Genomic DNA, 72089 nt, shown 5'->3' on the forward strand with positions numbered 1-72089 from the left:
GGGGGGTAGTTTTTTCACTGTATAACACGCCAGAAAGTTGAGTGAGGTAAATCAAGTAAATCCAGTATACCAGAGGGGAATGCTTATTACAGGGATATTCATATTTATTCAATATTTGTGCGCACAAAATTAAAACCTTTTACTGGCCCCCCTCCTCCTTATTTTCTGTTCAGGGATACATCAATTACTAAAATCAGTCAATAAATAAGGAAATTATGCCCCAAAACATGAATATCCCTGTAATAAGCATTCCCCTCTGGTATACTGGATTTACTTGATTTACCTCACTCAACTTTCTGGCGTGTTGTACAGTGAAAAAACTATTCCCCCCCTTATTTTTGATCTTCTTCAAAATTAAGGAGGGGGGGGGTTTGAACAAAAAGTCTTTGCCTTTCCCTGCACTTTTCCTCCTTGCCGTTTTCCAGACATTAAAAAACTACCCCCCCCCCCTTATTTTTGATTTTTGTCAAAACTAAGCGGGGGGGGGGGGGGTTTCGGTGCTCCAGTCTACCACATGTAAGCAAGTACCAAAATAGTCTCGCAAAAGCACTTTGTCCATGTGAGATTCTTTTCTTGGGTTAGTAGGACTAGGAGAATCCTAGACTTTGATAAAAATAGATAAAAACATTCCCTGATTATTAAAATAATCTTCACTGAAAATAAGAGCGATTTTCGTGATCTTTTGGGGCAAAAAAAAAGAAAAATCTCTTTCTCTTTTGTAAGGAAATATCGAAAACAAAGAATACGCATTACGCACAGACGAAATATACTAAAGATAAAAGTATCGTCCAATGACCTTTCCTCGTATCCTATAATTTTACTGTTTGAATAAATTTTCCAACAAGCGGCCTCATATTAACCATTTTATGCCTTACTTTAAATATTTTATGTAAAAAGAATAAGGCGTAAAGTTAATATTATGTGTTTATTAGAGTTCTAAAGAGTCAATTTCATGACTAAGTAGCTTAAAACCTGTACTAAGATAGTTGAAAACATCATTTAATAGGTATTGTGGAATGGTAATTCAAGCCGTTTTCGAAATCTTGAACTCGAAATTGAACATTTAGTATGTAATTGTTGGATAATTACTTTTCGGATATATTAAAACAATTGAATATCTTTGAAAAAAATTCTAAAAAAATCTGTTTATATAGCAGTTGTAGGCTGCTTAATAAAGGCAGCCAACTTGATTTTAAAAGAAATCTTGAAATCTAATTAAACTTTAAAATAATAATTCTAATACCTACTCATAGTTTTGTGTTTTATACACGAGACCGTATGATTTATATGGGCCATATAAATTTACTTTTATGTCATAAAGTATTTGCATTTTAAATTTAGCATGGACAATATTATGCTTTAAATCATATTAGGTGTTCATGTGACTTTCATATTCATAATTATCAGCGAAGCTACTCTTTTGATTACTGTGCAAGTCTCAGGTAGAATGGTGACCTTGGACTAGGGTTTTGCCGGGTATCCGGCCATTTTCAATATCCGGTAGGTTACCAGGTATTAAAACTATCCGGATAACGAATATCCGGCTTATTTTTAAAGCCGTATATCCGGTAATTTGTCAAATATCGAGCGTTGGCAAGCTATCCGGCCGGATACCGGATATCAAAACTATCCGGATTTCCGGTATCCAGCCAAAAAAGTATCCAGCCCAACCCTACCTTGGACTGCAAATTAGTACCCACAGTTTTGTAAAAACATTATCTTATTCGTTGGCTGAAAACAATAGAAAATTAACATATATACATAGATCTATCGGTCATTGTCTTATCCCTTTAAATCTCTGGTCTATTTGATTCTTTCTATTTTCAGTTTTTTAAATCGTCCTAGTTTTTCAGAGTACAAAAGTTCATTGATGAAAAGAATAATAGATAACCTCTTTGTATTAAAAGCAAAGCTTTTCTAAAATTAGGGCCGGTTTGTCCGTCATTCCGTACGTCCGTCCGCAACGGATAGCCTTTTTCGTTAATTTAGGCATGTTAGAATTGTCCTATTAATTTCAAACTTTGCATGGTGATTCCTGTAGTAGTTAGGTAAGATGTAATAGCAGAGCATTTCTAAATATAAACATCACCAGAATGTCTGTACGTCCATTTTAAACATGACGATTTTTAAATTTTTTAACAACATGTTTTTATATGATATACTTGTCCGATTGATCTGATTTTTAAAATTTTATTCATAAAACATAAGCGAATCATCTCTATAATCCAGCCCTCAAAATGTAAGTATGTCATTAAACACTACCTGTATTTATTTAGTTTTTCAACAAATTAAATTACAGTTTTGTTTCGACTTTAATACATTTATATTCTGATTAATCACTGACTAATAATTAGTTCTGACACTCTATAAATTTTAATTTAAATTTTAATGTTTTAGAGCTTTACTTTTATGGATGTTGTCATCCTTGTTTTTTCATTAATCTAAAAGGAAAATTTTGCAAAGATTCTTGGTTGATATTTCGTGTATTGCCGTTAATTATTACATTTTTACAGAATTTCGTGATTTCCTGCTTTTCTTCTGTAGCGAAGCTACTCTATTGTGGGGTATGTCTGTACGTATAACCGCAGAAAATAAACGCCTGCTATCAAATAAAGAATAAAGATCCTTTTTGGTCGGTTAGTCTGTCAGAAATCCTAAAGAAGGCATTAAATGTTTATAAACAAGGATGACAACATCCATAAAAGCGAAGCTCTAAACGGTAGGACAAACAAACATTAACACTTGTAGTGTCAGTGATGAATAATCAGAGTATAAATTTATTAAAGTCGAACAAAATTCTAAGTAAATTTGATTTTAAAAACTGCTAAAATACAGGATATTTTTTAAGGAAATACTTACATTTTTAGGACTTGATTATATAGAGATACTACGCTTATAACATTGTACTTTGTTGTCGGAAGGACTGAATATTGCAATAGTTTTTGTTTATTATATCTTTGCTTTGCTATTTATTATCCTTGTTTCTTCTTTGGGGCTTATCATAGCCAGAGTTTATGGCTTAAGTAAATTGGGATGGGGCAGTTTTAAAAGTACCAATACATTTTAAAAGGCAAGAATCATTAAAAAAAAGTTTGGGCTGATAACAGTAATTTTAACATGTTGAAAATCAGATAAAAACAAGCATATTTACTTATAATTTTATCTGAGTTTAATTCAGAAAATCCTTTTTCAATATTTGTTAATATAGCGGTCAATGTTTTCGATGTAAAATCAATAATAAAAAGATTTGTAAATGATTACATCCTATTACATAAAGTAGTAAGATGGTTTTTTTATGTATCTAAAGATTTCGATAACTACTGAACCTATTGAGTTTTCCATTACATGGAAACTTATTATAGGTCCCTTGATGGTTTTATGCTATTTTATTCTTTTATATAGGTTTGGTTTTAGGCTATTTTCCTATTTTCCGTACTCCTTTGAATGCTAGATGCTAATAAAGCAGCCACTAGTTTCATAAGTAGCATGATGTGTCTATTAAAATGGGGTAATAATGACCGTCCGTAACGGATAGCTTTTTCGTTAATTTAGGCATGTTAGAATTGTCCTATCGATTTTAAATTTTGCATGGTGATTCCTTTAATAGTTAGGTACGATTTAGAAAGCGTAGCAACTCTATAATCATCACCAAAATATCCATACGTCCATTTTAAACATGTTGATTTTTTTTACTTTTTTAACAACTAATTTTCATGTGATCTAATCATCCGATTGATCTGTTTTTTTGGTATATTGATTCCTGGGACAACAAACTATAATGTAATAAGCGAAGCAATTCTACATTCAAGTCCTAAAAATGTAAGTATGTCCATAAACATTATCCTTAATCAAGCAGTTTTTCAACAAATTTACTTACAATTTTGCTTTGACTCTTATACATTTATATTATGATTATTCAGTTCTGAAACTATACAAGTGTTAATGTCCGTTTGTCCTACCGTTTCAGTGCTTCGCTTTTATGGATGTTGTCATCCTTGTTTTAAAATGGTCTCTGGTGACGTTGGTAGAAATCCCTATAAGGTTTAAATTAAACGTTTGATGTCTAAACGTTTCACTGTCCCAGGCCTTATTCACCCACTGGGAAATATCTGTACACGCGCCTAGGATATTAAACAAGCTTACCTGAAAAAAAAAGAAAACTTAATTAAACAATTTATTGAAAAATAAAACAAGGATGACTATTTCTCATGATTGAGAACTTTTTGGCAATAATAAGTAAAAATGCATGACACTGAAATGAATATAAAATACATGGATATTGTGAAAGATTCTCGTATACCCTGATAATAGTTATTTATCGCATCGTATTATAAACAGCTTTCCTCGGATATAGAATATACAATTATAAGATTAAAACCAGTTTTTTAGTCCCGAGGTGTCGAAGGCACGGGCTAAAAATCTGGTTTTAATCTTATGATTGTACATTCTATATCCGTAGAAAGCTGGATATAATACGATGCTAGACATAGTTTTTTCGTATGGATGAGAACCGGTTCTTATCCACCGGATTCGAATGAATACGAGAAAATGTTTTACTCTGCTGGCTAATATAATGATACTCCCACCCACTTTACTCCATCCCCTCCCCCTGACTATAAAGGAACGTATTGAACAAGATCTGAGGTCTATATTAGCAACTAAAATTGACAGCATAAATATCCACGTATTCTATATCCATTATTATAGCTAGAAAGACAGATAAGGATAACTTTTCGAGTAAGTTGACTGCTAAAAAAATCAAGGCTACACCAAAATTATATTATTACTTGTCTATAAAATATCCACACGTAAGAGAAAGATAGGTTTTCTTAAAATTAAAAAGAAACAAAGTAGCTAAGAAAAAGCAATGCTCGACCTTAGGAATCAGGGAAATCAATCTTTAACAGTTTTTGAAATTTGGAAATCTAAACCTGATCCAAAAATAGCAATTACTCTTATATATTTTTTTCAAAACTACTAATCCGATCTCTTTAAGGAAATCTTATTTTTAGATTTTAGTCTTGGGATAGTTTAAGGCTATCTTTAGCCCCTTCCTAGACCTATGAAAAGTTACAATGTAAAAAGAACCAACTTCGGTCCAGCGGTTAGTGATATACTTCGGCACATACATACGGACAGACAGACATCCTGTTACATTTAAATTGAATAACATGCTTTTTAAAATTCGTTCTATTTTATTAAGAAACCTATTCTCTATCTCTGACTGCCAATCGCAACCTTTTTTCCATCTATAAATTTTCGTCTATCCATCTTTCTCTCACATAAAAAAAGTTGTTCGATCATCATTATTTAAATGTTAACCTTAACTTAAAAGGAATTGAGACTCCTTTACAAGGCAGAAAAACGCGCAAATTGGTTGTAGCATCTAGAACATAGACATATATTCAACAGTTAAAATCATTTAAAGTTTTATATCTGTATGCCTGTCCTGTAATATCTCATAAACTGCTGGACATGTCATTAAATTGAATTGCCTTAAAAGTTTTAATATTGATTCAAGTAGGGTTTTAGGCTGCTCAAAAAACACTTAAATTGCAAACTAAAGTAAATAATAGAGCATATCATCTCCCAGAATTTCTAATAGAATGCCTCCTTAGGTCGTACTGACAGCCAAATTGAGTTTTAGTGCGATGCTGCGCAAAATGGTACAAAAAAATGACGTCATACTATAAAGTTGTCCAATGAGAGGCCAGTATACATTGTAATTGACCAATGGTAAAATATATACTCGCCTCTCATTGGTTATTTTATCATATGACGTCAATTTTTTTGTACCATTTTGCGCAGCATCTTTTAGTGCAGCTTTGTTGCTAATCTTTAAATCAATGTAATAGGATCTTTGTGTGTACCGAAGGATCTCGTCTACCGCTGAATCGACATGGTGGCAAAGCCCAAATTGTGTCAAAATTGTGTATGAAATTATCCACGTGACGTCATAAAAATGAGGGAGATGAGAGGAGATGTGAGAAAGAAAACCCCTAAAACCGTCACATGGATGATTTTTGACACACTTTTGACACAACTTTTGCTTTGTCGATATGGTTTTCCTATACAGTGTAGCCTCTCACATGGCCTGGGAAGGAATCATCCCCCCTACAAAAAAATATTTCATTTTCAAACTAGGTGCGTAGCTGCTAGTAAATTATATTAAATCATATTTTTGGGTTGATATTGCGTATCCGTATAAAATGCAGGAAGGTTAAAAAGCATGAAATAAAAATGAGTAGGTTTAAGAGTGATTTTCAAGGGTGTATTTCATGGGCGCTTTTAAGGACCTATCATAATTGAATGCCAGCATTTTACATGCTCTATTACAGCGTTTAGAGTTCGACTGTATGGCAATAAAAACAACGATTTGTCTTTATATATAACATTACTATACAATTCAGTATTTGCAAAGCTCTATACCAACAAGAACGACAACATGTATTAGTTGTTAAAAAAGTTTTGTAAAGCGAATCTTTTCTATAATTAGGGTCGGAGTTGAAGCTCGCCATACCGTTTCAGAGCTTCGCTTTTATGGATGTTTTATCTTTTCTTTACACCTAGCAACTAGGGGCTTGGTTTTTGATAGGGGAGATAGCATAAAAATAGCTTAAAACTATCACTGTGGATTAGCGGTGCTTATAACGATACTGTATGTGAATAGCATATTATTTTATGCAGTTTGAATAGAAAGCAAGGATGACAACCTCCGAAAAAGCGAAGCTCTGAAACGGTAGGACAAACGAACATCAACACTTGTATAGTTACAGAACTGAATAATCAGAATATAAATGTATAAAAGTCGAACGAAACAAAATTGTGAGTAAATCTGCTTGCTTTAATACAGGATATTGTAAAAGGACATACTTACATTTTTAGGACTTGATTATAGAGATGCATCGCTTATAACAATGTACTTTGTTGTCCCAGGAAACAGTATTCCAAAAATCAGACCAATAGGATAATTTTATCACAAAAAATTTATTTTAAAAAAGTTAAAAAGCAACATGTTTAAAATGGACGTACGGACATTCTGGTAACGATTATAGAATTGCTACGCTTTCTAAATTGTACCTAACTACTACAGGAATCTCTATGCAAAGTTTGAAATCGATAGGACAATTCTAACATGCGTAAATTGACAAAACGATATCCTTAACGGACGGACCCTAATTATAGAAAAGGTTCGCTTTTAAAAAAAAACTAGTAGGCGTACGATAATTTATCAGCCTATCTAGTTATTTGTCTATAGAAATACAGAGATAGAGAGTGTCATTCAGAAATCTTTTTAAAAAAGCTTTACAAAGAATATAAAAACAAACTACGTCCCTAGAGGCCTCTAGTGGCACTTTAAATGTTAGGTGTTTTAAAGGTCTCTATTAAATTGCTACGATACAATGTTACGTAGGAGTCTCTATTCGAGGGGGACAAAATTTCGATTTATTGTGATTTCTCTTGGGAGGGTGGTGGTACCCTCCCCCAAAATAGTTATAAACCTTCCCGGGACCTATGAGAAACTACCCTGTTAAGGAGAACCCGATCGGTTCAGCGGTTAGCGAGATCCTTCGGTACAGACACACAAACACACATACATCCTGTTACTTTAGTATAAGGATAAGGATGGCAAAGAACAAAAATCATGGAATGGACAAACGGACAAATTGAGTTTTAGAACAGATAATTAGTTGTCATATCTTCAATAGAAGCCGAGAAAATCACATTTCCCTTGTAACTTTACGAACTGACGAACGAACAAAGTTGACTATAGAGTAGCTGATAGAAGGAGAATGAAAAACAAAAATTTCAAAATATTACATGGTTTCCTCGATTAAAATCTCTGATTATTTATCCATATGCCCTGCCAATCAATTCGTCTATTAATTTAACATTCCTTTTTTTAGTAGCGCAGTAACCTTATAAGTTGGAAATGTAGTAGTTGGACAAAATCAGCCATGTGACGTCATAAAAATGAGGGAGATGAGAGGAGACATAGGAAAGAAAACCCCTAAAAAGAGATGGATAATCCCTAATTTTTATGACGTCACATGGCTGATTTTTGAATCAGTATTAAAGGTTTATCTATTCAGCTAAAAAAATATTATATTTTATAATAAGACCCTTTAATCGCCTAACCTTTATTGAAAACCCCTTGATCTATCTAAATATTTAGCATATTGTATTCTTAAAATTAAAATTAAAATTTGACAAGGGCGGACAGCTTAGGATTACAGAAGGGATATATTAATCTCATTTTTCATTCTAATATTCAGGGATAACATCTCAGAAGATAAAAATCCACAAGATGAAATATAACTTTACTAATTAAGAAAGGTTCTCTTATGGCTTATACATTAAGGATCTAAAGGGATAAGACAATGGTCGATAAATTGACTTACATTCCCATTGCTGATACACAAAATTACCCCTACTGTCGATTATATTTAGTGCTTAACGTTTGGACACTGAGCTTAATGAAGCAACCAATTAAAATTCAAGAAAAGTCCCTATTGTTTTTAAGCCAACGAATAAGAAACTGTGGGGACTAGTGTAATAAACAGTCATATGACTCCTCCATCCCTGCATCCAGCAATTGTTATAAATAAAGAAACACATATACAGTATTTAAATGAATTATTATTTCTAAGAAAATTGAGGGGGGAGTCGAAAACTACATGCCATCTCCCCAAGCTCAAGTGCCACTAGAGTCTTCTTGTCCGCTAGAATATTCGCCACAACATTTATTAAATTGTATTCAGCTACGCATCTTTGATTACTTCTTATTCCTGTTTAGTTCTTATGATTGATTCAATGAAAGTTAGTTGCATTGGAATTAAAGATTTTCTCCAGATAAAGAAATAAATAAATTGACAATAAACAAGGAAAATACAAGAATAAATACGGATAAAAGACTATAGACATAAGATCAAGTCAAAAAAGTGTTGAAAAACAAGGATGACAACATCTATAAAAGTGAAGCTTTGAAATAGTAAGAGAAACTAACATTAACACTTGTAAATTGTAAGAAAAGAATAGGCAGAATATAAATCTAAAAGTCTAAACAAAATTGTAAGTAAATTTAATGCAAAACTGCTTAAATACAGGATAATGATTAAGTACATACTAACATTTTTAGGAATTGAATTACCCAAAAAAAAGCTAACCGTTCCGAACGTTATTTTATCCATCAATTTATGCCTGAGAATTTTGGAGTTAATAAAAAAAGTTTGCTATAAAAGATAGAAAAAGTAAACCTTAACCAAATTCCAAAAGAGAGAGAGAGAGAGAGAGAGAGAGAGAGAGAGAGAGAGAGAGAGAGAGAGAGAGAGAGAGAGAAAGAGAGAGGGAAAACAAACTAAACTTACCATGCCAAAGTTAAAATGCAAAAAGAAACAGTTTTTATAAAATTTTCTTTATCTTTCCTATTGCAAAGTGTGTTTTACTTTATTCTTTAAAGAATCTACTCTTCAATTATGTCGGTTCGTCCGTCAGTTGGAAAAAAGTTATGGTGAAGTTATTGTACTTGCATATCATAACTATTATCACATGAACAGATCTATAGTATAGATGTATATACAGACAACTACCTCCCTTCCTTTTTCAAAGACCTTTTCCGTCTGCTGTATTGTTTTCTGCTACTTGGCTGTATTGATAAACACCACACCATAGGTTGATTTTCAATGACCCAATAGAAGGGTAACACAAGGTGTTTGCGACAGGGAGATGCAGCTATTTAACCCTATCTACCTCTAGTGTTTTACTCTAATACCCAAAGAAAATAATAAGGGCTTAAAAATCTGTATAATACTAAATACAGCTAACAGAAGGACATAAAGACAAACATCAAACAATATAGAGTAGCTTCGATACTAAAAACTAAAAAACTATTAAACTGTTTTTAACCTATTTTTGAAAGGTATATCAAAAATATACTCTAACACCTGTAGAATCATACTGCAGAGCTTAAAATTCGAGTAGGACTCCAAATAACTTTTTTAGGAAGATTTTAAAGTTTATTTTTTACTATAGATTGATAATGATTGAAATTATTTTATTTTACTTTAATATATGTAGTTATAATTGTTATATTTTCTTCTAAATTAATACTTGGTTGCTAATGGATGTTATAATGTAAATTATATGTTAACATAATAAGTGCATAAACAACATGAAAATAAACATATCAACCCTGTTAAGCTAGTCCTACATCATTCTGTGATGCTAATCCGAAATATAAGAACCGAAAAATTATCGTCATTTCAGGTTGCTAACAAGAATAACATTTATTGATCAGTTCGTTAATCCAGTAAAGTGGAGGGGATTTAGCTTCGCATAGACCTCGAAGTTTTTGGGTTTTGGGCTGTTAATCCCCCTGAAACTTCGAAACCCCTCATTTAAACCCTCCTCCAAATTTAACAGAAATATATTAGATTACCTTCTAAAATCTTTAAGACCCCTCATTTTACTCCCTCTCAAAATAAAAAGATTCGACGTCCCTAATATTCTCTACTGTCAAATGTTTACAGGGTATGTTATGAGAAATAGTAGTAATATGATGTTGTTGTGTTTTTTTGAGCAATCAAGGAAGTTAGTTTTACCAAAATATTCACCAAAAATGTGTAAATTGCTTGTTTTATTCACTCGGGGTTGCCATACTTTTGTTTGAAGTTAATTGAAACATGTTTTAATTGTTGGACCTTTTTTAAACTTAGCGTAACAATTATTTTAACACTTAAGTAAAATTTAGAAAGCGTAACAGCTCTGTAATCATTTCCCGAAAGTTCGTATGTCCATTTTTAATATGATGATTTTATTTTAAACACTACAATAGGTCTCATCTGCTAAATAAACACGTTAGTTGATCATACGTGACGTTGTCATTTACTGACAGACAGACCTTAATTTTAGAAAAGCTTTGTAATGAAAAGAACCAAGAGTACTTCCCCCTTATATAAATATGTTAAAAACTAACCATAACGTAGACAAAGCTTACCTAAAAAGAATAATACAATAAATATTTTGTTAATTCTAAGTGTAATTATCGTTATAATATAGGTAACAAGATTTTTGTCTGTCTATATGGAAACCGCTAACCGCTGAACCGGTATGGTTCTCCTTTACTATTATCTTTATATAGGTCCTGGGAAGGTTTATAACTATTTTTGGGGAAGGGTACCACAACCGACCTCCCAAGAGAAATCTCCCCTAAAAAAACCCTCCCTCCTAAAAATTTTTTTATACTTCTTTTTAAATGGGGTTGGGGGACTTCTACCCTCAACTCCTAAAGTTAAGCTAGAGGCCTCTAGGGGCTTAGCCGCTGATAATAAATATATACATAAATGTTTGTGTCAGTAAGTGGTAATTCGATGAATAATTCCATAACAACACACACACAATTTCCTATTATGTTTATTTAACAGATTGTTATTTGTGGATATTAAGTTTTTTATGTTAAAAATTTTTTGCTACGAATTAAATTGTTTTTTTTTGTTTTGTTTTTTGGGGGGGGGGTTATAATTATTAGATACTGATTATTGACTGTACAGAAAAGTAAATTGTAGTCAGTATAGACCGATATTCTTGTATATTGTATAAAAAAAAGTAAATTGTAGTCAGGGTAGACCAAATATTCTTGTTATATGCTGTATAAAAAAGTAAATTACAGTCGGGGTAGACCGAATATTCTTTTAATCAGGGATAAGGGATGGGAAACGTAGGAAAATATTATTTCAGGCCTATTTCAAGCCTAGGCCTAATAAACCAGTTTTGGAATGGCGCAGTGGTTCGTCCTAAACGCTAATAAAAAAGCTGTGTGTGTATGTGTGATGAACTGAATTCTAGTTTCCGAAAGTGTGCGTAGCTTCCGCGTCCTATCTCAATATTTGCTACTAGCTAAAAAAGCTTCAAAAAATCAAAATTTTAAAAATTAAAATTTTTGAATGTATAATGTTTAAATCGTTTATACATTAAATCGCTTATCCATTTGACCGGAGTCGCTGAAAATAGGGTCTGCAATAATTGGGTTATCTGCTGTACACTTTAGGAAACTAGGGCTCGAATAGGAAATCATTTTCAGCTGATCGTATGTGTAGATAAAGTATAGAATCAAATTCAGGTAGCTAGTTTAAAGTAAAAAACATAACTTTTTATAAACCTATATGTTAATGGCTTTTGTTAAAATGAAGTTTTTTCTCTCCCAAAATTTTTTTATCTTTTACTTTGGTAATTTGAACTGTAAGAAAGCTATCGTTGGGTTTCCCTCAGACAGATTTTAGTTTGTATTATTTGCTTTTTTATCAATGAGTAAAAATTTTATTTGAAAATTTCATTGCTAATTAAAATTCAAAATAAATAAATAAATATGCACTTGGGTAACACTCTATCAAGTTCTTTGGATACTATAATGTAATGATATATCTGTACTGTGTTGTATTGTACAAAAATTAGGGTTAAGGTGTTGTATCAATTTCGTATAAAATTTTTAAAATTCAAAATACAACATCTAATTTATAAACTACCAAATTAAAATTCGTAGCTACCTTCTTTCCAAAAAAATAATCCCGTTATTTTTGTTTTTTCTATATGGCCCTTTTTTAATGTTTAACTCTAAGCAGATTTAATAATTAAACTAATGTGATCTAACACCATTTATATTTATTTTTTCGTAGCAGACAAATCATTATTTTTTCTATAATTGTCTGCTTCTAAAATTTCCGCCAATTGGTGATTGGTTGATACAAAACAAGCCCAAATCACAGAACACTATTGGTTTAGAGCGGTAGCCAATATGAGCCGTCCGCCAGTAAGGTCATTAAATTAGGCAAATGGTAAAAGTTGCATGATCCCTTTCAAAACCAGGCCGAGACCTAATTTATGGCCAGGTTTCCTATCCCTTATCCCTGCTTTTAATATAAAGTATAAAACAGTAAATTGTATTTGGTGTAGACCGAATATTCGTGAGGTGAGAAGTGATGAAAACCCAATCAGATATTTACAAATATGTAAATTTTTATAAATTTAAATATTGTAACTAAAAATCATGGAGTCATACTTCACAAAATGTCGTATAATTGAATTAAAGGGTCCTCTAAAATATGTGGCTATTGAAACAGGGGAATTTTTTGTCAATTTAGGTTGCTAATATAGTCCTCAGTTATTGATCAATACATGGTATTGGGAGGATATAGGGTAAAGCCATAAAGGGTGCGGATAGGGGCACCATTATATTATTATATTAAGAATCTCAGAATCAGATAGTTCAAAATTAATTTGTATTCGAAGAAGAAAAAATCACCTTTATTCATTGCTTATTAGATCCATATTTTGTATTTAATATATTCATACTAGAGTTGGCTCGATATAATTATCTCCCTATTGGCTAGTTTTCTATATGCATATCTATTTCTCAATAAATCTATTTTCCTCACCCGGCATTACTATCTAAAAGAAAGTAAATATTTAATAATTTAAATGATTTTAAAAAGATTTTTTAAATCATATTTTTTTCTTTACATTACCATCACTAAAGGGTTAATGATGCTGATTACAATTTTAGTTTAATATTTGACCACACAAAATGTCGCCACAATCGAATTCTTTTAAAACAGAGTTTTCTTAAATTTATTATATTATAAATTTAAATTTTCTCTTTTATGATTAGAAATTAAATACATCAATATAAGGTAAATAGCTACATGAAATAAAAAAAAGGAATTTATTTTTAATAAAGTAAAATAATGAGTCTTATCGTTCTGGGCAATGAGAGTTTATTATGGATTATTGGAGCACTATGAGTTTTATTCATATATTCCTTGGAAAACTTGAGCTCGTTTAAAGACATTTATTTCCTATAGAGATCTGACATGGATCTTGAAGCAAGTAAGCAGGCCGTTTTGTACATGTTAAAAATTGGAAGATTTCATTAAATAAAAGTTATCGCAAATATACTTATTAAATAATTTTGAAGGTATCACCCATACATAACATAACATATGAGAATCTTTCAAGGTGGTAGCAACCTTATACAAGATCAAATTATAATCAGGGATTCAGGGGAAGGCAATGGAGAAAAAAATAACCTTTCTATCTAAATGTAGAATCTAGGGTAAAGGGGGTTTGTTGAAGACTTGTAAATCAATGAAACTCACAATGTTTTCTCGCACCGTATAAAATTTTATAAAAAGGGATAGTTGCACGAAATGCATTTAAACTTAGTGAACTACATATTTTTTGAAGACTTGAAAATAAAATCCTTGCATATGGAAATTATAAAGCTTGCTTATTTTCACAAAAAAAACAGCATGGCGACTAATTTAGTGGTGTCTAAATGTTTGTTATTAATTGAAATACAGAATTATATATGTTTGATGGTATACTTGTAACAATGCTTGAGATAATTTTTTTGCAACTATCCCTTAAGTAAATTTCAAATGATTTGTGCTGTCATTATATTAACATAAGACAATAGACTTTAGATTCATTTAAAATTGGACAAACTTTCTAAATATTCGTCTTCTCTCCTACAGTTTATCCTATTATATAAAGTACTATCGGCAGCACCGCTAGAATCTAAGGGCTATTTATTCAAAAGAATATGAAAGGGCAGAAAAAAAGCCTAAAACCATACCCAGATTTGATTTATCAAAATAAAATAGCCTAAAACCATCTCAGGACCTATAAGAAGCTTCACTGTGAAGAGAACCTTATCGGTTCAGTGGTTAGCGAGATCCTTCGCTACAGACAAAAAAAGCTTACTACTTTATATTATAGGTTGAGGTTCCTTGTTGGATAAGATCACGCTAGCCATTCAACTGATTAAGTTCTCTTTGATTTTGTAAGATCCGCTTTAGCTTCAAGGTGTTTTGATGCTATTTTTTCAGTTTTCTGCCCACTTATTTCTTCCTCAGAATAAGAAATACCAATGTATTTTTTAATGATAAAATAAGTAAACTACCAACAGACATGCATAAAGCCAGGAATAAGGTATAACCAACAAGCGAAATAAATCTTAAATAATATTTGGGGGGCAAATGGAGAGGTCGTCAATTTTACGATGTGTTGCCCCCCAACGACAGCTGAAAAACATGTATAGGTTTCGTGATTTTTCCGAATTAATTTCGTTATTGGTAGAAGCTGGCATAAAGCTACCTAAAATCTCATCTATATTTTTAATTACGTTTTAAATTCATCAAACATTGTATCTTCATGTAAAGATACTCAGCTAATTATATGGTTTGTTAAACAAATTTAATTAAGTAAAAATATTTCATTACAGCCAGGGAGCAAGGAGACATTAGACTGTAATATAGTACCCATAGTTTTATCCCCTTCCTTACCCAAAAAAGTTTGGGCCCCTTTATTGATTTTGATTGGTTGGTTGAGAACTTATAGTGTCAAATATGTTTAACTGATACTTATAATATGCAGCAATATGTTTATAATTATTGGAGATGTATATCATTTTATCGTACATTGTCTTATCCCTTAAGATCCGTGATAACAGCAAAACTGGGGACCGAACAAAGTGTCTCTAAAATCAGCCATGTGACGTCATAAAATGAGGGATTACTATCTCTTTTTAAGGGCTTTTCTTTCCCACTTCTCCTCTCATCTCCTTCATTTTTATGACGCCACATGGCTGATTTTTGAGACACTTTGTCCCGCTACAAAATATTTTTAAATATAATTTAGTCCTTATTGGTTTATTAAATCATAGAAATCTTTGTCCACCCTGCCCTATATTTGTTGAGATTTTATTAGCAGATATTCTGACAATGGTGTCTTTTTACTAGTGTATAAATTTAACTATGCTTCAAGATTTTTGCATTTCTATATATACAGTGTGTGTGTTTTTCAAGGGATTTTAAAGGGTGGTAAAAAGGTGGGTTTTCGATTTTGAAACAATATATGTAAATTGAAATAAAAAGACTGATTGCTAGTATAAATCGATATATTATTACTTGGATATTATTACTCGCAGCCTGCTAAAATAACGATACTCTCCATCTACCACCTTTATCCCATCCCTTCCCCTACTTCTGGATGAACGAACTGACCATAAAATGAGGTATATGTTAGCAACCAAACTCAACGACAAATTTTCAACTGTCAATATATTCACGTATATCTTAAATCAATTCTTGTATGACCAAGAAAATGTTAATTTTTGTTAATTTTTAAAAAAAATTATTTAAAAAAACATTTTTAATGTTATAAAAACGTTATTTTTAAAAATATTTACAGAACTAAATATTTTTTAATGTACAAGATGACATCTACTATTTGATTTTTTTCGATTTTAAAATGCCTTTTTACCTCTTTGAAAGTAAATTTAAGGCTATAAACTTTTGTAAAAATATGGGAATAGTCCTTTTCGTGGCAACGTTTCTTCGTATTTTCACAGTAGATTTTCCCCTATTTCTTGCCCCTGCGGGTGGCTCTAACCCTGCCAATTGCCTAATCCTGCTGGGCAATCACCTAACCTAACCTATGACAAGCAAAAGTACGACGAAACACCCCTTATGAGGCGTTGCCACGAAAGGGATTATACCCAAAATTTTGTGAATCATCCTGTATAGAGTATATATGAAGCTATGAACAGTTGCAAAAAATTGGCTCTTGTAGATCTCGTTGCAATAAACTTTAAGCAAAAGTAAGGCTCTCATAAAAATTGGCAAACATTTTTTTCCATGTATTCAAAATAAATTTTAGACATCAAGAATCATCCGATGAATTTAAAACTTTGCATGACTTATTTCAAAAGCAATTTTTATGAATATATTTTTTTTAAATTGCCACTGTGCATTTATCTAAAAGCTCCTTTGCTTCTAGCTACTTTTCTGAAAGTTTTGTTTTCTTAAAGGAAACTTTGGCTCTATTTATTAGAACTAAAAATATACTTTTATATTGTAGAAAATACACGTATATTCAAACAAAGTAACAAGGATGATAACATCAAATGATAGTAATGACTTTTCGTCAAGTAAGTACATACTAAAAAGTCCTTTTTGAAGTTTTGTTAATAAAAAGAACAAAAAATACCCCTAATCTATAATACAAAGTAGCTTCATCAGTCTGCCCTTCCGTCCGTCCGTCCGTCTGAAGATTATGATCTCGGTAACCACTAAACCGATTGGAATATATTTTTAAGGGAATATATCTACTGGTCCTGTATGGGTTTTAAGATATTTTTATTTGTAGAAGAAGGGGGGAGGGGGGTAACCCACAAGAAAAACGTAAACAGTATGTGTATCTAGCATACAAAAAACATTTCTTTATTTATTACAATTAAAATTAATGAATACATGTTTCCAAGGAAGTCCAAGTTTTTTTGTTTTTTTTTGGGGGGGGGTGTAATGGTTATATCATAGAGGTGAGGACGTCCAAGCTCTTTTTTTTATTGTGGAGGGGGGATCAAAATTAAAAATAAAAAATCATTTTTTTTTTTTTTTTTTGGGGGGGGGGGGTAATCACCCCTTTGGACGTCCCTGTATATTTCTTTCTCACTAGAAGAGAGGGTATTGTTTGTAAGTTTATAAAATGTTGGCTTTAAAACTTTTTGTAACAATCCATTTATTTGTAGGTAGAGCAACAATTTACCATACAGTAGTGCCTCATGAGACGATTATTGGGCGATTTTTGCATCAAGAGCCCTTAGACTATCTCATACAAAGTCAACTTTGATAACATTTACAACGTCTCTAATATAACGAAGTGTAGCCTAAAACCTTAAAAACCCTAAACATAAAAAAATGTGTTATATCATTTTACTCTAATGCGTGTATTAAAAGCTTTCCGTTACGGACATACTATAACGGACTGACCCTAAAATTAGAAAAGTTGGCTTTACAAATATCTGTTGTTTTATGTTAAAAAGTTAAGGGTAAGTTTTGTTACCAACCGGTTGCAGGATAAGTGAATTTACCAACTCTGTTTTTCTTTTCAGATTTTGGTTTTACTTCCCTCTAATAATTGAATTAACTTAGACTGTTTGTATAAGTTTAAGCCAAAAGTTTCAACAAAATCTTTTTAAAAACTCTATTGGTATAATTCTTCTTACTTGAGTTAAAATGTCTGGGGTCTAAAGGGATAAGACAATGGCACATAAATTGATGTAAATTGTAAAGATACCTTTATGTTATTATGATCTTATGTCATAAAAAATCTGTAAACTAAATATTTTTTGTAATATTTACTCAAAGTTTTTGAATTTACAGAAACATATTTTTATTTCTTTAAAATTAGTTTATTCCATTAATTTTATATTTTCTTAAAAGCCATATAGCTTGAATAATGACTCAATTTTAAATCTAAATTAAAACTAGAATATAGAGTAGCTTTACTCGTAAACAGAATAAAACATTTTTGACCTTTGGACCGATTATCTATTTATCATTCTTAAGTTGCAATTTTTTGGCGAGAATAAAAGTGCGCAATTTTCACCAAGAGTGGCCAAAGATAGCAACTGGAAAATTGGGATGAATATACGCAAACTTTACTGATAACAATAATTGTGTACACTGTAATCACCTATGACAACCTTAGAGAAAGAGAGAAAGTGGGCAAGAGTGATAATAATGACTAATGATTAATGAAATATAAATAAACTAGCGGTTATGCCCCTAGAGGCAATTGAAATGTTTGGGTTTTTTTTATTTCAAATATGTAATTATTGTCTATTGTTTTCTTCGATTTTTTTGTGATTTCTCTTGGGAGGCTGGTGGTACCCTCCCCCAATATAGTTATAAGCCTTCCCGGGACCTATGAGAAGCTAGTCTGTTAAGGAGAACCCGATCGGTTTAGCGAGAATCTTTAGTACAAACATACAAACACATAGATAGACATCCTGTTACTTTACTATAAGGATATCCCCCTAAACTAGTTTACACTTGTAAATATAATATTAATCTATCAAACGAACATATAGCATGATGTACATAACAATGTACAGGTCCTACAACAAACGCAGGAGTCCCAAACGTCGGAGTGGACACTTAACCTAACCTAACCTATTTTATACCATCTTATAGGTTTTTTAAATGCCTAACCCATGCAGGGGGCTTTTTTGTTCATTCGTATCTTAACCTAACCTAATCTGTACATAAATACCTAATAAAATTAATATTTTAACACTCCTGCGTTTGTCCACTCCGACGTTTGGGACTCCTGCGTTTGTCCTGGAACCAATGTACATACATCTAAGGAAACTTCTTTGAATATCATCTGTCTATTGTAAAAAGCAGCTAAGAAAATTATATTTCCCTCTTAGATTTACTAAATACTGACTGCCAGACCAACAGACAACGTGAATTATAGAATATCGCGTACATATGACCAAAGTTTACCTGTGAAAATGAAAATTAAAAAAAAAATTGGAGCAGAAGCGAACAGGGGGTTAAAAATTGACATCATTTTGTTGAAATATTGAGAAAGATTTATAATCTCAGTTTCAAATGCATTGAATTTGATGGCCCTACAGAATAACAGATAACAAGCTGTATTCATTATCTTATAATTTCAAAAAATTATGTAAAGGGACAATGTTACTCAAAAATCATCCATGTGACGTCATAAAAATGAGGGAGTTGAGAGGAGGAGTGGGAAAGAAAACCCCTAATAAAGAGATGGATAATCCCTCATTTTTACCCTATATAAATCAAGGATTTTAGGATAATTATAGAAATTATATTTCTTTTTTATGCTGTTTTTTATTTAAAATTTTTTTATATGTATTGCAAAAACTCTTAACTTGAAAAATTTCTCTCTTTCTTATATTCAACTCTTCAGAAATCTAGGGTTAGGTCAATATTAGATAAGTATAAATCTTCCCCACTCCCACAAGAATGCATATGCAAGTATTCAGCTTTAAAAAAGTCATTAAATCAATCTTAAATGTCCAATCCTTCAATATGGAAGAAATACAGTTTTCAGAGGCTTAGGAGGAAGGCGACATTAGGCTGTTTATTACGCTAGTCTTCAAAGTTTTATATTATTGTTGTTGTAATCGTTGGCTTAACAACTTTGGGGACTTCTTTAATTCTGATTGGTGTGTTAATCAAGTTGCGTGTCCAAACGTTTCTACCTCTAATTGAAATCTACAGAAGGGGTAATATTGTATGTCATCTTTGGGGATGTACATAAATTTTTCGGCCATTGTCTTATCACTTTAGATCACTTGTAAGAGGCTATTCAACTAGGTAAAATATTAAATTATCCTACATTTTCCAGTCCCTGTCTCCCTGAATATATACTGAATCTCTCTACTTATTTCCATTCTACTTTTTCTTCTGGAAATTTTATATTTTATTGGTTCATATATTTTGATCTTGAAAAAATATGAATTTTCTGCAAATGCAATTTTTTTTAAAGTGTAGCAAAAAAATCGGTTTTATTACGGTATTAGAAAAAGGATGAAAAAATGATGATCACGACAATAAACATAATTATCCTTTCTATATTTTATAGTTATTGGTAAAAAAGTTTAGACATTGCTTATATGAAAATAATGAATATATTTCACGATGAATGAAATACTAAGAAATAAATCTTTTGGGGGACCAACTAATTTTACAATACTATGTCCCCTCCCTTCATGGTTCTCTGACAAGTCCACCTATAAGGCTTGCACCCACAAAATGTACCTAAATCCCCAGCTCCTGTGAAAGATGAGGGGAGAGTAACAGTGTAGTAACGTTATCTTACTAATGGAAGGAACTATCCGATCTTAAGTAACCCAACTTAACCTAACCTGGCAAATCTTATAACAATTTTTCAGAGGCCTCCATGTGCACTTGAGAAAGTGGGAGTTGAATCCCAACACACTTTTTTTTAAATTTAGATTTAAAAAAAAATTGTTTTAGTAAAAAAAAAATTGGTAGGGAGATTCATTTTTTTTCTAGGGGCTATTTATCTTGGTAGGGTTGTGGTATCCTTCCCCAAAATAGTTATAAACCTTCCAAGGAACTATGAAAAGCTAATATGTAAAGGAGAATCCGGTTAGCAAGATCTTCGTTTCAGACAGACAAACAGACGGACATCATGTTACTTTATTATAAGGATAGGAATTTTTTTTTGCCTGTAGCTTAAGATTTCTATATCAACAGAGAACAGATGTAGTTTTAGGTCCTAGGATGATTTTAGGCTATTTCATTTTTAAAATTTAAATCTTTATAAGCTTTTAGACATTTTTACCGCATTCGCCCCTTTGAATACAGAGCCTCTAGCTGCTAGGGGCGCACCCTGGTATTATAAAAACTAGAAAGTATCTTTTAGTTATTATTATTATACCATCCAAAGGGCAAAAGCCGTTTATTTGTAAAACAATTTGTATTGCCATTTTTTGCATTGGATGCCGTTTCTTTGCAACTCTACCTGTAGCTTCAGGGGTGGATTGATAGGAAAGTTTGTTTAAATTTTGTTTCATTACCTTACCAGTGTATACAATATACGTCCCTTGAAGCCTCCAGGGATTATGAAAAAAGGGAGTGGGGGGGAGGGGGGGTTGAGTCAACCCAACGCTTTTCATTTTAATTTTTTGAAAACGTTAAAAAAAATGAGTGGGTTTTTTCTATGAGCGATTTTTCCTGGAAGGGTAAATGTACCCTCCTCTAACTTAGTTACAAACCTTCCCTGCACCTATAAAAAGCTTCAACATAAAGAGACCAAAATCTATGCAGCAATTAGCAAAATAAATAGCCAAAGATAGACATCCTTCTACTGTTATATAAGGATAAAGGGTTTCTGTAATCATTCTTTAGATTAGGTTGGGTTGAGAGAGCCCCACAGTCACATCTGATATATCCAGATTACAGAAAACCTATTTTTCCGTTTTTAGTTTACTAAATAATGATTATATCATTATTGAGATAAAATGTATTACCTATGACTGATAAATCAATGTACATCCCAATGATGATACACAAAATTACCTCTTCTGTGTGCTAAAATAAGTTGATGAAACGAACTGGACACTCAACTTAATGAACCAATCAATCAAAATTTAAAAGTCCCCTAAGTTGATGATCCAACGAATTAGATAATGTTATAATAAAACTTTGGGGACTAGTATAATAAACAATCCAATGTTCCCTGCCTTCCTCATTACTTTATCCATGAAACAAGTGCATATAACTGCATATTAGAGACAATTTACATTATCTATATTATACCAATACAATATTATCTATCTATTAGCATTTATTATAGTAGCAAACCTACTATGTAAACTAAATGTCTACAGGTATGTCCGTCCAAAAAGGTTTCTTTTGAGATACGAGATTTTCATAATGTTCTTTACATTTTGATTAATGTTATTTTGTTTGAAATACTACCCTTGTCTATATGAATTTTTCTCTGTAACTTATTTTGTCCGTAGGTCTGTCTGTAACGCTCTAGAGTTCAAGGACGTCCAAGCTTAAATTTTTTTTCTGGGGGGGGGGGGGTAAAAATTAAGCATTAAAAATTTTGGGAGGGGGTAATCACCCCTTTCCCTCCCCCCCTGGACGTCCCTGCCGGAGTTAATGAATTTTTAAGGCGAAAATTAGATTTACTCAGCTGGGCATAAGAATAGCCTAAAACCATCCTAAGGTTTAAATCTGAAAATAATATTGTATAAAACGATCATAGGACCCATAAGAAGCTAACCGGATATAGAGGACCCAATCGGTTCAGTGTTTACTGATATCTTAAGTTTCAGACAAAAAAATCACCTTTAATAAAATATGTAAAAAAAAACCTTTAATTGGCTGTAGAAGGGGGATTTTGTTGTCTCACTTTTAAATAAGATATTCTACCTAAATAAGTAAATAATACTTAAATGAAATAGAATACAGTATTTGTATTAGACAACAGTAATACATTTGTAATCTAATGTTTTAATCCAAATGAAAACAGGGGGCTTGATTCACAAAAAAAAACAGAAACTGAGAAACTTTTTTGGCTCACTGCCTTACTAAAATTACTGAGACTCACAAAAAGATTTTGTGAAAAATCCTCCAAAATCGCATTAAAAATCTATAAAATCTAGATTTTTTATACAATTTTGGAGGATTTAAAAAAAAAAATTTTAGCGAGCCTCACTAATTTTAGTGAGACAGTAAACCAAAAAGTTAAGAATCCAACTCTGTCCTGGCTTAAAACTTTTATTAAATCTCGATTAGTTGGCTTTTACTTGCGTTGTCCAAACTTTTTAAGCAATAATTCTAAACCATAGAAAGGGTTTTTTGGTGTATCATAATTGGGTAGGTAAGTCAATTCACCGTCCACTGTCTTATACCATGACTCCCTTGAGAATATATAATTTCTTGGACCTTTAAAAGTAAACTTTAATTTATTTAAGTATTAATTGACCTATATTTGATTATTAGTTAGTTTAAAGTAATCTTGAAGGTGTTCTTTTGTTTCTAGACAGGGGAAAATTTGTAATCAATTTAGATTGCTAATATGGTACTCATTTATTAGTCAGTTAGTCAAAAGGAGAGGTGGTAAAGGGGATGGAGAGGTGGTAAAGGTTATTTTAGCCAGCTTTGAGTTTTCAATTATTAGAGTACATGGAAATCTAGTGCAACATCCAAGTAATAATATTTCTAATCCTAGCCTCTTCCCATTATCATAAAAAAAAACCTTTTAATTTAAGACCATTATGACTTTTTGCAAATAGTAACAAAATGTAAACAAGATATATTAGTATATACGCCAGTGATTGGACACCACTATACGGGTTATATGATCCTATATTAGAAGCCTTAGAAACAAACTAATAAGTATTTAATAGGATACAAATATCGAATAATATTTAATTTTCGTATTTAAAGTTTCAAGATTTAAATTTATTTTCTATATTAGAATATATGGGGGAAATAGAAATATGATATCAAGATTACACATTCTTTAGAATAAAATTATTGGTTGAAACGTTTGGACATGCTAGTTTTTAAACTAGCCATCAAAATTCTAAATATAGTATAGCACCCAAGGTTTGGAGAAAACGAATAAGAAAATGCAGTTATACAAATTTGGGTAACAGTGACAATATACAGCGAGAGAAAGAGGGGACAATGGGCTATTTATTACACTAGTCCACAAAGTCTTAAATTAACGTTTTCTTATTCGTTGCCTAAACAACTTAAAGGACTGTAGTAAATTTTAATTGGTTGATTCATTAGGTTAAGTGTTTCAACCATAATAATAAAATTTAATTAAAAGAACAAATACAAAATATTTATAATGTTAAATGCCTAAAATGTGTATCTATATATGTGTGTGTGTGTGTATCTTTGTGTGTGTGTGAAAGAAAAATGGCTGAAAAGGGCAAGCAATAAAATCCTTATCGTTCATATTCAAAAGGATTTATGGTTCCTCTGTGTGTGTGTGTGTGTGTGTGTGTGTGTATGTGTGTATGTGTGTGTGTGTGTGTGTGTGTGTGTGTGTGTGTGTGTAGGTGTGTGTAGGTATGTGTGTGTGTGTGTGTGTAGGTGTGTTTGTGTCTGTTTGTATATCCTTTTAGGAAAGATAGCTTTAATTGAGAATTTTGGTTAATTCATCTTTTTTTTTACAAAATAGTAAACCAATGATTTATTTTTAGCGATCACAGACATAAAACATTAAATCGCCAAAAACAAATTTGGTTATCTAATATTAAGATGAAAAGTTTTAGATAATTTCAATGCGAAAAGAATTTAATATATTGTTGTATTAAACTTGGCAATTTAAAACAACAATAAAGATTATTACTTTAATAGCTATTTTCATATAGAAAAATAATAACGTTTTTTCAGTACAATTCCTTTTGGCTCTATATACCTATCCAATCGTATTTTAGGCAGTTCCTCAAAAAAAATGACGTCATACAATACTAAGTACCAATGATAAACACTGTAATAGTGTCTGACTGATTATGACGTAACAAAAAAAAATTAGCCAATGAGAGGCCGTTATTGACCAATGGTAAAATTTATAGTGGCCTCTCATTGGCTAATTTTTTTTGTTACGTCATAATCAGTCAGACACTATTACTGTGTTCACCAATGATAGGTCAGTATAGATTGTAATTGACCAATGATAAAATTTATGCTGGTCTCTCATTGGTCACTTGTATTCTATGACGTCATTTTTTTAGGCACTCTTCTAAGTTATTGTAACGGGTCAATAAAAAGCTTTTTAAAAATTGTGGATCTATTCGAAATCATCTTTTATTTCTATATTGGTTTCCCTAGCTAACCCTTTAAGCACATAAATTTATGACTTTTACTGGGATATCATTTTAACTTTTACCTTTATAGCTTTATTGCTAATCTAGAGGCTGTAACCCTAGCATTTAGGGGCTCTGTATTAAAAGGGGTAGGGAGAATCCATACTTAGACTAAAATTATATGACCTTAAAAGTTAAACGTTTTCAGGGCCTATGTAAAGACTCCCTAAAATAGAGAACTCAATCGGATCATTAGTTCTCGAAATCCTAAGCTACAGACAAGAAATCTTTATTCATTTACAACAAAGGATATAATGTTAATAACTAATGATTTTACATATATAGGAACCATTTATAAGATTTTTTTGTCAAACACACAGAAGTTATGTCAGAAAAAAATTATTATTGTAACTAATCATCTATTTTTAATGTTATAGTTAACGATCAGAGCTATAACATTCAAACGGGGACCAAAATTTAAAAAAAAGCTTTACTTTTAAAACTCAAAACACATTTATCTAAAATTTCATCCAAATATTTTTTAGATAGCGCGGAACCTTAAATTTAAACAAAGTTGTACATAAAAGTGTTGCATCAAATTGCAACATTTCCTATATTAAGAATTTAAAAATTAAATATTTATTTAATTCTTTAGTTCTACTTTTAGTAATATCGTCGCTGAAGGGCTAAATTTTACTCAACTGCATAATAAATATCAGTTAAAATATTTTCCGCTAGGTGATTACCCTTTTTTTTTTAAAGAAACCTAGTAATTCTCTTAGCAACAAAAAATTAAAAACATAGAAATGAAGTGAATACAAAAAAAATTTGAAATAGATTTTTATTGAAATTTAGATTTTAAAACTTTCGAAAAATCTTAAGACACTTCTTTTTAAAAAAAATTATATACATATCAAACTTCTAGTTATTTTTTTTTATCCCAATTATTAATTGAAACTGCTTCAATTGCCTTAAATTTTGTGAATCTTAAGATTCTATTTGTACGAAACAGATTTCTTGTGTCTTATCCTAGAGTTATGTTAAAGTGAATAGAGAGTAACCCCTCCTCAATTTCAAAGGGGTAGTTTTTTTTAGCCGGTGCCTTCGGCACCTCAGGGCTAAAAAAAAACTAGTTTTAATCTTATAATTGTACATTCTTTATCCGCGGAACGCCGTTTATAATACGATACGATAAATAACTATTCTTTTGATTTTGTAAAAATAATCAAATTACTTTCTTTCAGAACAATTTTTTGGAAATTTATCGTCTAAATCCACTCTTTGATATTTCCCCTCTAGTTATTTTCCCTTTTAAATTAAAGGATTTTGGACTTATAAATTATTTAAAATTCAATAAACTGTCCTTATCAGTAACAAAGTAAATATATTGGATGAAATAAAAACAAGGATGACAACATCCATAAGTAGCAAAGCACAAAAAAAACTATGGATGGGAATACGTACAAGAAGATTTAAAGTGTATTTTTAAAAATCAAGAATTGATTAACTGGAGAAAATAAACACGAAACCTTATTTTGTATGATTACGACGGTTAAATTAAATTACATACTAGATGCGCATAACAATGGAAGAATATTTTGATACAGTCATTGCATAGAGTAGCTCCGCTACTAAAAAGTAAAATGTAATAGTATCGGCAAGTTTGGGGGATCTGCTTAGTGGAATTTTTTTTCAACATCCCCCCATTAATTGAAGGGGGTGTGGCCATTTTACCTTGATACACCCCTTATGGGAATGTATCAAGAGGGTGTAGAACCTTGTGGGGAGGGGTGTAGGGGGTGAACAACTAAGGGGGTGCATGCCTCTGTTCTAAATAGTACTGTGTCCTTCCCTTTAGTAAGGGACTAGTAGCTTTCACAATATTGTGTAAAGTTGTGAGTAAGATTCCAGTCAAATGCGTTTGTTAGGTCAAACTGTTTTTGATTATGCGTTTAATTATACTATGCGTTTGGTCAATATCAAGAACAGTTAGACTTAATTAGCGCATTTGACTGGAAGCTTGCTCACAATTTTACGCCATATTATGAAAGCTACTATTCCCTCTGTTGAGCTATGACTTTGTGAGACAAAGCCCAAATTGTGTCAAAAATTATCCATGTGACGTCATAAAAATAAGGGAGATGAGAGGAGAAGGGGAAAGAAAACCCCTAAAAAAGAGATGTATAATCACTCATTTTTATTACTTCACATGGATCATTTTTCACACAATTTAAACACAATTTGGGCTTTGTCACTTTGTTGTCAACCTTGTTTAAATTGCTTGTATCTAAGATGAATTAAAATATGCAAAAAAAAATATGGAAAAGCACACGCGTATTCTCTTTATGCTACGAAATATACACCCATATAATTTATCTATTTTTATCAATGACACAAGGATGACAACTTCCATGTGGATAAAAAATAATACTTTCATATATATTCAATAATTTATTTAATACTAGCGGCTACGCCCCTAGAGGCCTCTAGTGGCACTTTCAATGCTTTTTTTTATTTCAAATATCTAATTAGAGAAATAAAAATAGTTGGTTTATGTTTCGATGAAGTCTCTTTTTGGGGAGGGGTAATTTTTTTCAAGGGGCCATTTCTCTTGGAAGGGTGGTGATACCCTCCCCCAAAATAGTTATAAACCTTCCCGGTACCTATGAGAAGCTACCCTGTTAAGGAGAACCCGATCGGTTCAGCGGTTAGCGAGATCCTTCGGTACAGACACACACACAGACACACAGACATCCTGTTACTTTAGTATAAGGATATGTAAATTACAAGAGACTACGCCACTAAAGGCCTGTAGGGGCACTTGAAGTGGTGGAAGCTAAATTATTTTAGTTTAAAAAAAGAAACATTTCTTGAAAGGGTCATATTTTTTTAAGGGGGGGGGGGGGGTTCGACCAGGCCTTATTTATAATTTTTGTTTTAAAAAGATTTTTTTTCAATAAGGGGGGGGGGGGATAAATAGTTATAAACCTTACCAAGATTTATGAGCTACATTGTAATGGAGAACTATATCATTTCAGCGGTTATCTTGATCTTTCGGTACAGACAGACAAACACAGATTCTATTGAAATTATTAAATAGCCGCGCTTTCCAAAAAAATAATAGCAAAAGTGAGAAAGATGTAGATATGAACCAAATTTATTTTTATTCTTTTTCTCTCTCTATCTTCAATGTGTTGGATATAATGCACGATTTCTCATTGAAATTGATGCATTCTCAGCATAAAAAATGATAATAAACATGGATATTTTTTCAAAAATTAGTTTTACATAATATTGATTGTTTTTTTGTACTATCCTTTCAATTAGTCTTGGCAAATTAGACTTAAAGTAAAGCAGTACAAATAAAAATTAAGACGAACCAAACAAGTAAACCAATCATTTACTTAGACATTTAGAATATTTCTAAGCCAACGAAGCAGATAACATGTTAATAGAACTCTGGGGACAAGTATGATTTAAAGCCAAATGACACCCCAACCCGGGCCCCCTTGTTGTTAATGTAGAAGTGTAATACTAGGTGACTTCGCAAGATTACATTCCCTAGATCTTCTGTGAGGTTTTTTTTTGGGGGGGGGAGGGGGTAATAAATAGACCAATGATCAATTGACCTCCGAAAAAATAATGATTTAGAATTATAATGTTTTATCCATAACAATTAGAACAATTCTTCACACTGAATTGGAAACTACAGGTTAGTCAATAATATTCTGAAGCCGCAATTTAGAAATATAACAAAATAGAGTTACTCAAAAAATGCTAGCTTAAATTTTACACAAATTTCTTAAACCATTGTTTTTTTTATATAATACTATTGATTTAAAACTGTAACAGAATATTTAAATTTTCCTTTATTTGCTTATATTATGAAGTACTTATTCAAAAATATAGGTCACTGTTAATTAATATATCTGAATTTCTGAAGTTCTTAAGGAAAATCATAATTTATAACTTAATATATACAATTCAAATTTGTCCAATAATTCAATATATCGCTAATGAATAATACAGCCTTAGCATCCAAATCCTATATCATCAATAAATCAGAGGTACCATATTGGCCTGCCTACTGCCTGTACTGTAAAAATTCAACATAATAATATAAACTTTATAAAAGCAAAGCTATTCTATTAGGTCAGTCAACCCATATGTCTGAAATGGTTGACTCTTTTAATTAATATAGACATAGTGGAGTAGTCCAATGAATTTCAAAATTGGCAAGATGATTCCTATAACAATTAGGTAACATTTAGGAAGTATAGCAACTCTATAATTGTTGCCAGAAAGTCTATACGTCCATTTCAAATGTGCTGATTTTTCAACCCTATTCATCTGATTTGCGGGCCTAAAGCTTAGATCATATAAGAATTATATAAATAAATCTTAATGAGTACAGTACAACAACTTTACTAGGATTTGATCATCTTACTATTATTCTTTGGAAGTTTCTCTCATTGTGTCTAATTAAGCACAGTTAGAGAAACCGACTTTATTCTTAAATAAATTGAAAATAACAGAAGGGGGGTTTTTAGTAAATTATCTTTAATTCAGGTTAGGTTATGTTGGGTTATTGGTACACCTTGAAATTAGACATGGGGGTAGATTTCTGGGCTTACTTGGAAATTTAGGAACCAATTCTTTTATCATTTAGATCTTACAATTTTTTTTACAGTGTTACGTACAACAAACCTCTTTCATTTTCTACAGGTACACAGATGTATAGAACAAATATTATCATAAAGAAAATATATATTTATATGTTGAAAAGTATATATATTTTATATTAGGTTGTAAGGAAATACATTAAGAGTACACAATGACTTTACTTTGTGTTGATGGTCCTGCAGACCATTATTTTCTTTATTTTGTCTCCATCAGCAGAGATATTTTCTTTTATTTTAAACTAATTGTGTCAGTAAAGCTTTCTTTATTTGGTTTTCTTCCAGTTTTTCTTTAAAAAAAGGAAAGATAATTTTTTTTGTCAATACATTAATAAACTTTAATTATTTTATTCCTATATATCCTCCAAGTATGATTTATTTCTGCTGGATTAAAACCAGTATTAAGTCATACTAAAATCATGCATTGCATTGTATTACAGATAATTTCCACAAGAAAAATCTTTTAAAAATGTAGAGTATTAACCTTTTTTTAGGCACAGGCCTACAAATCTTCTTAAAAGGCAATAATTTTAATTGAACATTATATATTTTTCACCCTATTACTGTTTGTTTTGATAAATCACTAGCTTTTACACCTAGGGGCTCTGTATGTAATGGAATATGTAAGGGCAAAAATATAGCCTGAAGCCACCCTAAGACTTAAATCTATAAGTAAAATAGCCTAAAACAATCTTCAGATTTTTTTGAGGCCTCCCTAAAATGAAGAACTCAATTTTTTCAGTTGTAGACATCTAAAGATTCAGACAAAAAAAACCTAACTTTATCATCTCTTCATATACATTATATTGCCAAATTTAAGATTCGCCTTATTTACTAAGTATATTTGCGATTACTTTTATTTAATGAAATCTTCCAATTTTTAACATGTACAAAACGGCCTGCTTGATTGCTTCAAGATCCATGTCAGATCTATATAGGAAATAAATGTCTATAAACGAGCTCCAGTTTTCCAAGGAATATATGATTAAAACTCATAGTGCTCCAATAATCCATAATAAACTCTCATTGCCCAGAACAATAAGACCCATTATTTTACTTTATTAAAAATAAATTCATTTTTTTCATTTCATGTTGCTATTTACCTTATATTGATGTATTTAATTTCTAATCATAAAAAAGAAAATTTAAATTTATAATATGATAAATTTAAGAAAACTATGTTTTACAAGAATTCGATTGTGGCGACATTTTGTGTGTTCAAATATTAAACTAAAATTGTAATCATCATCATTAACCCTTTGGTGATGGTAATGTAAAGAAAAAAATATAATTTAAAAAAATCTTTTAAAAATCATTTAAATTATTAAATTTTTACTTTCTTTTAGATAGTAATGCCGGGTGAGGAAAATAGATTTATTGAGAAATAGATATGCATATAGAAAACTAGCCAATAGGGAGATAATTATATCGAGCCAACTCTAGTTTGAGATATTACTTAGATAACTTGATATATAGTTTTAAAAGAAAACTATTATATCACCCTGTAAACCCTCCGACCATAAAACCAAAAACTTGTAAGATAAGAATTGGTTCTGAATAAAGAATTCCAATGGAAATTCCAAAGTGAGTGCAACAGCATTTCTTTCTCTCCTTTCTTTCTTCTATATCTCTCTCTCTTTTCTCTATTTTTTACCTAATTCTCTATCGCTTTTCTTAATCTTTCTCTCTCTATATCGATCCATCTATATATTTTTTTTCTTAGCATGAAACTGAGTAAATTAGATTTATGATATTTCTCTTACTCATGTTTTCTTTGTTTCCATTTTTTTTGCAAATTATTTCCTCTTTTCTATGTTTATAATTTTTATATGCAAAGCAAAGGCATTCGTTTCCCTCACTGACTCACTACCCACCTCCCTCCTTCCAATAGAATATTTGTATAACATAAGGCGATCAAATCTTAAAGAGTAGATTAGTGTCTATGAAGATAAGTATAACACACATTTTACTTTATAAAATTTTTCCCTTTTTGGTGGAGACAGACTAAATTTACTATTTAAGAACTTTAATTAGATTTGAATCTTTTACCATTTTGTATTCTTTGAATTTCCAATTATTCATAGGTAAATTATATATCTAAGCATCTATGACAGTTTTTGATCTTATTTTAATAATTGTTTTAAAAAGGAGATTTTTATTAGACTCTCCAATCTAATTTAATCTTTTTTGGGGAAAAGCACAAAATATTACATAAAACTGACAGATTAGAATTTCTTAATTTCTACCCCTTTAATTTTCTATCTAGCTTAAACCCTTTTCTATCTTCCTCATATTTATGTCTGTCTGTCTGTCTGTACTTTTGAAATTTGATAAACATGATGAAATTAAAGTTCCAATACAGATAAATATAAGGTATTGCAAAGTTCTAGACACAATCTAACAAGAAATAATAATCCATAGAACCAAATATAGAAATGGAAATTATGTAACAAACAAAAACTGGGGGTTGCTCAACTTTTACCAGAGGGTGGGGCGGATATTGGGCTGTTAAGTACACTAGTCCCCAAAGTTTTATAATATCGTTTTCTTAACAACTTTAGGGACTTTTTATTGGGCATTTTATTGGGTTGAGTCATGAGTGGCCAAATGTTTCAACCTCTCAATTGTAATCTACGGAAGAAATAATTTTCCTTTAGTTTCTGACTTTTACAAAAAAAAATCATTTTGTTTGTTTTGATTTTTTGTACATTAAGATGACTTTGATCTTAAACTTTTTTGTTCATTGGTATCTCTATTTATAACTATTTTGGGGGAGTGTACCATTCCCACAAAAAAAATCCCCCCATATTTTTTTTTAACTTTTTTTTTCTTAATCTAAAATAAAAATTGGGTTTATTAAATTCAATTCTTCCCTCCTTAAATGCCTCTATAGGCATCTAGTGGCGTATTCATATATAAGTAATCAATCAAATAAATATACAAAACATGTTAAATCTATGTTTTGTTGGCCCTAAGGATCCATTAAACCCTGTAAACTCTGCAATTGTATTGTTTTCTTTTCTTGGCTGAATTAAATTTGTCTGGAAAGTAACAATCTCCCTCTCTCTCTCTCACTCTCTCTCTCTCTCTCTCTCTCTCTCTCTCTCTCTCTCTCATTCTCTCTCTCTTTCTCTCTCTCTCACTTACCTGAAAAAAAAAAATTATATTAGTATCATTAAATTTAATGATTTTTACTTTTTCAACAAAAATTAACTCTGATGAATTGAGCCATACTGATGAGGCCTAAAAAAGCAAAACACTGTGTCTATGGATACATTTCAAAAATTTACAATTTCTATCAATTACTCTGGTTCAATGTCTATTATTGTGTGTCTTTACTAGGTAAAACATTCATTAACACAACACTTTGATTAATGAGAAGCCGCGCTTCTGGTAATCGTTTATTCCTACATAAACATGAAAGGACAGGTACTCTTAAAAATAGTTTAGCTAGGAAAATTTCAGTCATTGTAATTCTTAACTTTATACGTAGTTAAAAATCAAATAGATTACCAAATAAAGATGTGATAAATAAAGAGTTTTAGACATTAGAGTAAAACACTAGAAGGGGATGGGGTTAAATAACTGTATGTCCCCATACCAAAGACCTTAGGCCGACTCTCAATTGGGTCTCTGAAAATCAACCAATGGTGTCGGAAATTTTACACAGCCAAGTAGCAGAAAACAATCCACTAGCAGACTAAAAAGGTCCTTGTAAAAGGAGGACAGGTAGTTATCTGTATATACATCTATACTATAGATCTATTGGTTAGGCTGCTGATTTTTATAAAGTGATACTCTCAGCTAGCTAAACTATATATCCCCCATACCCCCCTTTACACAATCCCCTCCGCTCCTACTAGATGAACAAACTGACCAATAAATGAGGTCCATTTTAGCAATCTAAATTAACGACAAATTTTCCCTGTAATCCACGTAATTTATATCCATTACATAGTACACTGGAACGCCTATGACAGTTAGCTGAACAGATCTATAGTTTAGAAGTATATACAGACAAATACCTCCCTTCTATTTTCAATGACCTTTTTCGTCTGCTTCTAAATTATTTTCTGCTACTTGTCTGTATTAATATAAGCGACACTATTGGTTTATTTTCAATGACCCAATAGGAAGGTTGCACAAGGTTGATGCGATGGGGAGATACAGTTATTTAACCCTTTCTCCTTCTAGTGTTTTACTCTATCGTTAGATGTCTTTTTTCTGAATGGTTGTCTCTGGCAAAATATATCCAGAAATCTAGTAATTGTTTGTAAGCTTGGAAAAAGTGGGATAATGATTCCAGCAACTTTAACATATCATACAGGGATAGGGCAATAGCAGGAAAATTAATCCGCCCCCACGAGAATTTTAATAATTAATGGATAGAGAATACGTGGATATATTGACAGGGGAAAATTTGTCGTCAATTTAGGTTACCTTAACCTTATTTTTGGTTAGTTATTTAATCCAGAAGGAGGGGAAGGGATGGGGTAAAGAAAGTGGATCGAAATTAGAGCACATGAAAATCTGGGACAACATCCAAGTAATTTTATATCAACTATTATATTTACAACTCTAAAATTGTAGATTTTGAGAATCAAACTCAAATGCTTTTAACTTTTTTATAGGCCAATTTTTATACATCCTTATTCATTTTTTTCCAAAATAACAATTTAAATAATCAAATGTTCATAATCATCAAAAAAAAATTTGATTGTTTTACTTATTATACTTTTAAAAAAGTATTCGATTTCTCTCTCTATATCTTTCTTTCTTTCTACCTCTCTCTCTCTCTCTCTCTCTCTCTCTCTCTCTCTCTCTCTCTCTCTCTCTCTCTCTCTCTCTCTCTCTCTCTCTCTCTCTCTCTCTCTCTCTCTCTCTCTCTCTCTCTCTCTCTCTCTCTCTCTCTGTCTCTCTCTCTCTCTCTCTCTCTCTCTCTGTCTCTCTCTCTCTTTCTCTCTCTCACAATTAACATTAATTGCCCAATGAATGCTCTTTCTCTGCGAAAATAAAACCCATTCGCTCAAAAAAGAACACTATTTAAAATCAAAGGCAGCATATAAAAAAATAGTTCATTTCTCAATACTTTTGGTTCATTTCAGTACGTTTTTAAAAGCGAAGCTTTTCTATAATTAGGGTCGGTCCGTCCGTCCGTCCGTACGTCCGTCCGTCCGTCCGTCCGTCCGAGATAGATAGCTTTTATTCGTTAATTTAGGCATGTTAGAATTGTCCTATCGATTTCAAACTTTGCATGATGATTCCTGTAGTAGTTGGGTACGATTTAGAAAGCGTAGCAACTCTATAATCATTACCAGAATGTCCGTACGTCCATTTTAAACATGTTGATTTTTCTACTTTTTTAACAACAAATTTTCAAGTGTTTTAATTATCCGTTTGATCTGATTTTTGGTATATTGATTCCTGGGACAACAAAGAACAATATTATAAGCGAAGCAACTCTATAATCAAGTCCAAAAATGTAAGTATGTCCATAAACATTATCCTGTTTTTAAGCAGTTTTTCAACAAATTTACCTACAATTTTGATTCGACATTTATACATTTATGTTCCGATTTTTCAGTTCAGATACTATACAAGTGTTAATGTCCGTTTGTCCTACCGTTTTCTATAATTAGGGTCGGTCCGTCCGTCCGTCCGTACGTCCGTCCGTCCGTCCGTCCGTCCGAGATAGATAGCTTTTATTCGTTAATTTAGGCATGTTAGAATTGTCCTATCGATTTCAAACTTTGCATGATGATTCCTGTAGTAGTTGGGTACGATTTAGAAAGCGTAGCAACTCTATAATCATTACCAGAATGTCCGTACGTCCATTTTAAACATGTTGATTTTTCTACTTTTTTAACAACAAATTTTCAAGTGTTTTAATTATCCGTTTGATCTGATTTTTGGTATATTGATTCCTGGGACAACAAAGAACAATATTATAAGCGAAGCAACTCTATAATCAAGTCCAAAAATGTAAGTATGTCCATAAACATTATCCTGTTTTTAAGCAGTTTTTCAACAAATTTACCTACAATTTTGATTCGACATTTATACATTTATGTTCCGATTTTTCAGTTCAGATACTATACAAGTGTTAATGTCCGTTTGTCCTACCGTTTCAGTGCTTCGCTTTTATGGATGTTGTCATCCTTGTTTTATATATAAATAATAGCTTATCGGTCATTGACTTATTAATTTTATAGAAATGTTGAACAAGACTTCCTCTATAGGTCCAGAAGCCATGTTTAAAGGGGGTGTAGGGTTATATACCCCCCTGGTATACGTAAAACCCCTGTGACAAGGATCTACTCTACACCACCCTGATACACACCTCTTATTAGCCAAGGGGGGTTATAGGGAAAAAAGTGACATACCTTATAAATTCAAATGGGTGTTAAAAAGAGTGTGTAAATTTTTTTTACAAAACCCTATGTGCACAATACTGAATTGATCTATTTCATCTGAAATCTTTCTCTAATTGACTGGTTCAGGGGGCCAAGAGTAGCCAAAAAGATATTATACATCTCATTAATGAAAGGAGAAAAAGAGAACAAAATACATTTTTATGTTTCTGCTACAATTTTACTCTTGCTAAGATTTTATATTACTAAAATAAAAATACCACAGCAAAATTAGTTTCCGCTAGCAACAAACCGGTTCAGGGGAAATTATAATGATAGAATGAATATTCATTCAAAACCGATTAATATCCGGTGGATTAGAACCGGTTCTTATCCATACGTAAAAACTATGCCTAGCATCGTATTATATCCAGTTTTCTGCGAATATAAAAAAAAGTTCAATCATGAGATTAAAATCAGTCATTTAGCGCCCCGTGCCTTCAACATCTAGGGGCTTAAAAACTGCTTTAATCTTAAAATTGTACATTTAAAAACGCGAAAAGTTGTTTATAATTCGATGCGAGAAATAACTATTATGTATATTTATTCTTAGGTTATTAAAGAGAAGTTTGACTCAACTATATAATATTTACAATTTGAAATTTATAACCAAGCTATGCACTTATTATGAGAATTTTAAAATCTGCTAAATTTCTTATGATTTCTTTTTTTTTACACTGGTATCCAAAGTTTTTCAGGCTCTTTATCTTATTCGTTGGCTTTAAATCTTGGGTACTTTCTATTAGTCTACTAATAGTCAAGTAACTTTTATGTTTAAAAACGTTTAGAACCTTCTTTTTTATTGTTATCCTTGTTAGTCTCATGTGTTGATTTTTGTCCTTGTTGGGAAATAGAATAGTTGGTGCGAGTCCTTTTTATGAATATATTTGTTAAAACATGTATGGCAAAAAGTACCATTCTGATCTATGACACAAATAGATGTTCAATTATATAAGTGAGGAAACTTTTTTTAACTTTTTTTCTATCTAATTAGAGGATTAGCTTATGTTTTTAAAAGCGAAGCTTTTCTATAATTAGGGTCGGTCCGTCCGTCCTTACGTCCGTCCGAGATAGTTAGCTTTTATTCGTTAATTTAGGCATGTTAGAATTTTCCTATCGATTTTAAACTTTGCATGGTGATTCCTGTAGTAGTTAGGAACGATTTAGAAATTTAGCAACTCTATAATCATTACCAGAATGTCCGTACGTCCATTTTAAACATGTTGATTTTTCTAGTTTTTTAACAACAAATTTTTGTGTGATCTAATTATCCGTTTGATCTAATTTTTGGTATACTGATTCCTGGGACAACAAAGTACAATATTCTAAGCGAAGCAACTCAATAATATAATCAATATTGCAATTTTTTCAAAACTGTATTTTGCAAAAAAAAACTAAGTTGATAACGATTCAGGTATGCATTAGCAATAAGAAAATTAATCTTATTTAAAAGTCAAAAGTCGGCTGCTGAACCTTGGTTGAAAGAAATAAGAAATATTAAAAGAAATCTAATTAAAAATTTGACGTTTTTGATGATTTTTCTTTTTCTCTCGCAATAATTCTATGCCCTATTTCTATATATGTGCAAAAAAGAAGTTTTTTAAAACAAATGTTAAAACGAAAGGGGGTAGTTTTAAATATAAAGAAAATCAATTTTGGCCTTAAAAATTTAGCTATGCAACAGAATCTTGAATTTAAAAAATTTGTATGATCTTTTTGTATGTTACTTTGAAGAATATAGTGAAATATTAAGAAGCTAAAAAGATTTACTAAAAAGAAGAAGATTAAAAATTTAATACCATTCACAAGTGTGTCTAGTTGTCGGGCTCAAAGACTTTGATTGGCACGCTTATTATTGCATCAATATATGTTGTAATTCTACTGTGAATATTATATGAGTATGTACCTTCAAACCCGAAGAGATAAATAGAGCACAATCATAAAATACTAGAAAATAGAACGGACGTTCAGATTAAAATAAACCAATCAAAGAATATTTAACCCCTTACAGTCGGGCCCCTTGCCGCACCTTAATCGGTATTTTTGCTCTTTACCTGAATGACCCTGCCAGGTTTGCTGGCATCCTGTACCCGCCAGGATAGAGATATTCAAAAAATGCCAACTCTTAGTTATGAGTCATACCCATACTTAAAAAGTCACGCAGTTTGTAAAGGCTAGGTGTATTTTTTTTTGTCTTTACAGACAGACTTATGGACCAAATGAGTTAAGGATTTTAAGGTAAATGGAGAATATTAAGCTACCTTAACATTTATGTATATTATTCTATAGGAGGGAGAAAAATAATGCACTTTTCCACAAATGCACTGTGGGGCAAATGTAGGAATTATAGAATCTATTTATTTAATTTTAGTGTTTAATACGGCAAATTTAGGTATAAGACAAATAACGATAAATTGATATACATCCAAAATGATGATATATACCCAAATGTTTAAGCCAGAGCATACTTTTCAGTCAAATATCGATTTAATCCCTGAGGTGAATTCTTAAAAAAAACTTTTGCCCCACTAAAATCAGTTTGCATCACTAAAATTTTAGTGGGGCAAAATCATCCCCTCTAAATTTTTAGTTTGCCTCACTGATTTTAGTGGGGAAAACTGATTTTAGTGGGGCAAAAGTTTTTTAAGAATTCACTTCTGTTTTTTACCTACTTAGATAAACGAAAACCGAGCTTATCTAGGATACCGTTTTTATGAAGAAAAAAAATATAAATATAGAAATCCGGACCATTTCTTCTTATACTTGTATGCCAAAACATGGTACCAGCCTAATCAAATTAAAAACCTTTTCCCAAATCTCAAAACGCCTTTGGTGACCATCGTTTCAAAAAAAATGTATAACCCTCCTTTTTTTGGGTGTGGGGGGGGGGGTCATATTTTCTAGGTGCAATGAGAAGCTATATTGCATTAAGCATCATATTGTATCATTGGTTAGTGAGATTCTTCGGTACTAACGCTCAGAAACACTGTTACTTTTATACTAGGATTTATATATTTTATATAAAGATTTAGTCGATTTTCACATAACCAGTGTCTTTGCCCCCCTGTGTAATGAAAGAATAATATAAACACTGAAAGATGCGTTATACAATTGTTTTGCAGCACAGAGAAAAGAAATAATTAAATAACTTTTTACATAACATTTGGGCATTTTTAGAAGCAATGTTATTCTATAATTAGAGTGTATTTATAAGTTCGTACGTTAGCTCAGCTAAATAAATTTTTTGAAAAAGAACAGTATACTTTAAAATAGTATTCAGAAAGAGTTTCTGATAAATTAGTTGCTTTTAAGTACTGAATCCTTTTCTCATTGTTATAAAATAGATTAAAAGGGGGGGGGGTTCGTTTGTTTAGGGTAGGTTTTATTGGGTATTGTGTAGTCCCGCAGGGTTAGGACATCGTAGGTATAGGCAACGCAGGGGTAATACATAGGGAAATAAATTTACTCCTTCTTTCTTTTCAATTTATTTTAAAAATAAGGGGGGGGGGGAGGAGTTTCTTACAGTGCTCCACAGACACTTTAAGGAAAAGTACTTATTTTTTTATACAAATGCACTAAAGCTTATTAGCTGATATTATAACACAAACACTCCTTTTGAATTCTGTTTTAAAGTCTACTGTTCTTTTTTAAAATTTCTATTTAGCTTGGCAAATTATGAGTATAATTGTCTTTAAGTTTAGAATTTCCATCAAATTTCTAAACTTTGCTTTTTTCTTCTGTCATTCTTATGCTCATTTTTTTTCCGCGGCCAAATGTCATAAACAGATTTGATAAAGAGAAAGATAAGGAACATAGAGAAATTAAAAAGAAGATTCAAGAAGTAAAAGGGAGAAAGTGAGAGAAAAGAGATTTAGAACGGACAGACGGAGATACATAATGAATATAAAGCAGCTTCGCTATAAAACAAAAAAAGGAGGTTTTTTTTTGTTTCTTTTTGGGGGGGTTAGGGGTGTTCCAACCCCCAAAGAATATCGCCTAAAACAACCACAGGACCAGTAGGCATATTCCCTGGAGATTAGAACCCAATAGGTTCAGCGGTAACCGAGATCTTAAGCTTCAAACAGACACACATAGTTCTAATTTGTATTATAAATAGTGTATGTTTGTCCATTACCCCATACTCATGCTATTTCAGGTATATTAACTTAGCTGCTTTGATTGGACACCCACCAAATGGAATATTTGTAAACATCAAAACCAAAAGTAAAGTTTGTATAAAGTCTCAAAAATGTATCCTATCATTCTCAGAAATAGGAATACACAGTTGGGTGGATACAAATATTCATCTTCGCTTTAATTTTGGGTTGGCGTACATTAAAAGTTAGGGATACCTAAAGGGTCCCATTTGTGGCAACGCCTCTTAAGGGGCGTTTCATTGTATTTTAACAGTAGCTTTAGATAAGTTATTTTAGATAGAAATAAGAGAAAAGCTACTGTTAAAATACGACGAAAAGCCCCTTAAGAGGTGTTGCCACGAAAGGGACTATACACAAATTTTGTTTCTTTTACCCTGGATTGCAACTTTAACAACATAGATTTTTGTTTAGACTTATAAATTAATACTCTGTATTTCAATGTTCGTTTGTCCAAAAATTAAGATTTTACAAATTTGCTTTTATGGATGTTTTCATCCTTGTTTTTATGTGGGCTAGTCTTGATTGATTCCAATTCGTAGATTCATTTAATGTAGGTAATAATTGAAATCTTCAATTTTAATCTAAGATATTTTTCCAACTACCCGACTCAAATAAAAAATGTTTCAGAGACCTTTATCATGAAGAAATCACAACACTTTAAGAGTTCGTTCTTATGTTCTACCGTACTGTCATATTATAGAAGAAAATAACTTTAACCCCCGGTTTGGATGCAAACTAAATTTATGAATTTGAATACTTTTAAAAATGGCATATATCTCCCTCTGAAACACAAGGTTAAGGTTTTTAGAAGCGAGGCTATTCGGGTATAGTCCCTTTCGTGGCAACGACCCTTAAGGGGCGAATCTTTATATTTTCACAGTAGCTATTCTCCTATTTCTAGTACCTGCGGGGCCAATTGTCTAACTCTGCGGGGCAATCACCTAACCCAATATAACCTAACCTAAAATAACCTATTAAAAGCCTTTAAGGGGCGATTCTTTATATTTTAACAGTAGCTATTCTCCTATTTCTAGCCCCTGCGGGGCCAATTGTATAACTCTGCAGGGCAATCACCTAACCCAATATAACTTAACCTAAAAAAACCTATTAAAAGCCTTTTTAAAAATACGACGAATCGCCCTCTACGGGGTGTTGCCACTAAAGGGACTATACCCGGTTTTTTAATATTAATGATCAAATGGTCTGTCTGTCCTTAAAAATGGCCTTTTTACGTGATAACCTTAGCTAACACTGAGAGAAAGAGACATATAGACAGACAGACAAATAAATCGAAAGAGAAAGAGACTGAATAGAAACGAAAACTTTGACAGACAGACAGATAGAAAGAGAGAAAGGCAGATATAGAGATAGAAAGACAGAGAATAAGACAGGATTAAATATAAAGAAGATAAATAGACAGTTAAAAGGGACTGAGAGGGAATAACAATGAAAGACAGACAGACAGACAGACGGGCAAAGGAGAGACAGAGTGTAATACAGAAATATAATAAGGTAGCAGGACAAAGTGTCTCAGCCTTGTGACGTCATAAAAATGAGAGATTATCCATATCTTTTTTAGGGGTTTTCTTTCCCACTTCTCCTCTCATCTCCCTCATTTTAAGGACGTCACATGGCTGATTTTTGAGACACTTTGTCCAGCTACAAAATAAAAGCTACTAAAAGACACATGCATTGACAAAGAAAAAGGCATGAACACAGTAATAGTGTCTGACTGATTATGACGTAACAAAAAAAATTAGCCAATGAGAGGCCACTATAAATTTTACCATTGGTCAATAACGGCCTCTCATTGGCTAATTTTTTTTGTTACGTCATAATCAGTCAGACACTATTACTGTGTTCAAAAGGCATAAAAACTGAGAGATAGACATAGAAGGAAACAGAAAGACAAACTCAGACAAATGGATAGAAACAGAAAGGCAATAGATATAATGAGAGAGATATCCTTATACTAAAGTAACAGGATGTATGTGTGTTTGTGTGATTGTGTGTTTGTACCGAAGGATCTTGCTAACCGCTGAACCGATCGGGTTTCCCTTAACAGGGTAGCTTCTAATAGGTCACGGGAAGGTTTACAACTATTTTGGGGGTGGTTACCACCACCCTCTTAAGAGAAATCGCCCCTAGAAAAATATTATTCCCCCCCCAAAAAGTTTTTTTTTACTTTTTCTTTGAAATTCTAAAATAATAAATTGGGTTATCAAATTCGACTCTACTCTCTCTAAGTGCCCCTAGAGGCCTCTAGGGGCGTAGCCGCTAGTATACAAAGAAACAGATACAAATAAAAGAACAGACATAGTGAGGAAGGGAAAATGTATTTTAGGCAAATGTAAGAATTCAAGGTAATGTTAATATTATTTAAGTTCATCAAGTAAAGTAAAAGATTAGATGGGGCATGAGCTATATATAACTCTCCCCTCAGGGCAGATTCCTGTTCCGATTTGGTATTGGGTCTTTAAAATCCGCTCAGAGCTTCAGAAATATAAATAAAGCCAGTTTTAATCTATATATCCATGAAAATAAAAAAGTACCATTACTTCTAAATTGTTTTTAAATTAAAATTTTCTACATTGAATTTTTTTTTATTAAATTACGAAAAACTGTATAATTTGCTTATTATTAAAAGCGAAGCTTTTCTATAATTGGGGTCGGTCCTTCCGTCAATTATGCTTTAACTCTTGCACATTTATATTATAATTATTCAGTTCTGACACTATACAAGTGTTAATGTCCGTTTGTCCTACCGTTTCAGAGCTTCGCTTTTATGGATGATATCATCCTTATATAAGGTTGATATAAGTGCCTAATTAGAGTTTTATATTTTGTCATTTTTTTTAGAAAACCCTTAAAATAATTGGGCTTGTGAATGTCAAGTGTTTTGAATAATTCTTTTTATAAAACCATAAATTTGTTATATAGATTAGAAACACAACATCCATCAAAGCGAAGCTCTGAAACGGTAGGGCAAACGAACATTAACACTTGTTGAGTGTCAGAACTGAATAATTAGAATATAACTTTCCAAACAAAATTGTAAGTAAATTTGTATAAATTATTTGCTTACAAAATTGTACTTTGTTTTCCTAGGAATCAGTATTCCAAAAATCAGATCAATTGGATTATAATATCACATAAAAATTTGTTGTTAAAAAAGTTAAAAAATCAACATGTTTAAAATTGACGTACGTACATTCTGGCAACGATTATAGAGTTAATACAGGAATCACTACGCAAAGTTTGAAATCGATAGGACAATTCTAGCATGCCAAAATTAACGAATAAGCTCCAGACGGATGGACAGACCGACCCTAATTGTAGAAAAGCTTCGCTTTTAAAAGTCAGGAACACAACATTCATAAGTAGCATAGCGCAGAAATATAATTAGGGAGGGAGGGGACATTGGGCTGTTTATTACACTAGCCCCCAAAATATTATGATTTCTTAATTGTTGTCTCAACAACTTTTGAGACTTTCATTGAATTTTGATTGGCTGATTTTGACCATTTGTTGTAATTTACAGAAAAAGGATAAGACAATGGCCGATAAACTTAAGTACATCACCAATGAAACATACACAAAATTACCACTTTTGTAGATAAAAATTAGTGGTTGAAACGTTTTGAAACTCAACTTAATGCACCAACCATTAAAATTCGGAAAAAAAGTTCCCAATGTTGTTCAGCCAATGAATAAGAAAACGTTATTATAAAACGTTGCGGACTAGTGTAATAAACACCTTAATGTTTCCTCTTTCCCTAATTTTATGTATTTTTATTGGGAATGTACATCTATTTATCGTCCATTGTCTTATCCCTTTAGATCCCGGAGTATAATAAAACATCATGAACAAAATAAGTTATAATATAATAAATGTTTTATAATCTACCAGAGAAAATTCAAAAGTTAACTTCATTTGCAAATGAGAAAGTATTATTGGTCATCTATCTTTAATGGCACCAGATTTAATCTTAACTAAAATTAAAAATAATACCTAAGAACCAAATAATGTGTAAAGAAATCAATTTAAAGTTGCAAATTTTATAAGCCTAAGCTGTGTTATTTTTAAAGGGAATTCTACATTTCGTTAAAGAGACAAAAAGAAAAACTAAAATTTTAATTTAAACTTTTAAAAGTTTAATTATACTAATTAATTTTCACTTATTATATCTTCCTTATATTCTAACAGGTGCGTCGCTATTATATGATCTTTTAAAAATAGCCTTAAACCGCTCTAGAAATTAAGCTTCCTTTTAAACAGATCAGAGGTGGATTCTTTAAAAAATTAGAATCGCTAAATAGGCGAGGGTCGCCAGATAACAAAATTTTATTTTGTACAAAAATATCTATAAATTTAAAGAAAAGTGTTTCAAATTATAGCATGGTCATTACAACAAGATTGTATATATTTTTTTGTAGATTTTTTTATATGTTTTTAATAATCCAGCTTCATAAATATTTGATCAACTGAAAATTGATTACCCATTTGCTCTCTAATTTCCGAAGTTGAACGACAGATAACCCATTTATTGCAAAATCTATTATTCAAAATTAAGATTTTTTGGGAAGTTTAAAGCTATTTTAGCTAGTACAAAATATCGAGATAAGATCAGGGTGATACGTTCACAATCGGAAACTAAAATTTTATCCTAGTCGAAAAATAGTGTCGTTATTATGTCAACATATATAATGATAAAGATATATAGCCGAAGCAAATATTTTCTTTAAAATATGTGAAAAAAGTATGTCGATGTTATATTAGCCACGAACACTTTTTATTAAAGCCATGTAGTTGAAAAAGTCATTGATATATCGATAGAATGCTAACAGTTTTGAAAAGGATTGTATAGATTCATAGAATTTAGAATAGGAATAAAAACAATCAAATAAAGATATTATTGTTTCTAGCATATTTAATGTTGCTTCCTACTCTTGTAAAATTTTGTTCTTACAAAAGTATCTTAAAATATCATACTAGCATTCAAAGTAGTAAGCTTTTTGTCTGCAGCTTAAGATTTAATTTACAACTAAACCTTCAAAAAGATTCTGTGATGGTTTTAGGCTATTTTAAAGTCTGGGAATGGTTTATGAATTATTCTTTAATCCCTTCCTAAACATTTAATTCATAATTAAAAATGCTTAGCAAAAGAATTTTATAATGTTCTTATTTAAATGTAAATTTAAAAATCTTTTATATCCTTGATTGAAAATTAAAATGAAAAATGAATATTGGATAAAAATTGAACATACCTTAGAGACAAAACAGTTTTATAATACACAAATCACTTTTTTCACTTATATAACACTTTTAAATTTGTTTTAAATTCAACTTATAAATTAAAAGCTGTAAATTATTTATCAAAACACACAAACGATTTTGTAAATAGTTGAATGTTAGAATTTGAAAGATAATTTACAAGAACGAAATGGTATATCCTGGCACCTTTCATGATGATATTAAGATATCAACTAAGAAGTTACTCTGTATTAAAACAGATGAACGAAAGAGAGACAGAATTAAAGAGTGAATGAAAGTAAGATAATAAGAAAGAGAGAGAGAGAGAGAGAGAGAGAGAGAGAGAAAGAGAGAGAGAAAAAAAGAAAGAATTAATGATTGAACCAAAGGGTAATATAGAGAAATAAAGAACACCAAAATAGAGAAGGTTATTGTAGAGAGAGAGAGAGGGAAAGAGAGAAAGAGAGAGAGAGAGAGAGAGAGGGAGAAAGAAAGAAACAGAAAGAGAGAGAGAGAGAGAGAGAGAGAGAGAGAGAGAAAGAAACAGAAAGAGAGAGAGAGATTTTTAAAATCCGCGAAAACCGGAGGTACCACATTATATTGACGGAGTTGAGAGAGAGAATCAACGGAGAAACCTACTATAATCACGGAGTACTCTCAAAGAGAACGGAGGTATACCAATAGTCAATCTAAACAGTTCCGGAGAAAGAAAGAAACATTGTATTTTATCGGAGAAAAGGGGAAAGAGTCATCAGAGTGACATAGTAAATACTCTCGGAGTATAGAGAAAATGATAATGGACACTGATTCAAACCATTCTTATCTAGGGTAGCACACAAACTAACCAAAAATAAGTATAGCAAATAATATGACAGACTTTAATTCAAGAATTGATGCAAAATGAGGCTTTGTATAAATGTAAGGGGGTGGGGGTATTGTTCTTTATTTGGGGGGCTAGGTGTGTATCAATCCCCAAGAAAATAGCTTAAAACCATCACATGACCAGTAGGTACATTCCCTAAAGAGTAGAACCCAAACGGTTCAGTGGTTACTGAGATCTTAAGCTTCAGATAGACCGACAGACAGAAATCGTTCTACTTTGTATTATAAATTGAATCTTAAAACTTGGGTTGGGCCGGATATCCGGTTTGGCCGGTTATCCTGCCGAATATCCGGCCATTTTAAATATCCGGCCGGATACCGGATATTAAAACTATCCGGTTATCCGGCCGGATATCAAACATTGGCCAGATATCCGGCCGGAACCGGATATCCGGCATTAGAAATCAGCCGGATATCCGGTATCCGGCCAAAAAAGTATCCGGCCCAACCCTACTTAAAACACTTAATTCAAAAGTTTTAAATAACAATGTTTATAACTTAAATTTTAGGTTGATAAAATTTTTTTCAGATTTATGGTTCTACGATTTTTTGCAAATTGATAAATATCAGAGGTTGTTTTTAAGAAACATATCTTTTTTTCTCCCCACATCCTTTCTCATTCTCCCTAAATTACGTCCTACCCCATTTTTTTAATGTCTTTATGTCCCCCCCCCCCGTTTTTGCACACTGATAATCTTGTCCCACGTTGGGTAAATTCTTCCCATGAGATAGTTCCACCAATTTAGGGAGAATTAAATATCCTTATAATAAAGTAACAGGATGTGTGTTTTTCTGTATGTCTGTCTGTCTGTTTGTTTGTTTGTACCGAAGGATCTTGTTAACCGGTGAACCGATTGGGTTAAATCTAAAATAATAAATCAAATTCGACTCTCCCCTCCTCAAGTGCCCCAAGAGGCCTCTAGGGACGTAGCCGCCAGTTATAGTATAAAGTTGTAAGTTTTTTTGTGTGTGAAGCTAAAGATCTCGGAAACTGCTAGTCCGAATTGATTGCACTTTTCAGGAAAGCATTTTAAATGGTTTTAGGCTATTGTCCTCACCTCCTTCACTCTCCCCGGCCTGAAGGCTAGCGGCGAATCAACTAATCCTTTCATAAGTAACATGAAATGTGTCTGTCTGTGTGTGTGTACCAAAGGTACTCGCAAACCGCAAAGGTCCCTACAAGGTTTATAACTATTATAGGTGAGAGTGCCACCACCCCTCCAAAGAAAAATCACCCATTGAAAAAAAAAAAAAATATTTTTTTACTTTCGGTATATTGCTCCTAAAGGCCTCTAAGAACGTGCGGCTAGTAATTTGTAACTGGTAAATTGTATGGTTTCAAAGCCAACGAAGAAGAAAACGTTATGTTATAATGTAGCTTTGGGGACTAGTGTAATAAACAGCCCATTATCCCCTCCCCCCCCCCCCCCTTGGTAGTTCCTCGTAAAGTAATATTAGCAATTACAATTGGCAGGCTATATTAAGGATTTACGAGAAGGCCTAAACTGTTTCTTGTGACGTCATAAAAATCCATCTCTTTTTTCCTTTCCCACTTCTCCTCTGATCCTTCCTTTTTAGACGTATTTTTATAATATCACATGTGAAATTTTAGGCTTTCTTATGATTTACTTAAGCAATCACCTGGCTATTCATCTATAATAATCTATGACATAGACAAAAGGAACTTGAAATAGGAAGGTAAATGTTTGTTTAATTGAAACTAAATTGGGTCAGTTGAATATGAATTGCCGAATGTGTACACAGTTTTCTCGGTGTTTCCTCATCCTATCTCAATATTTACTACTCGCTAAAAAATCAAACTTTCAAAAAAAATCAAAATTTGAATGTATAAACGATTTATATATCCAAAATTTTAATTGTTCAAATTTTGATTTTTTTGGAAGTTTGAAGCTTTTTTAGGTGGTAGTAAATATTGAGATAGGATGAGAAGACACAGCGGAAACTGTGTACACATTCAGCCATTCAAATTCAACTGACCTTAAATTTGGATTGAAATGTAACCCAGATTTTAACTTTTATAATCTTACTCCATTTCATTTTAAAATATAGCTCAAAAATAAGCAATGGGACGTAATAAAAATGAATTAGATGAGAGGAGAAATAGGAAAAATACCCATAAAAAAGAGGTAAATAATCCCTCATTTTTATTACGTCACATGGCTGATTTTTGAGACACTTTTGCAAACAAGAATGTATATTTTTTTTAAAGCATGGCTACTCTATAACTAATTAACTAATTCTGTTCATTCGTATATCAGAGCTTTGTCTGTCTTCCTACTCAAGGTAAAGTTTATGTATTATTTTTAAAAGTTAAATATAAGTATTTAGTTTTATAAAAAGTTTATGGCATCGTATCATAGACAGCTTTCCGCGGATATAAAAATTAAAAATCTTAAGATTAAAACCAGTTTTGTTAGCACCAAATGCCAGGTCTAAGAAAACTGGTATTAATTTTATTATTTTTATTTGAATGTGGAGAATTGTCTATAATACTATGTTATACATGATTTTTCAGTATGGCTCAGAACCGGTTTTAATTACAATACTGATAAAGGATAGCTTATAACAATTTTCAATAGGGCCAAGGGTCAGACATAATTGAGTTATAAACTTCATATGAATTATACATCCATTGTTTTGTGCCAAATTACCATAGGTGTTTTAACAAGACCGCAAAGAAAATAATTTTCGCTTATCTTTAAATTAAAGTAACTTGCTGGATATCTGTGTATGTTGCTTAAGATCTCGTTAATGACTCAACTGACATGGTTCTCCTTTACAATAAATCTTCTCATAGATCCAGGAAAGGTTTATGTCTATTTCGAAGAAGGGTACCACCACCCTCCCATGAGAAATGCCCCTAAAAAGAATGTATTATCATTTTATTTAGACTAGTAGTAAAGCTTAAACCTTGGAGTAAATCTTACAGCATAATATGAAGAAGATTATTAAAGTCTCTCAACAGATTATGAGGTCATACGATAAAATAACCAATGAGAGGCAAGCATAGATTTTTTCATTGATCAATTACAGTGTATACTGGCCTCTCATTGGCTATTCTATCGTATGACGTCATAATCTGTTGATGGACTTTGATCATCTTCTAATATCAATATGTTGACCACTCACAACGAATACTGTAATACAATTCTTCTTGGTTTAACAAGTAATTTAAATCATTCTTTCCTCCCATTTTCTTACTGTTCATGGTAAAACAACAAATCTTTCCCTTGTTATATTTATCATTTCCCTTCATTTTGTATGTCTCTTCAACACAACAAAGTTCAAATTTTATACCTACTTTTAAGAGTTAATTGCTGAATTCTTAAAAGCCTATCTTACTTTATTAGAGACTAGCGGCTGCGCCCTTGCATCTACCATGAAACCATTTCAGGATCTTTGTGAAGTCAACCTAAAATTGAGATTTGTAATCGGTTTAGTGGTTAGTGAGATCTTAAATGACATACAAAAAAAAACCACTACTTTGTTAGTTTGATAGTATTCCCTCAATGAATGACGTTCTTTTAAATAAAAAAAAAAGATTAAAAGAGTCCGTTTGTTGTATTATAGGGACACCCTAGCTCATTGTGTAAGTCCAAATACCAGTAAATCCTAAGTGGACGTTTATTGCATATTCACACTTTCTTCTTACAACACACATATCTTAATGTCAATACACACCTGCGCAATTTAATAGTACCACAAAATAGCCAGTTACTATTAGAATTTTAGCAATGTCAGATATTTAAACTTTGAGACATTATGTTTCAAACTTTGTATAAATAATTTCTAAAACAATTTGGTATAATCTTAAAGTGTAGCAACTCAATAATCATTGAAAAAAGTAAGTACTTCCATTTTTTAATAAATTACTATTTAGCTAGATTTACAACTAATTTAAAAAAGACAAAACCTTTCTCTTGATTTGATCTAAAACGAGAGATTACTATGACATTAGAAACAACGTATAGGCGTAGCATATCTACATTAGGGTGGGTTGATTTGCAAGCTTTTTTGGATTTTCACATTGCTACACATTGGCAGGGGTTACTGGGCCAATATAAAACCCTGTGAAATTTGTAATCTAAAAGCAACAGGCGCGCAGGGGGTATAAAATGTGCTCGCCCCCATATAAAACCAAAAATGGAAATTCCTTCAAACACAGGCATGTTGCATATTAAAATGACCGCATTGAAATGCTGATTACGAATCTAAAAACCGTTTAAAAAATATTGATTTAGTCTGAAATGATCTTCAAATAACCTACCAAAATAAACAGTTTTGACTAAATCAGCTGTTTTAGGTACTTAATGAGATTTTATTCGAATAAAAATGGTTGGTTGTTATTTGACTGTTTTGCTTAGTTTTGCTCTCAAACATATTGCCATCCTTGTTAATTTTCAAAATTCTAAGAATAAAAATCAACAATTAAATAGGATGATTTTATGATATCGATTCTGATTCAAAAGTTAACTAGTTTTTGCTTAAAAGTATTGTTGTATGAATGTAAAAGCACCATGTATGTATGAGCTAAAGTTAGAATAGAAGGAAGGGGACAAGATAATATAAAGACATCATCATCATAATATTATCCTTAGAGAAGGTCTTACAAAATAATAAAACAAATATGATATAAACAGCACATTAGCATTAATGTCGTGGTGATTAGAAAGAAATAAAAAATTCTAAACAATATCTTATAAATGACAGGGGGAGAGACATACCTGTAAAAAATATTAGCACTAATTCTAACCAAGTGTCTCAAAAATCAGCCATGTGATGTCATAAAAATGTGGGAGATGAGTGGAGAAGTGTGAAATGGAAATGATAATCCCTCATTTGTATGACGTCACATGGCTGACACGTTGTCCCCCTACTTATCAGGTTTTTATATGATTTGTAGCACCTACACACCTACCCTAACTTTGCTTTACTATATATCTACTATTTGTCTCTGTAATAGAGTCCATTCGTTATTATTATTTGATTTACCCTTTGGGAATTCATACACAAGGGTTTGTTTAAGGTGTGAATTTACCTCCGCATAAATATCACAATATTACACAATCAGAGCCGCACATTGCAACTGTTTATTCTGATCGTTTCCGTCTGCTACCAAATTGTTTTCTGCTACTTGGCTGTGCTAATATAACTGACACCATTGGTTGATTTTAAGTGACCCAATTGAGAGTCGGCACAAGGACACTGCGATGAAGAGATACAGCTATCTAACCCTTTCCCACTCAAGTGTTTTACTCAATAATGCAACACTAAATATCTTGCTTTTTAAAAGTAAAGCTTTTATTTAATTGAGTCGTCACACCCGTCTGTCTGTAACGGTTAGCTCTTTTAGATAATTCAGACATGTCCTATTGATTTCAAACTTTGCATGATTGTTCCTATAATAATTAGGTATGATTTAGAAAGCCTAGGAACTTTTTATTCGTCATCAAAAGTCCGCACGTCCATTTAAAACATGCTATGTATGATATAATTATCCTATTTATCTGATTTTTGGAAAAATGATGCCTAGGACAACAAGGTACAATATCATAAGCGAGGCATCTCTGTAATCAAACTTATGTACACTTTTGTTAGACTTACAAGTTAATGTTCTGCTTTTTCGATTTCTCGCACCCTGAACAGTTATTGTTCGTTTGTCATTCCTTCTGATTTTAGAGCTTCACTTTTAGGGATGTTGTTATCCTTGTTTGCTTTATTGTTAAAAGCGGAGTTTTTCAAAAATTAGAGCCGTTTCGTCCGTCTGTCCGTAACGGATAGCTTTTTTAGTTAATTTAGGAATGTTAGAATTGTCCTATCGATTTCAAATTTTGCATGATGATTCCTGTAGTAGTTAGGTACGATTTAGAAAGAGTAACAACTTTATAATGATTACCAGAATGTTTGTACGTCCATTTAAACTTACAAATTTCTTTCCCTCCCTGTTCTAAAGTAGTTTCTGCTTGGAGGCAGGAGGACATTGAATTTTTTATTACACTAGTCCCCAAAGTTTCATAATAACGTTTTCTTATTAGTTGGCTACTAACTACAACTATGGGGACTTTTATCGTTTATAAAAAAAAAATCTAACTAATAATACATCTTTAAATATTTCTCCCTCCAAAGTTATGGAAAAACTATCAAGATAAAGAAAAATTGTATTGAAAAAAAAACTTTCACATTCAGAAAATAGTCCTTTAAAACTAATGGATGTTCGTTCTATGGATAATATATGTTTGAATATGTACGTAACATCATAGGACCAATTGAAAGGTTTTAAGCTATTTAGTGTGATGTTGGATCAACAAACCACAATATTATTTAGCCTAGTCTAAAAGTCACATTTTTCTGGCTCTTAGACAAGAGTCCGGGCGTGAAGCTACTACTTCAAACTACTAATATTTTTACTTGAAACTTGAAAATTATAACCCCTCCCCCCCTTACAAAAAATATTTTGTTACTCCCTTCCCCTAAAAAGAAAGCTTAGGCGTCCTTGAATCTAACTTTTATACATATAAAATAATATTTTTCTCCATATCATATTATATTTTTTTGGACGAAAGATTGATAGATAGATAGACAAACAGAAGAGAGAGAGAGAGAGAGAGAGAGAGAGAGAGAAAGAGAAAAATAGAGAGAGAGAGAGAGAGAAAGAAAGATAAAGAGAAGAGAGAGAGAGAGAGACATGGACAGACAGACAAAGAATGTTAAAGAAAGATTACACTTTGTGATCCTAATGTTCTTCCAACTTTAAGCATTTATTATATATTTATGAGGCAAGGATTTGAAGGGGAAAATCCAACTGTATGTATAATAATAGCAGGAATAGAAACATTTTTAGTAGCGAAGCTACTCTATAATTTACTCTGACCGTCCGTCTGTCCGTCCGATTTTTTTGGTTGCTATGGGAGATAGACAGCTGATTTTTTAAATTAATCTTCCTTTTTTCATTCTTGCCCAGTGGAAGCCCCTTCAAAAAAATAGGGGGGAGAAAGTCACTCAAAAATCAGCCACGTTACGTCATAACAAATGAGGGATTTAGGGGTTTTCTTTCCCACTTCTCCTCTCATATCCCTCATTTTTATGACGTCACATGTCTGATTTTGAGTGCTTTTCTCCCTCTACCTAAAGGTGTACTAATAAATGTTATAATCATTGTTATATAATTCTTTAACATTGGTGAAATAATAATAATTTTTCTATTGGAATTAGCAAAAACTTGTCAAATACTTTACCTGGGATTTAGGAGGGGCAAAAACTTAATCAAACTTGCTGATTAATCAATGGATTTACAAGTTTTTGTGTTTTCTAGTAAAGAATCTTATTTAGATTAAATGCATTAATTGCCTGTGTGTGTGTGTGTGTGTGTGAGTGTGTGTGTGTGTGTAAGGGTGTGGTTTGTCTGTGTGTGTGTGTGTGTGAGTGTTTGCATCCTTTAAATCTTGCCAAGAAAATTTATGTCCAAGTTTTTTTTTAAAAGCAAAGTTTCTATACATTTAAGGTCAAACGGACGTACTTTTAAACTTGGTATGAAGATTCCTGTAACAGTTAGGTATAATAGAGACATTAGAGTAAAACACTAGAGGGAGAAAGGGTTAGATAACTGCATCTCCCCATCACAACCACCTTGTGCAACCTTTCTACTGGGTCAATGAAAATCAACACAGCCAAGTAGCAGAAAATAATTTAGAAGCAGACGAAGAAGATCGTTGAAAAAGGAAAGGAGGTCGTTGCATTTTTACATAAAAAAATTATCCTATTACCCTTAGTTTTTGAAATATTGATTCCTAGGACAAAAAATACAGTATAATGAGCGAAACATCTCTATAACCAAGCCTTTAAATGATAGTATGTTCAAACTAAATACATCCTGTATTCAATTAAAGATATTTTGCATAGACGTCCAAGGGGGGGGGGGGGTAAAGGGGTGATAACCCCCCCCCCCAATGAATTTGCACCCCCAAAATTTTTATTTTCAAAATTTTACCCCCCCCCCCCCAAATAAAAAGCTTGGACGCCCCTGATATTTTGACATTGAACTTTCTTTGATATTTTTAATGTTGTACGCTAAATGCGTTCTTATACTATAATTGTTCATTTTTATACGTATGACCGTCTGTTTTGTAGTGCTTCATTTTTGTGTATATTCTACTTCTTGTTTCAATAGCTTTACAATTAGATAAATGAATCTTATTTGCCTTTTTTACTTAAAATTTAGCATTTATATAAAAGCAAAACAAGGCTTTCCTACAATTGGGTTTCGTGCTTTAGTTCAATGTACTAGATTTCATACAGAAGAATATTTGTGAGCTAATCTTTGCAATAAGATTCTTGGAACAATAAGGTACAATATGATTTAGAACACTATGATACTTCATTATAATTGTCTAATTTTGAAAACTATTGTCAAGTGGCTTCAAATAATCTCAAACCATCCCAAGTCTTAAATCTTAAAATAAAATAGCCTAAAACCACCACAGGACCAATGCAAGGCATACCTGAAATAGAGAGAAAAAAATCAGTTTAGTATTTTTTGAGATCTTGAGCTTCAGACAAAAATTAAAGAATTATTTCCCGTTTTGTTACTGGCCCGTTAAGTCGAAGGCCAGGGCAAAAAAATAGGTTAATCCTATATGATTTTTCTTTTTTAACTATAAAACCTTATGATTTTTATTGGCTAAAAAGAATCGGATCTACAGTATTTCCTTCATAATAAAAATGTACAAAAAATTCTTAAATGAAAACAAAAGAATACTTTTTAAAATAAATTTTAATTAAAATCTTTTTAGTGTTTATTTCAGTACAATTTATTATAATGTTCTATTGTTTACTTAAATATTTATATAACTGAACTATCGTAATTAATGGCTTTCCTAATAGTTTTGAAAATAAAGATAGTTTTATAGATATATCATTAATTGAATGTCGCATTAGATTTTTTTTACTGTTATGCCAGCAGCTGGCTAAAATGGTCCAGCCCGTTTACCCCTCCCCTCTCTTAACTAAATGACCAAAACTTTAGTATTATTTATTTTGATAACATTTTTTTCTCATACTTTGATTAGAAAATACTTATATAAAAAAATATTAAAATATTTCTCGTATTTATTCGAATCCGGTGGATAGGAACCGGTTCTCATTTATACGAAAAAGCTATGTCTAGCATCGTATTATATCCAGCTTTCTACGAATATAAAAATGAACAATAATAAGATTAAAACCTGTTTTTTTAGCCTTTGCCTATATCCGCGGAAAGCTGTTTATAATACGATGCGAGCAATAACTATTGTTAAACTTTTGTTAACCCATTTCTATTTTAAACCACCCTACCGAGAACTGTTCTATAGGTCAACTGAATTTGAGTTGCCGATTGTGTACATAGATTCCTCATGCTCAATATTTACTACTTGCTAAAAAAGATTCAAACTTCTAACAACAACAAAATATTTGAATGTATAAACGATTTACACATTATATATCAAAAATTTAAATTTTTCAAATTTTGATTTTTTTAGAAGTTTGAAGCTTTTTTAACTATTAGTAAATAGTGAGAAAGAATGAGGAAACACCAAGGAAACTGTGTACACAATCGGCAACTCAAATTCAGTTGACCATTATGTGTTTTTCCCCGATAATTTGTGCACCAAAGTTGGCGCAAATTTTATCCAATTTTCACTATCTGGCCAAGTTCACATTATACTAGATGTGTTTTTTCCTACCTTTTTAAGCGAAGCTTTTCTATAATTAGAGAAGAATTTTATACATGCTGATTATTAACATTTTAATCAAAAAAAAAAATATGTGATATAATCATCCGATTGATGTAATTTTTGGAGTACTGATTCCTATTACAATATGGTGCAATATTATTAGTGATGCATCTCTATAACCAAGTCTTAAAAATGTCAGTATGTCCTCAAACAGTATTCTGTATTTAAGAAGTTTTGCAACAAATATACGTATAAATTTGTCAAAACCTTATTTACTAAGTATATTTGCGATAACTTTTATTTAACATTTACAAAACAGCCTGCTTTATTGCTTTAAGATCCATGTCAGATCTATATAGGAAATAAATGTCTATAAATGAGCTCAAGTTTTCCAAGGAATAAATGTTTAAAACTCATAGTGCTCCAATAATCCTCATTAAACTCTCATTGACCAAAGCGATAAGACCTTTATTCTATTTGTTTATGGAATGAATAAAGTTTTTCAATCCATGTTGATATTTTAATTACATTGAAGTATTTAATCTTGATTTAATAAACAAAAAATATACGTTCATAATATAGAAAATCTAAGAAAACTCTGTTTTAAAAGAATTCGATTGTGGCGACACTTCCGCAGTGTTCAAATATTAAAACTAAAATCATATTAACCCTTTGGTGATGGTAATGTACATAAAAATATAGTTGAAGAAATCTTTTTAAAATCATTTAAAATATTAAATATTTACTTCTTTCTTTTAGATAGTAATAACGAGGGAGGAAAATTGAAATAGATAAATAGATATGTACTTATATAAAACTAGCCAATAGTGAGATAGTTATATCGAGCCAACTCTAGTATATTTATATTTTGTATATTCAGTTCTGACACTCTACACGAAATAATGTTCGTTTGTCATACCGTATCATAGCTTCGCAATCATGGATGTTGTCATCCTTGTGTTTACATTATCTAATAGAAAATACTTCTTTTTAATACGATGATTCTTTTTCGTAATTTTTTGTAATTGTAATTTTTGTCGACAAATGTACCTTTATGACAAATGGTTTTAAGACAAATATACCTTTATGACAAATGTAATTTATAACAAATGTTCCTTTATGACAAAAGTGTACCTTATATAAAAAGTGTACTATTATGAAAATGTATTTATGACAAATATATTTATGACAAGTATATTTATGACAAGTGTATTTATGAAAAAAATTACTGAGCCATTTCTTGTTGTAGTAACAAATAGGATGAATTAAAAGATTAGTGGTTTTGCCCCAAGCATCTAGGGTCTATAGACAGGCTATCTTAAATATCAGCCAAGAAAATCACGATTTAAAAATTGAATTACAGACAAACTGACGGACAAAGTGAGTAGCTTTGCTATTAAAAATGTTTACTATTGCTATTGTTGTAAGTAGGGTTGGGCAGGATACTTTTTTGGCCGGATACCGGATACTGGATATCCAGCTGATTTATGATGCTGGATATCCGGTATCAAAAGAGATAAGACAATGGCCGATAAATTGATGTACATCCCCAATGATGACACACAAAATTAACCCTTCTGTTGCGTAAAATCATTGGTTGAAAAGATTGAACATTCAACTTGATAAACCAACCAATCAAAATTCATTTAAGTCCCCAAAACTGTTAAGCCAACGAATAAGAAGACGTTATTATAAATCTTTGGGAACTAGTGTAATAAACAGCCCATTGTCCCCTCTCTTTCAGGATAAAAGTATTATAGTGCAAATAAAGATTTTGATTGGTTTTGATTTCATTTCAATTTTATTGGCACAGTAACAGACAGGGAGAGTACGACTGTGGAAAATCCGCGATATACCTCCAACCCTCAAAAGAAAATGATTGTACATCTTCACCATAAGTCTTAACCCCCTCCTCCCCCCCCCCCCTTACATTGGGCCAAATATTGCGTATAGATATTGTATATACAGACAACTACCTCCCTTCCTTTTTCAAAGACCTCTTTCGTCTGATTCTAAATTAGTTTTTACTACTTGGCTGTGTTAATATAAGCGACACCATTGGTTGATTTTAAATGACCCAATAGAAAGGTTGCACAAGGCGGTTGCGATTGGCAGATACAGTTATTTAACCCTTTCTTCCTCTAGTGTTTTACTCTAATATTGCGTACACATTATTTTTTATCATAAAACAATTCCCTGCAAAAGTTATTATGTATAATTTAAGTTTTAGTGAGCGAGCTGGTAGCTTGCAATTTATAACTCCCCTGAAAATTATACCTTTCTAAAAAAGTGTAAATTAGACAGTGATCCAGAGATAGGTCTATTGAAGATTAATTAGAATCTATAAATTGGTAAGAGAAAAATTATTTGACTCTATTTTTGTAGTGGGACAAAGTGACTAAAAAATGAGCCATGTGAAGTCATAAAAATGAGAAAGATGAGATGAAAAGTGGGAAAGAAAACCTCTAAAAAAGAGATGGATAATTCCTCATTTTTATGACGTCACATGGCTGATTTTTGAGACACTTTGTCCCACTACCTATTTTGAACAAAGGCATAATTTCTTAGGTTGACCTATCCCAGTCTTCCTCTTATTTTCAGGGAAGTGACATTGTAGTATTTTAAATGAAAAGTATCAGATTTTTCACCAGTTTTTTATAATTTACATAAAGGGTAATTTTGTTGATTCATTAAATTAGAGGGTTTATTACTTTATTGTTTTTTTTTGGTGAATTTTTTTTCGTGATTATATGTTTCTCTCCGTGCAAAATTGGCCAATATCAATCATAGACCAATTTTTGTGATCACTGGTAGAAAAAAAAACCTAGTACCTGTATAATTGTGCTAGTGACTGCGCCCCTATCATTTAGGATCTCTACATTAATAAATAGCCTTAAATCATACCAAGATTTAAATATAAAAAATTAATAGACCAAATCTATCTCGGAACCTATTTCAAGCTTCTATAAAATGGGTTTTGGTTTAGTAATTTTAAATTTTTATACTACAGAAAATAATAATAATTTTTTTTTAACTAATATAAAGCTCAACTAAAAAGGAAAACTAAATGTTAAAGCCAAACATACATCCTGTTAGTTTTATAAGATGATTAATAGTAATAGTTATTTAAATAAATTATACGTTGTGCGTGCTCCAAAATTAGTGGTATAGTCACTTAAATCAGAATGTAGGTGGACAAAGTGTCTCAAAAAATCGATTTTAAACTCTTATGATTTTTTCAATTTTGAAACCAGGCAGCGGCGTTCGGCCCCCTGGCCTGCCTAGCCGCAGCACTCGGTCCCCTAGAAATTTGAAAAAAAATCTAAGAGGATAACGCCAATTAATCATCAGCCATGTGACGTCATAAAAATGAGGGATTATCCATCTCTATTTTAGGGGTTTTCTTTCCACTTCTTCTCTTAACTCCCTCATTTTTATGACGTCACATGGCTGATTTTTGAGACATTTTGTCCCCCTACACTAGAATTATTTGGTAATTTCCCATTATGTTTTAGTGGACAACATAACCAACCCTCTTGGTTAATGGAAAGGATAAACATGCATAAAAGAAACTTGAACTGTCAGTCCGTCAGTTATAAGACAGATAAATATATTTTTATGAAGGTTTCGTGATTTTTTTTATCAATCTAAATTTCATTTATTCTTTTTTCTTTATCCTTTTTATTTTTCTCTTTTTTTAGGGCCACCGAACATTTGCATGATTTTGATTATTCACTACTTGTTTTCATACTTATTATGCATTATGTTTAAACCAAGTGTGGTTTGAAAGTATTGATTTAAACCTAACCTAAAAAATTATATTAATCCTAACCAAAGGCTTAGCAAAGAAAGCCCCTCCCATCGCCAAAAAAATCCCCTCCAAATTTTTAAATTTATTTTTCCTTTTCAAATCTAAAATAAAAAATGGGTTATCGAATTCAACACCCCCCTCCTCAAGTAGGCCTCTAGGGGCGTAGATGCTAGTTCTAGATATAGAAAAGCTTAACTTTAAAAGTATTTTTATTTTTTAATATTATACATTATAAGAAGGGTATAGTGACCCGTATTGTAATTAAAAGTTTTTATCATTCAAACTAAATAAAGGTTGACAGAAGGGGACAGCAAAAATATAAATAGATAGATTTTAGATAATATAAGCAAAGTTAGATAGATATTGAAAAAAGGGGAAAAGACAATAATTATTAATAGAAACCGCGAAAAAAAAATCTATAGCAGTTATTACTTAACAAGGATGACAACATCCATAAAAGCGAAGCACTGAAACGATAGGACAAATGGACATTAACACTTATACAGTGTCAGAACTGAATAATCAGAATATAAATGTATAAGAGTAAATTTGTTGAAAAACTGCTTTATACAGGATAATGTTTATGGACATACTTACATTTTTAGGACTTGATTATAGAGTGGCTTCGCTTATAACATTATACTTTGTTGTCCCAGGAATCAATATACCAAAAATCAGATCAATCGGATGATTAGCACACATAAAAATTTGTTGTTAAAAAAGTAAAAAATCAACATGTTTAAAATGGACGTACGGACATTTTGGTAATGATTATAGAGTTGCTACGCTTTCTAAATCGTACCTAACTATTAAAGGAATCACCATACAAAATTTGAAATCGATAGGACAATTCTAACATGCCTAAATTAACGAAAAAAGCTATCCGTTACAGACGGACGGACGGATGGACGGACCGACCCTAATTATAGAAAAGCTTCGCTTTTAAAAAGAAAGTGAGGAAAAAGTAATCATTAAAGGAGAGAGAGATAGGAAGACATAATTGTATTTTTAACTTTTTCATAGCATTTGACTTAACATTTAATTATTTAATTAAGAAAAACGGAATGGTAGCTTTTACAAATTTCCATAAAATTGTGAGTAAGATTCCAATCAGAATGCGCTTATTAGGTCAAACTGTTTTTAAATATGCGTTTGGTCAACATTAAGAACAGTTAGACTTAATAAGAGCCTTTGACACAATTATACGCAATATTGCGGAAACTACTATTCCCTTTATCAAATTTTCTGCCCAACCCTAGCACAATTGCATTATATCTAAACTACAGATCATAATAAAACTTTTTGCGATTGAAAGAATCATAATAGATGGACTTTCTTCTCTTTTCCTGTTAAAAGTTTTTCCATTAAAGTATGTCTTAACGGCCGCAGGTCCTGGCAAACCTATCAACCAGCAAAAGTAAAATGTTGCCAATTTGCTTAATGTAGTTAAATTTAAGACCAAAGTGTGTTAAAAATCAGCTATGTGAAGTCATAGAAATGAGGGTTTATCCATCTCTTTTTTTGGGGTTTTCTTTCCCAATTTTTTTTCTAACCACCCTCATATTTATGACAGCACATAGCTGATTTTTAACACACTTTGATCTTTGTCAAATTTAAGTAAACTTATCAAACTTTACTGTAAAATTAAATAGGGGAACTTGAGAGAGGGGAAGAGGGGAGTGGGGGGGCTTGACCCTGCACAAAAAAATTTATTTTTGAAAGAATAAAATAAAGGGGTATTTTTACCAGTTGTGATTATTATAAAATAGTTATAAACCTGCCCTAGAACTATAAGAAGCTTGCAATATAGTACATGGTCTATAAAGATGATCTAGCAGTTACCGAGATCCTATACTACACACAGACAGACAAACAGCAAGAAATTTGAATTGACAGCTGCTTTTTTGCTGGTAACTATTGCTTACAATATAGTGCATGGTCTATAAAGATGAACTAGCAGTTACCGAGATCCTATTCTACACAAACAAACAAACAGGATAAAACTTGACGGCTGTTTTTTTGCTGGTATCTTTTGCTTACAATAAAGTGCATGGTCTATAAAGTATTCTGGTATTGTATATAGGTTAACTCTTTATTATATTTATGTTTGAACAAAACTGTACAAAATAAAAATAATAACAATAAAATTGCTTACAATGCAGGATTCTTATTTGGACGTATTAAGACTTTGACAAAAGGTTTAAAATCTATTGAACAATTCTAATATACCTAACTTAATAGAAACAGCGTAAAGTACCTCTAAAAAATGACGTCATACAATAGAAAGTACCAATGACAGGCCAGTAGAAATTGTAATCGAACAATGGTAAAAGGTATACTGGCCTCGCATTAGTCACTTGTATCGTATGACCTCATTTTTTGGCGTTACTGTACGCTGTTAATATACCTTGCCCCTATATATGGAAGGACCAAAATCAGATATGTAAGTAATATCAAATAAATTATATTTTGTTATATTGTATGTTCAGATCAGCTTTATTTGTATAGAGTAGCTACGCTCAATGAGGGGAAAATATTTTGCTAAAAACAAATTATTTTAGATTTTAGTTTTCCATTATAAACTTTCTTCATTTTCATTAAGAAGGGTGATTTGGTTATTGAAAAAAAAATCCAATAAAAGCATGGTTCTTATGGGATAATACAATGGACAATAAATTGATGTATTTTCTCAATTATTGATTAAATCTCTTCTTTAGATTAAAATAAGTTTGTTTATTTAGTTCTTCCTATTTTATATTTAATTTTCTATTTATGCTTGTTTTTTTCTCTCATTCTCCTTCTCTCTCTCTCTCTTTCTTTCTATCTATCTTTCTCTCTTTCTCTCTCTCTCTCTCTCCCTCTCTCCCTCTCTCCTTTCTCTCTCCTTCCCTCGCTCTTTCTTTCTCTCAATCCCTTTCCCCCTTTCTCTCTCTCTCTCTCTCTCTCTCTCTCTCTCTCTCTCTCTCTCTCTCTCTCTCTCTCTCTCTCTCTCTCTCTCTCTATCTCTGTCTCTCTCTCTCTCTCTCTCTCTCTCTCTCTCTCTCTCTCTCTCTCTCTCTCCTCTCTCTCTCTCTCTCTCTCTCTCTCTCTCTCTTTCTCTTTCTCTTTCTCACTTTCTCGTTTTTCTTACTTTCCCATTTTCGTGCTTTTTTCGCCTCTTTTCTTTTTCATACTATCTTTTTTTCTGAAACTCTTTTTTATAAAGCTGGGAGTAAAAGATAAGGAAGCTTGCTAAAATCAAATTTAGCGACAAATATTCTGGAAACAAAACCAGGCTTTCTTTAAGAATTTTTCAGAAGAACAATAATTTAGTGAAGCAATACTTTAATTACACGCCTTTTTTACCAAATGCAAGGTAATAAATTTCGCCTGATTTTGCCAAATAGAATGACGAAGCCCATATCATCCTGTTGTGACGTCATAAATTTCGGGAAGGGGAGAGGAGAAGATATTTTCTTCCCCCTTCTCCTATCCCGAAATTTATGACGTCACAACAGGACAATATTGACTTTGTCAAAAAATATCTATCCTCAAAATACAACTATCACTTTCATAACAACAGTATGAAATAATAACTTAATTGAGAGGATAAATATTGTTTAATGAAGCAGTTTATAGAGCCTATAGATAAATGACGTCATAAAATGCAAATGGCCAATGATAGGCAGTATACATTTCAATTGACCTATGGTAGGCCAGTGTGACGTAATCTTTATAGGTACTATAAGCTGCATCTTTATTATATCAATTTCTTAAAGCTTTAAATTATCTTATTTTTGTTTTACATCCTCGAGCAAATAAAAACTCTTTTTTTCTTCAGTATATGAATCCATGTTCCTTGTTGAAACCATAAATTTAGGAAATGACTGGTTTAACACTTAGTGCAGTGCAACTGTAACAGGGGCAGATAATAATAAGCGATTTTGATTTATTTTAATCTTGAATGATGTATTTTAACCTACTTCCTCAAAATCACCCAACCCAACTTGATATTAACATCTTCTCATTCTATTATATAAAGCAATAAGGTTTTGTTTTAACTGTAGATTAATATTTCGAATACTACTTTACGTTTACCGATTGAGTTCTCCATTTTAGAGAAATATCAAATAGGTGATGTGATGGTTTTAGGCTGTTTTGTTTTTAGATTTAGATAAAATGATAGTTTTAGGCAATTTTTCTGCTCTTCTCTACTCCATAATTACAGCGCTTGTAGATGCTAGGGGCACAGCCACTAGTTGTATATAAACTAAGATCAAATAGTTCGTCTATTTTTTAAACCTACGAAATTTCTAAGGTATCTAATTCGTGAAATACTGGATTCAAAAATTTTAAATTTGGGAAAATTTTTATATTTTAGTGGCGTAATGGCGTAAAACTAAAGGGAAGTGGGTAAGAGAAGAAGGAAGTGGGGGGGGGGGGGATTTTGACTTTGAATAGTTTGTCAGAATTTTGGTCCCTTATCCATGTTAAATAACAATAATTAAGGCATAAAATCAAACCTTTATCTTTAATAAGATTTACCAAATGTTCAACAATACCCATCGAAAATATTGGACCAAAATTGTTATTTATCGCATCTGAAAACACACAGCTTGCAAAGCATGAATTTAAAAACTTACTTTTACTTTATTGGCTATGAGAGGCCAAAATTAAATATAAATTAAAATAGAGAATAAGTATCTATAGCATCGTATTACAGACAATTTAAAAATCGTAAAATTTATACCATAACTTTTTATTTTAATAACCGCGGAAAGCTATCTATAATACGATGAGATAAATAACTATTCTGCCTAATGCCAATAAAAACTTAACAAAAACAAAATTCTTAAAAATTAAAGATTGATTTTGGCCAAAAACAAATAGATCTTGTTTTAAAAGTAAAAGTTATTAAGTTTGAAGGTTTTAAAATCATATAGATTGCCAAAGTCAACTATATCAAATCCTAGCCTTTTATTCAGGGCTCGGCAGCCGCGCAAAAGCCTCAAACTTAAACCCGCTTGTGTGCCAAAAAATTCCCCAACAATAGATTGTATATTTGGGAACAGATTTAAACTTTCGCTGAATTTAAAAGTTATAATATGACGATTTCACTGAGGCTTACACGCGGCTGCCGAGCCCAGCTTCGATTGAATTAAAGCAAATTCGCCTTTTTATTTACTGTAAAATCCAATTTAAATTTTGCCAGTAATATATTTCCTAAAGTTAAAAAACATAAAGCTATTATTACAAAAATATTGTTTTATCTCGACTTCCTTTGAAGGATATGATTCACGAATTTTTTTATAGTTTAAGAAACAAGGATATAAATATCCGTTGTGACGAAGCAATATATAGGAAAAGAAACATTAATTAAAACAAAAAGTGCCGATAATTAAATTACAATGTTACATGAAAAATATTGTGCTAGATTTTACTTATTTAGATGAATTAATCGAATCTTAAAGCCTTCTATTTCTTTTTCACAATTTGTAGCTTAGAATCTCTAGGACGATTCAATTTGAAATATTGTTAAATGTTTAATAAGACAGACCATACCATAAAAAAAATAGTTATGGATCGCATCGTATTATAAACAGCTTTCCGCGGATAATAAAGTGAAAAATGATTAAAACGAGTTTGATTTGCCCAGGCTAAAAAAACTGTTAATGATATTATGATTTTCATTAAAAAATTGTGTGTAATACGATGCTATACATGATTTTTCAGTTTTTGGCTGAGAACCGGTTCTAATTCAACGGATATTAATAGGTTTCAAAGTATTTTTTAAAAATTTATATTCTTTCTATCGAGAATAAGGTTATATAAAGAATTGTGTATTGGCATGCCTCAACCTCTAAATTACTTCAGCCTCTTGATTTTAGAGAAAACTTCAACTCAGAGAGGTGACATATATGCTAAAAAATTAAATTTACGTTCCACCATTGGAATGATGTAAAAAAAAACACAGTACCCTATTAAAGGCTACTAGGGGCACTTGAGATGGGTGGAGGGAAGTTTACCCCCCCCCCCCTCACAAATTTAAATATTATTTTTTTGGGGTGGGATTGTTTTTTTCTGGGGAGATTTATTTTGGGAGGTTGGTGGTACTTTCCATCAAAATATTTATAAACCTTCCCAGGACCTATGAGATGCCACACTGTAAATAAGAAACATATCGTTTTTAGCGGTTAGCGAGATCCTTCAATACACACAGACAGACAGAATAGTTATTTCTCCATCGTATTATAGACAGCTTTCCGCGGATATAAAATGTACAATTAAAACCAGTTTTATATTCGTAGAAAACTGGAAATAATACGATGCAAGGCATAATTTTTTCGTATGGATGAGAACTGGTTCTAATCCACCGGATATTAATCGGTTTCGAATGAATACGAGACATCCTGTTACTTTTTCTATAAAATATCTATCCCCATCACTGGAATATATATAGATCTAAAGGGATAAGACAATGGCCGATAAATTGATGTACACCCTAACGAAGATACACAAAATTACCCCTTCTGTAGATTACAATTAGTAGTTGAAACGTTTGGACACTCAACTAAATCAATTAACAAATCAAAATTCATAAAAGCTCCTAAGGTTGTAAAGGCAACAAATAAAAAAACGTTACTTTCAAACTTTGGGGACTAGTGTAATAAACAGCCCAATGTCCCCTCCCTCTCTGGGAATATAGAGGAAATGTTTACACTATCCGAAACTTTTCCTACACTCTAAAATCAACAAAAGTATTTTTGGATAAATAGTTTTATAGGTTTTTTTTAAAGACGAATTTACGCATGTTAAAATTGTCCCCATAGACTTAAAATCTCTATGAGGATTCCTTAAGAATATCGGTATAACATACTAAAAAAAGTAAATTTTAAATATTATGATTTTTAGATTTTCATATTGCAGCACCTATATGATTATGTATTAATATGTATTGAGCAATTTTAAGAAAGCTATCGTTCAATCTACATCAGACATATACAGTAAAAGAAGACGAAGAAAGTCCCTCAAAAAATCAGCATGTTACGTTATAAAAACGAGGGATTATCCATTTCTTTTTTTAGGAGTTTTCTTTCCCACGCCTCCTCTCCGCATCCCTCATTTTTATGACGTCATTGAGGGACTTTCTTCGTCTTTACAGAAAAAGTACTTTTTTAAAGATACTTTGAAGTTAAGAGTTAAAACAAACATGTATGGTTAGGTTACTCTAGAAAATTTGCAAGATTCTTTTTGATAAAAAAACTAGCGACATCGTCCTTATCATATATACTTTAGAAACTATTCTAAGTTTCTGCGGATTCCTTTGTTTAAAAAAACTTCAAATTATCTCGATGCTTTTCATAGGTTAAGTTAAGTAAGAATTAGAGAACCCCGCAGTAATAGTAACACGAAGGGACAGAGCACCAAAGGATCAGAGCCATCGCATGGCCTAACAACAAAAAATGTCAAAATCAAAGGCAGATATAATTTGGGATTTGCTGAGCTATTGTGAAACAGCGTAAAAGTGCCTCCTAAAAATGACGTCATACAATGCAAAGTACCAATGATAGGCCAGTATAAATTGTAAATGGCCGATGGTAAAATCTATACTGGCCTCTCATTAGTCACTTGTATTGTATGACGTCATTTTCTGGCGGCACTTTACGCTGTTTGGGGGGAGGTTGGTTGGAATTGTTGGCTATCCAATTTTTATGTCCTTATTTATGAAAAGGACTCGATCCGAATGGCTCATTGTCTGTGTTTTAAAAGTTTACTAGACGAGATAAAGATAACAATAAGAGAGAGAGAAAGAGAGAGTGGAGAGAGAGAGAGAGAGAGAGAGAGAGAGAGAGAGAGAGAGAGAGAGAGAGAGAGAGAGAGAGAGAGAGAGAGAGAGAGAGAGGAAGAGAGAGAGAGAGAGCGAGAAAGAGAGAAAGAGAAAGTAACAGAGAAAGATAGAAAGATAATATTAGAAAGAGAATGAATTAAAAATTGTTCAGCAACTTAACTCTTTGTCTAATTTCCCCCTAAAAGCTTTTAGTTGAGTTTAAGATATCTTGAATTGTCTGATCTTATTGTTAAAAGACTTAAATGTATATGTATTTATGCTGTAAATGTAAATATATTTATATATATTTATATGGTACAAATAATCTAAGGAAAACTATAAAATCATTAAGTAACTAATTTTACACCTTAAAAATCAAACTAGATAATATTAAAAAGAATATCTTAAAACTTTTGATAATATATTTTTAAGCTAGTATTTCATGTTAGATTTTATGCTGTTATTTTATCAACAACCAGACTTTGGCAGTTTCACATAAAGCACCCTGTTGACCACTGAGTTTATAACCCCCTCTTCGCTTATTTTTAAAAATTAAATTGGAAATAAGAGGGAGTCAGATTTTCGTTTTGCTTTTTAAAGTTTTGAAATAATTGTTTCATATTATACTAAACACTTTTTATGTTGAGACACGTTTTTTTTGTGACAATGTGGGGCGGGGGGATACATTTGCTCACCCAAGAAAATAAGAGATTTTGCCCCAAATAGTCAGCATGTTATCCGCGTTAATGGAAGCTGCTTGTTTACAAATAATAGAGTGATACAAAAAAAACACAATTTTATTGTGATTTTTAGAACCTAGTAATAGTGTCTAACTTTTTATCTTTGTGACGTAACAAAAATCGAAGGATGAGAGGGGAGGTGAGAAAGGAAACCCCTAAAAAAGAGATGGATTTTTGTTACGTCACAAAGATAAAAAGTTAGACACTTTTACTAGGTTCTGATTTTTATTGTATCAGCGCCAACGCCCCTAGAGGCCTCTAGTATCTTATGAGACATGTATGGGAAGAGTCGATCCTCTCTTTTAAAAGAAAAGTATTTTGAAAAATTGGGAGGAAGGGGGTGATTTTTTATCTTGGGAGGATAACCTGTTGAGGTACCCATACAGCTATGAACTTTCCCTGGACCTATAAGGACCTTCACTGCAAAGGAGAACAATATCAGTTCAGCAGTTACCGAGAACCTTCGCAACAAATAGACCGATATCCTATTCATTTTTTGTAAGAATTAAAATAATGATTTTAAATTGTTTTTTTTCAAATTAACTTTTTATACTGTTTTTTGTAGATTTTATAAATTTTGTAACACCAAAATTAAGATTTTTCGCCTGGTATGGACAGAGAAGCAGGGAAGAAAGGGATAATAGTTATTTCTCACATCGTATTATAAACAGTTTTCCGCGGATGTAAAAATTGTATAATCATAAGATTATTATCAGTTTTTTAGCTCCGAGATGCAGAAGGCACGTGCTAAAAAACTGGTTTTAATCTTATGATTGTATATCTTTATAATCGTAGAAAACGTGATATAAAACAATTCTAGACATATTTTTTCCGTATGGCTGGGAACCGGTTCTAATCCACTGGATATTTGCTACTACTCTTTATCAGTAAACATTGTGGTAAATTATATTTTTTATATTTCCTCCCTGTATCCATGAGAGAGAAAACCATTAACATGTTTTGTCTCTCAATCTCAGAGCTTCACAATATATTTATCAAACCCCAGAGGGAAGATGGAGGGGGAGGGAGAGAGATGGGTCAATGGAAATGAAATGAACCTTCATCCCAAAATATTCTATCATTGGTTAGCTTAACATTCTTTAGGGGAAATGGACCAAATAACAGATCAATAACAGATCTATGGTAGATATGAATATGTAGATAACTACCTTCCTTTTTCCATGACCTTATTCGTCTGCTACCTAATTATTTCCTGCGCTACTTGGCTGTGCTAATACACACCACAACATTGGTTGATTTTCAATAACCCAATTGAGAGACGGCACAAGCACAGTGCGATGGGGACATACAGTTATTTAATCCTTTCCCTCTCTAGTGTTTTATTCTAATGACTAAATAAAATTCTCTACACTTTTACTTCAATATTTTTTTACAACAAGAGTATTTTGTTTTGTAGTTTAAGATTTAGTTAAAGTTTCAGCAAATTTTCAAAAGAAGGTGTATCAACTATTTTTTTTATAGCTAGCCGGTTCTTTTAGTAAGTAGTAGATGTAAAATTTGTCATAGAATTCAGATATGCAATCGGTTTTTTTGTAGACCTCTTATTTTTTAAGTAATTTAAGTTTAAAAAAAAAATTAAGTCGATTTTAAGGTACTAAAATGCAACAAAAAAAAGAAAGAAAATGGTCATTATGAACAAAAATAGTAAGATCTTTAATTTGACACCTTACTTTTTCAATTCTGTCAGGTAATTATTGAAAAAATCGATTTTTTTAAACCTTTTTTAAAAACTTTGAACTTAATTTTATTATTTCACAAATAAAAAAATATGGGTTTATATATACCTTTAGAATCAGAAAAATATTACGAATCCATTGTAAGCAAAATTGAAAAAAAAGTTTACAATATAGTATATAAACTACAATAAAAGGAATTATATGAAAATATCATATTATATTGTACAGGCAACGTCTTAATTCTTGAATTGAGTATAAAAATGGGAAGGGGGTAAAGAGGGGGTAGAGAGGGGGTAAAAAAGGGAAGACAATAGTGTTGCCTGAACAAAAAATATAATTGGCCATTTTTTTATTTTTTTATTTTTTAACTTTTTTTCAATTTTGCGTACAATGGATTCGTAATATTTTTCTGATTCTAAAGGTATATATGAACCCATGTTTTTTATGTCTGTTTGAGAAAATATTTAGGTCTAAAGTTTTTATTATACTGAGGTTAAAAAAATAGATTTTTTCAATAATTACTCAACAGAATTTTAAAAGTAAGGTGTCAAATTAAAGATCTTACTATTTTTGTTCTTACTGGCCATTTTCTTCTTTTATTTTATTGCGTTTTAGTACCTTAAAACAGACTTAATTATTTTTTTTTAAAACTTAAATTACTTAAAAAATAAGAGGTCTACAAAAAAAACGATTGCATATCTGAATTCTATGAAAATTTTACATCTACTACTTACTAAAAGAACCGGCTAGCTATAAAAAAAAAGTTGATACAACTTCTTTAATGAATATAAGGAACTTGCTTAAAATTTGTAGATTTTTGCTGATATTCAGTTCTGTCAGTACACTATGGTGTTGCTCAACTGCCTATGAACAAATTGTTCTAGTTGTTAAAACATTGGAAGATTTTTGTTATTAATAATTTCTGTTTTTGTATAATTTTTTTTATATGCAAAATATATTCTATTAACAGCTTCTTTCGTTGCCATAAAATATAGGTTCTCATGTAACCTCTTCCGTTTTTTAAAGGACCTGGATTCTTGAAAAAAAAATTTTTTGATATTAATCTTTTTCAGAATTTCATGAGTTTATTACATAATTCTGTAACTTAATGTCATTTTAAAAATATTATATCGACAGGTGGGTGTCACCAACCATATCTTTTATCGACACACATGTAGTAAACTCAAGGATGATAATTTAAATTTAAATTATATTACCCATCCCCTTAAATTAAGTTGAAGGTAGGCACCCCCAAATCTTTGATTTTAGATTATTTTTACCCCCCTCCCCCACCAAATAAAAAAAAGCTTGGACGTCCTTGCCTCTATGATTTTAAGATTACCCTCCCCCCCCCCCAAAAAAAAAAGAACTTAAATTTTTCTGCCCCCCTTCCCCCAAGTAAAAAGCTTGGACGCCCTTTTACCAAACATTGAGAGAATAACTTAATACCACCCCAGGACATATTTCAATGTTGTTTTTTTATATTAGGTAATTTTGAAATAATTTGAGAATCAACCCTCAGCCTAATTCTTTAACCTGCGCTGGCCTAGCCCCGTCATTTCCTCAATTATCTAAGTTTTTAGCTAAAAATAATAATCCCACTTTCAAGGATAAATGGATAGATAGATGAGATATAAAGCAATTTTGAAGTTCCACAACGTCACTCAGTAAACGTGTTAAGGGTGTCTCAGCTGCGGTTTAAATTTCTTTAAGGCAGTTAAACGGCAGACTT

This window comes from Acartia tonsa, chromosome 10, assembly GCF_053477335.1.
Source record: "Acartia tonsa isolate MP-2025a chromosome 10, ASM5347733v1, whole genome shotgun sequence".
NCBI lineage: Eukaryota > Metazoa > Arthropoda > Copepoda > Calanoida > Acartiidae > Acartia > Acartia tonsa.